Below are 72,089 nucleotides of genomic sequence, written 5' to 3' on the forward strand. Positions count from 1 at the left end.
GCCCATTTCACCACTTACCAGCTGAAACAACGATGTATGGTGTGAGAAGCTTGTACTTCATATGACAGCTCTTGCTGTGAAACATTATAAACGTTTAGGCCTGCCAGAAAGGATTATACTTACGATTATAGGCTCACTCCAGCATTATAAGTGTAAGCTGTAGGAGAGGGCCTATAACAATGGAACGGGCCTTTAATGACCAGTATTGCCTGCTACTGCAGGCTCTAAGGAGATTAGAACATTTTGCCCCATGAGGGTGGAAATTCCTAATAAAACAAGCATTCGCAAAGTCAATATTTCTTGTCTTTGGGACCTATTGACTTTCCAAATGCCTTTTAGCAGTTCTCTACAGCCCCACCAAAATAAATAAGTAAATAAATAAATGGTGGTTGCATCGTTCCACTGGTGTGCATATTAGTGATATTAAATGTGTGTGCAGGGGTCACAACGCATGTGACAGTCAGTGGAATGACGCAGGTGCCATTTACGTTGGTAAAGTAGAAAATTAAGTTTTTTTAGTGCAATTAAAAAAATAATAATAAAGCACTGCAGGTGTCTTGGCTTCCTTACTCTTGTTTACTTCACCTCGTTCCCCGTATTGCTCTCTCACTCATGCAACTCTTTTCACTTCCTCTACCCCACCTGTTCCCAATTTGTTCCTCAGTTCCAACCCTGCAGTGCTTTTTTGTTTTTAAAAAACTGAGCTAAAAGCAATTACATTTTTTAACTTCCCAACTCAAACGATACCCACGACATTCCGCTGGCACACACATACTTTGCCACAGGAATACAAGAGAGAAATAGGGAGCATGGTAGGCATCTGGGGGGAATCACACAAGGGAGAGAAGGAGCATGCTGTCAAACACATGCACTCAAATGGAGTACTTACCCACAAAAAAAAGTTCCCTAAAAATGAGCAGCGGAAAGACAGACGCGAACCACTCAGAGAGATGGGAAAGAGACTATGCTTGGGGAAGGGTGGGGGTCTGGGAAACACAAGATGAACTAGCTGGTACAAGGAAAGCCATTGTATAAGTAAATGAGTGACAGTGAAATCAAACAGATAGTAAGCAATGGGCAGCTCTTAACCCCTGTAAATTCTTGGTAAGTCCCCAATATCTTTTTTTTTTTCAACCAAAAAACTCGACCTCCTAGGAGATAGAAGGGTGTACAACTCCTCGCATTATTAAAGCTTAAATTCCTTTCACATCTCTTGCTAGCGCAAGCATACAGAATAAGCTGTGAAAGTGGCCATTAGTCAGCATGATTCTCCTTGGGTTATGGTAAACTATTCTCTGTAAGGCAGAGCAGAGGGAGGCAGGAGATAAAAATTCCTCCCTCCCACCTTGTGAGGCTGCAGTGACAGAGCCGCAACGGGTTGGGGGAAAGGCCTGCTGTATGCCCCCGTCCACTGCCTCCGACTCTCTCCTTCACATGTTTAATCCACACAGCTTGTAGAGACACAGGAGAGTGACACCGGGTGAAGATTAGGACATTGGAAAGTTGACAGCAGATGGCCTATACCCATGTTTATAGCCTGCTGCTGATCTACTGTCTTCAACGGTGCTGCCAACATTCCAATGTTTTTTTTTTTATTTAAAAACTTTTATTGGCATAACAGTCACTTAATGTTGTGGCTGAGCATGCAACAGTAAATGTTAAATATGGACAAGTCACTTGGAACTGAGGAAGAAACTGCAGACAACAGCAGACTTGCAAACTCACCTGGTGCCACCGTGTGTCACACGATGTTGTCGTGTTGATTGAGCCGAAATCACATGGTGGCAGAAAAGGCACGGGATTTCCAGCTCGCCTTTTCAGGCTGCAAGCTGCCAATGTCCATAATGGGGTGTGAAAATACATCAAGACATCAACAGCAGCCTCAACAACATTTTGTTTATGTTTTTTGGGGTGGAAAAAGGGGGTTGAAAGGGGGCTGGGGTTGAGGCAGAAGGCCCGCTGAGTTAGTTCGAATCAGAAAGCCCAGTACCCTCCAAGGGCATGCCCTCTTCTCACATGGCAAGTTTTACTCTCAAGTTGGCAAGTCTGGAACAGCAGGAGGTTTTAAACCTTTGATCTAATCGGGGAAGCTTTATTTTTATAATGACTGTCCGAAAGGGAGGTAGGGAATGTTCTAATAGCCTAACAGTTTATCACAGTGGATTTTAAAGGCCATTCCAGTTTTGCTCCTTCTGGTGGACTGTTACTCTATTTTTATTTTCCTCTTTCTAGATGCTGTGGATAAAAGGGGTTACTTTTGCGCCACCTACTGGTATTCAATTTATTGACACCTGGAAAGACGAAAGGCCGTTTTGTCCCTGCCTGGATACAAAGGTGCATTTAGCAGGTCAGATCAGATAGCAGTTAGTTCTTACCACAAAATCCCATAAAACTAATTCATGGAATGCACTAGGGTTATTATGTACATGTTTGAAAGTAGACATTGAATCATCCCATGTGTTTAATTACTTTCTGCTGAGATGCAAGACAGAAGTGTAGCGGCTGCCTTGATACTAAAGGGCAACATACAAACAAGAAGCAAAAGCTACCAAGTGTCTTTTTTTAATTGTCATATGATAGCAATTGCAGGCATATGATGGGGCGTGGAGGGATACACAGTTTAAGAATGTATTACTGCTAATTGGGTACATATTTACATTCTACCTTTCACACAAACCTCATCTAGCCCATCAGAAAAGCAAAGATTGCAGTATATTGTCTTGCCACATGTTTCTTTTTCAACACAAACTCTGAGGTTAAAATAAAGGTAACATTTGCAATAATATATTTGAAGTTCAGACATCAATAGCCTGGAGCCTATCCGTCCAAACCAGTCCCCACTGGTATGTCGATGATCACATTTTCTCAGGAGGATTTACAGCTTCCCAAAACATTTTACTTAACAACTCTAAATCTCCTCATTTCTTATTTATGTTAGAAACACAATACACTGTGGATTTTAATTTATTTTGTAGACTCTTTTATTAAATTCAGATCCACAAACGCTCAGCCAAAATGTGTTTCGAGGAGAAAACACAATTTTTCAGGGCTTTTCATGAAGGTGATGACAATTCTTAACTTCTGAGATGAGACAAGATGGGGGTGCCTTCTGGGTGGTATGGCTAGAGGAGAAATGGAGTGATTACGTAAAATATTATGGGAAAATCTACCACATTCTGAGAAAATATGGAAAGCACTAGTTTAGTTATTCATCCTAACACACATAGGATATATATAAGGAGAGAAAACCTTCCTAAATATTTTTAATGGGACAATAAAATAAGAAGTGACATTCTGTTTAACATACAAACATTAGTTACGCATTCAATATATAAGTTCAGAGAATATTTTGCATGCATAACATTGTTTTTCCAGCATAGCAGTTGATAAGGGTCTTCTTGTAATATTAACGTTGGTGTCAGAACAAACATAAATATATGGAAGCATCTTCCAAACAGACATGGGTTAAAATTACCAGGCGAAAGATAAAATTATAAAATGTATTTTAACAAAGGCAGTTTAAAATGGACTGGAAATGTGCAAATGCTTTTCTGTTATACATAGTACAACAAAAGGGCCTTTTGTCACCATCCAGTAGTTATCTCAATTATTGAGGATCCCGATATTTAGGCTCAGTTCTCTTTTCAATTAATACATACAAACGCTAACAGTGGCGGACCATAGGTGTTGCACCTCAATCCAATATATTGAAATTTAGGGTCCTGTGCATACACACCCAGCACTTGCTACCGTTCAGTGCCACTGGAGAACAGAAAACAAGAAATTCTTCAAAGGGAAGGTGCACCAGGAAAGAAGTTCAATTTCCCAAGATTAAGTACATCATCTTCATTTATTAATCCTTAGTATTGTAGAAATTTTAAAATTCAGCCAATGAGTTTCGTTCCTTGATACCTTGGAACTTCATCAGGGCTGAAACAATCACATGAAGGAAAGTATAAATCACCACATATAAAATGACATTACGTACTTACATATAAATGAACACAAAACACATTCAAATCTCTCTGTGTCTCATAGAGATCACAACATAATATAAAGGTTTTTGGCACATAATAAACCACAGAAAAGACAAATTCAATGTAATATATCACAAAACAATCCACGTACACATACATTTAAAGCCATCATGAATCACATATAAATCCCAACAATATACAAGCTTATACCTAGTACACAGGCCTATGCATAAATATTATTTACAAATGAAAAATATATACATCATTCTGTCCCCACCTCACGTGAATGTATATTTAGAGCTTGAATTTATATGAGTGAGGAGCATATTCATTAAAAAAACACAAAAGAAAACTGATTAGAGTGTATGCATGTATTAGAGAGCCAATTAGACTATGCCCATATGAGTACAATTCCAAACCACGGGCACAATATTCCAAGCACTTCGTATCTCTAATATATTGATGTCTGATCTCACCTGGTTTACGTTATGACCAGAATATCTCATAACGTCCATCTTATAATAAGCAATGTGGCTGCCGAGAAATCTCCAACCGCCATATTGAAGTATGTCCCCTTAGGACCCTTGTTCCTACCCAGGTTATTCAGCCCATGAGAAGGACCAACACTGTAATGGATCTCTCCCATGTAATACCCATACGAATACATAAGTTAATGTATTCCACTATATATGTATTATAAATACTAATTTGTAAAGGGGACCGAACCTCTGAGGATTTTATGGATACCAGGTTGATTATTTGGTATTATGCCGATTGCTCAATACCATATTGATAACGCCCGTTTGGCGGGTTGGTCTTTTTGGGTGACTATTGATTAGGTCATCCATGGTAGCAGTGACATACTAGGGGAAGGGGTACTGTTTATATAACGCTGGTCCCATTGCAACTTTATCCATTATGAATAACACGCAAGTTTTTGTATGATTGAGCTAAAGGTGTTTCTTCTATATAGGAAAACACACATCTTGTGTGTTTTGCAGTTCGCCCTATGTGGGAGGGGTATGCCAAGACGTGGGTCCCGTGCTCACTAAGCCACTGGAGTCAAGCTATCCTGGCTGAAGACGGCTGATAGCCAGAAACCGGTCCTAGGATGCTTCATTCAGGTCCAGGGAAGACATGGATTGGCAGTTCGGGCTGGACTGTTCCCATGAGGCACAGGGTCAAGACTGATTTGCATATGGTCATGTCTGAACTGGGGTGTCTTGATGAGCAAAATAACGATGGATTAAGCCCAGATCTGTGACGGGGGGTGAATGAGATTGTGCAACATTCCGTCCATCATCTTGTCCGTGTTTCTTCTATATAGGGCTTGAGCTGAGGAAAGATTGATCCCTATATACCATCTGTGGATGGGATGAATTTAACCCCTTGATATGATGATTGTCCTAGGATGGTAAATCAACCAATATTCTTAAGTATTGTGAATAAGACATACCATACTTTGAGGTGAGATCTGTCATCAACATATTTGAGAGATAGAGTGCTTGAAATATTGTGTCACTGATTTGGAATATTACTCATATGGGCAATGGGCATAGTCTAATTGGCTCTCTAATACATGCACACAGTCTAATCAGTTTTCTTTTTTTAATGAATATGCTGCTCACTCATAAACTCAAGCTCTTAATATACATTCACGTGAGTGTTGATTTATACTTTCCTTTATGTGATTATTTCAGCCCTGATGAAGTTCCTATGTATCAAGGATCGAAACGCGTTGGCTGAATTTTAAAATTTGTACTATACTAAGGATTAAGAAATGAAGATGATTAACTTAATCTTGTGAAATTGAACTTCTTTCTTTGTGCACCTTCCCTTTGAAGAATTTACTCTTTTTAATTAATTTCTAATGGAGTATCTACTCTATTCACTAAAATAAAACACAGTTACAAGTTACCTATGGTTCAGCAAATACAAACCTGTAAAAAACCTGAAATTTGCCAGTTATGGTATGCAAAGCATTCCATAAATCAATCCACCCTCCATGCTCAGCGTACTACTTTGCTTATAGGATATGGAAAAAAATCTGTGCACCAAGAGTAAAACACTGTATGCTTTGCGAGTTACTTATAGTGTGCGCAGTGTGCATTGCATATCATAAAAAAATCATTTCAGGGTTTCACAGCTTTTTATTGCTGAGCCATAACTAGTTTTAACTTATTTCTAAACTCATTATCTTAAATGTACAAATATTAAAAAGTGTTAACCCTTTCAAGCCCACTGGTCACCTGTTTTAAATACTGTCTCAAAAACTACTGAACCGATTTACACAAACCAAAAAAAGCACGCTCTAAGTAAAGTATTACTTTCATGACAGGCTTGGTGGAAAACCTTTCAGTGGTTTTGCTGTATGTTTTAGAAAAATTGTGGGAGCTAAATTTGGAAAACACACATTTGTTCCTCTGCACGTAACTGCATTAAATTTGCCAAGAAGGACTTTAGCTGACTAGATAGAGCAAGTGCAAAAGTTGATGCAGATACACCCATAGAAGCTAAAGTTATGCACTAATCAAAAAATGCATTTTCGATGGCAAGTACATCTGAACCATAACTGCAGTGCCGATTGCCAATGTGTAATATTGCAAAGTACAACTCAACATACTTTAAAGCTAAAACATCACAAATATATGAAAAAAGGACTTCACACCTTCATGACTCATAACCAGCTGCACCCATAAATTAATCTCTCTACAAATGAACAACTCAAATAAATAACGGGAAACACAATAATCAGAATATTAAAGAAAAACTAGGAGAAAAGACAAAAATGGTTATATGTGTTCCTAAGGATCAAAGTTGTAGTAAACACAACTTGTAGTAGGTGTTTACTTTATCGAGGAAACGTCACTGGGTTATGTTGAAGGTATAGGATTGGGAGTTCATTACGACTCCTGCTTTAAGACCACAAGTCACCAGTTTTACAAATACGATGTCCATAACGTGTGCATGTTATATAATGTTGCTTCTTTAAGTTAACATCACTCCCAGCGGTGTCACTGGTCAGGCAATCTGTATCAGCCCGCAAAAGCGCTGCCAATGATAGCGCGGACTGATGCATATTGGGTTGCCACCTAACACTCTTGCCCCCTGCTTTGATGTCCTTGACCTCTGAACTAACATCAGTGATTTCACATTTCGCCTGTCACTCTCACACTGACTTACATCGCATCTAAGCATCTCTGATCGACATCAACAGTGATACCTGCCCTAGGCATCAATCTTCTTTGCAGCCAGATTCCAGTCAGAGAAGGAGGCCAGCAGGAAGAAAAGTTTCAAGTTTGTCCGTTTACAGCCGCCTCTGGCTCTGAGTGCTATTCAGGACAGTCCACTGCACTGCTTCTCGTCCACAGCAGCCAGCCTCTGACCACCACCAGTGACAGATTGTCAGCCACCTACCAACACACCAGAGAGTTAGCAGCACTAACATGCAACGGTGCCGGTGCCAACTGCCCTCCCTGTGAGGTGAGCAGCAGGCAATGTCAGGCAGCAAAATCACTTGCTTTGTGGCGTCACTAGTGTGTGCAGTTAGCACTGGCTGCAGTCACAACACATTATTAATACATCTCTCTCAAAAGCCACCAGCTTGGGGAGCATGCACACACCACATACACTGGGGGCCAGCCCTTGAATGGATTATTCAGAGCCCAGGTCAGGTGAGAAATTAATTGCATTTCCAATGGACAGTCCTGCCAAGTGCCACGCATCACGGATTAATTTAACGTAGTTCAGTGTCCGCATCACTGCTCTGAAAAGTAAAGTCACGCAAATCAAGCTCCTCTTGTCTGTCCCTTATTTCTCGAGGCACTCTGCTTGCTGGTATTGGAGCCTGTCGGCTTGCAACAAAGATCTTCAGCCAGTGGTCGATTGAAGGCGAGATTGCTATGAGTACGGCACAGCCAGGGCTTGAAAGGTGGATGCAATCGCTACCTTATTTTATTAATACTTTACCACATGCTTGTGCCGTGCTGAGCGGCTAGGCTAAAGTGATCTATTTACACAAAGAATATCCTCGGCTGGGATGAGGCAGCACAGCAAATGTCTTAGAGCACTGTGATAAACCCAGTCACATCCAGAGAGACCCATGTTCTGCAGCGGTCACTACTCTCCTACCTACATTGGCTGCCTTGTGTGCCTGAGAGAGAGCCATGTAAATGTCACGCCTAAGTACACTAAAACCATGTAAATGTCACACATGTGCATGCCGAAAACTCGGCAGCTATGAATGGAGGACATGAAGTTAGTTGTTTCCAGGGGCGCACTGACACTCAATGACAATAGGCACTTAAGTTAGGCTGCATGTAATACCAGGCATGTATGAAGTACTTTAGGAACTTTATGAAAGCTAGGAGCCCTTCTGCATGAGAATGATGGACAGTGTATGTGAGTAAAGTCTGAGGATGGTGCTGCCTGTCCGTGAAAGGTCCATGGGGGTGAACGGCAACTTCCTTGGACACGGTTGGTGTTGCCCTTACCATGACCTGTCTCATTAAATATTAGTAACTCTTTGCTCCAATCACAATACATGGGTGTATTGCAAAGGTGTAGAGAGGAGGAAGGTGGTTCAGTGAAGATAGTTGTGGAGGATGTCTGTAAAGTGAAGGACATATATGCTAGGAAAACAGTGATGGTACTTGCATGACATTGTTATAAGTAGGAATTGTTCCACCTCTAGATTTTCATTTTTAATATTTAAAATGCATTTACTAATTAAAGTACTGGGAGTTCTACATATTTGACTAGAAGCGTAAATAGATTTAAGCAAAAAAAAATATATATATACACATATTGCCCTGAAAACTACAATTGTAATACTGAAAGTTATAACTTTAGGCTGGTTTTAGGACGGTACTAGTTCGCTGAGGGCTCTACTATAAAAGCTCTGATTGTTGGGTTGGTACCGGCTGTGGGGGCCTCTGCACTCGATCAGGAGTATTATGGAAGTTGCTGAGGGAGGTTGAGAAATATGAAAATCATGTATTAATTGTTCTGAGATACACGTGAGATATATGCAAAAACAATTGGGGGCATTTAACTACCAGCGGTAAAGTGCCACTCGGGATATCAGTCATGAAAAGGTCACACATTAGCACATCTCAAATGTACAAATGTCACACACACATAAGCAAACTTAAAACCGGGTATCCATTAAAGCTAGGTAACGGAGCATAATCACAACGTCACAACACAATTTGCATAATACCTATAAACTAACAGGTTTCACCTTCCGGAGCTGTATTTATGGTAAACTTTCACATTAAAACATAGTTTAATAAGACGCCTTTGTTTCGTTTGAGACAGAATTAAGACTTGTAATCCATCCCCCATGGAGACAGTGCTGGTAAAGAAAACACTAATGGCGCTGTAAGCAGAAGATCATGGCTAAAACAACGGCCATTTCCGGGTTGAGAAGCTGACTCCTGGAGTATGGCTTTACTATGGAAGCCAAATTGCATTATGGGATACAACGGGGCACGTCGCCATTTTCTTATGACCCGCTGCATTGTGGGATAGAGCGGGACCAGACCGCGGAACTCAAATCCCCTCCCCCAATCTTAGATATAACTATCTCCGTCTGGCGCGCGGGAGAACAAATTTCCTGTCAGCGACGAGAGAAGAAAGAAGCAGAGAAGAAACACGCACGAGGTAAACGGGTCAGATTATATGGGCAAGAGGGTATATTTCATTAGTTCGCCAAGACAGCAACCGGAAAATATTGCTCAGTAGTAAGGAAAAATGAGGCAACATCACCAAACGTTTAAAAAAAACGGTGGCAGATAAAGACACCGGCAACGTTAACGTTCGGTACGGCGTTGCTTTCAGAAAGGTGGTATTCCACCCCGGGCTTCTATTTCCGGTGGTTTTGATGTTCAGAACGGCTTTTGTCGGTGGTTTACCGTAGAATCGTTAGCTATTCTCTTGTCGCTGTTAGGGGAGGGGCTCGCGGTATCTGCCTCGCGCCGACAGCAACGGCCATGGCAGCCTGCGTCGGATGCACGCCCTCCTCACCATAGCAGGTCCTAATAGGCGCAGAGTGGAAAATAGCCTTCCTACCATTGGCCGTTTAGTGTGCCACTCATTCCTGTTTCTCCAATACACTATCGTTTCTTGCAGCTTATTGGCCCGACACTAGCACACTGACTCAGCTGGATGCTCGCGCTGTAGATTACGTCATTGGTAGTCATTTGGGGTCCTAAACATAGAAACAAATGATGGGCTATGATCTAAATCTCCGTCACGGATGTGGCATAAATACTTCCCGTACATTTGAAACATTAACGCGATCCCGGAAGAGCATGCAACCCAGAGCGATATTATTTTGTAGCGCATGCGTGATCGTAAAATACTGCTGAGTCGGCCCAAGTATCGCTCTATTCACTGCCCGCGGTAGATTAATTAAAGTTGTGCAATAAGGGTGATTGTTATGTGGGCACCCGTTTTATTTTCGCAGTATGCATGGAGAGCAGAACATGTAGAGTGCGGTTTCATTCTACACGTAGGATGACTTCGATTATCTAATCGAAGCAAGCTATATACAACGTAGGACTAAATGTTGGTACATGGAGCGTATGAATGTTAAGTTATTTGTGTATTGTAGACGGTTGTTTGCTAACCTCGACAATTGTTACCAGACCTGCATCTAGTCTGTTAAATATCCACTCGACCTACCTATTGCTCTTAACCCATAAACTGGTTTGAAATTGTTGTTATGGGAAAAATATTTTAAATTACTTAGTCATTTACACATGAGATCACCATCCAATGTGAGTTCAGCATATCTGCTGTAAAACACCTCTTTTTTTTATTTAACAGACTAAACTATTGCTCCTTATATAATACAAATCTAGCCACATTTATAGACATGACCCCTGACTTCCCCTTATTAAGTAGTGGGTAGCACCTAGCTATGTGTTTTTTTAAAAGAAAAAATATATATATTTTTTTGTAACAAGTATGAAAAGTATTTGAATGTCTAGACTAGTTCAAGAATTGGGGAAATCACCTAATGCCGGTATTTAAACAGCAAACCTAAGAATAAAGCTTTTTAAACTGTGTTCTGGAGCTGCTTTACTTGTCCCTGATTAATAGTTACATTGAACAAAAACAGAAGCAATGTTACAACACAATAGGGACATTTTTTTATAAAGTAATTTGATTTTCTAGATGTTTGCTGAATCCTAAAATATGATCAGGTAGCAGGTGTTTTGCTTTAGGAAAGGTGGCACCCTCAGCGGCTTGGGCACATGTTTAAAGGTACTAGGGGCTTAACTTCGAAGGGGTAGTTCCCTGCGGCAGTGTGACCATTGTGTATCTCCTTGATGTTAAAGTATAAAAAGAGGACTGCATAAGAATACGTGTCCAAGAATGGCCGAGGGACGGCACGGTGGTGAAGTGATGCACATGATTTATTTTTCACCAACATGTTTTATTCATTACCCTGCATCATGTGCATTCCATGACACCTTTAACGTTTCATGCACTTCGACTTACCTGTTTTTAGTTTGTTTTTATAAAAACGGTCTCTCTCCTGAAGTCTTAGTATGTTGCCATCTTACACTTCTATTTAACATGCATTGACAAACCCATTTGGTCGAACTTATATTTTCAGTTGCAATTCAGAATTTTTTGCTTTGGCAAACAGCTTGTTGTGTTGAATTTGTATGCCAGTCATGGTGAATCCTATCGGTGTCCTCTAGGGCTGAATGCATTTGCTATGGACACCAGCCAGTAGATTGTTATAATTTAGTGATATAGCCTGGGGGCTGCATGCAACCCTCCTGACCTCAACATACGCCCCCCTGGTCAACAGCCACACTGGTCTGCTGTTTCTTGACAACACAATTGTTGACAAATATGTTAAATAAAGAGGCACGAATTTAATTATAATTATTATTTTTTTTTAAATATCTTTATTCGATTTTTCCCCCCCGCATTTTTTCTGTTACAACCAGAGCATTTTAACTGTTACAAAGAATTTTTTCACCCATGTACAGATTTGTTTTTTAGAAAATTATACAAATACAAAAAATAAAATGAATAGGATGTATCATATATTACATGCTTGTCACCTGTGCAAATTTCACAAATAAAAACAAAAGAAGCAAAGAAACATACTTTTAACTCTTTCCACTCCTCCATTGATCAATGGGAAGCCATATCCTACCCCCCAAGGCTCTTGCCTTTCTGCCTTTCCTGTCATATATAGCCCTCTCTAAATTATCTGTAGAAAGTAATCTTGCCATCCAGATCTGGAACGACGGTGCTGATTTCTCTTTCCAAGCTTTTGCAACAATTATCCTAAATACGGCTGTAACCATAAATAGAAATTCTGGATACATGATATTTTCTCCTATACTTATACCCAACATTATCAATTCATCAGTTAGTTTAGTTTTAATTCCCAATGATTTTTCCATAAACTCCTCTATTGCCAGTTTTAAGGTGTATAGTTGCTGGCATTGTGCAAACATGTGTGTGATGTTGGCACCTGTTGCATTGCAGCGTGGACATGTTATTCCAGTGGTTCCCCCCCATTGGGCAATTCTAGCAGGTGTGTGATATAGTAAATAGATTGTTTTATAATGTTGGGTTTGTAGTGTAGCTGAGCATAAAATGGATCGGCCAAGGTCTAATGAGGTTTGCAGATCTTCCGGGCGGGCACTCACTTGTTCGCCCCATTTGTTACTGTATTTCTCTCTGTCGTCTGTTTTATAGACCTGTAACTCAGCATACAACTGCCTAATTGAACACAATAAGCTACTTCCCAAATAGTCCATTATCCTGCAGCTTGTCATCCCTCCTGTTCCCCCCAGTTTTGTGTGAAAGAAACTCCGCAGTTGTAAATATTTAAAGAAGCTATTCCCTGCTATTTTATACTTATACTGTATATCTTGGAACATTAAAAACCCTCCTCCTGTATCCATTAAGTCTCCCAGTTTCTTAATCCCTTTTTCATTCCACTCTTTCATAACTGTGTCCTTGAAAATTTCTAATGGAAGATCCTTATTCATGTAAAGCCTCAGATATCTGTTATATCTTCCCAGCCCCAATTTTTTCTTTACTGCCCTCCAAACTTTGTATATTGCGCTCAGGGTCTTGAATCTTGTGTGTTTGAAGTAGGCATAGTCTACAGTTGTTACTAAGGCATTCTCTGCCGCCTTTCCCAAGAGTGCTTCATAAACATTAGCTGAGCATGCTCTCTCATCCTGTTGGGCACTTCCACCTAGTAAACCTTTAGAATATTGTAGTGCTGACGCCCAATAGTAATATTTAAAATCAGGTGCCTCCCCTCTGTCGTGGTAATGTCAGAAAGCGGTATGCCCTACGTGTCTTCCCCTGTGCCCAAATTAATTTATTTATTGTTGATTCTATTCTATTAAACCATATTCCTTCAAAATATAGTGGAATTGCTCTAAACAGATATAAAAATTTTGGAAAGGTAACCATTTTAATATAATTAATTCGGCCCATAAGAGTCAAGTGTAGGTTATTAACCCTCTCCATGTTACTTTTAACCTTTCCAAGCAGGGGTTCCATATTTATCTCCACTAATTTCTCTAGCTCTGCAGTCACCCTAACTCTCAAATACCTTGCATCCGGAACTACTCTTGTGTCTGCAAATATGGTGTATCTGTTCTGTACCACTTGTGTCTTTCCCCTGTTTATTAGGTACCCGGACACCTCGCCAAACTTCTTTGCCTCCTGTTCTATTTCTTTCAGTGATTCCTCTGGTGTCGGTGTTATGACAGCCACGTCATCTGCATATGCAAATAATTTGTATTCTTTCTCATGCAGTGTAACTGGAGTAATCCCCATATTTTGTGTAAGTCTTCTTAAAAAGGGGTCCAAGTATATCGCAAACAGTAGGGGTGAGGCTGGGCATCCCTGCCTAGTCCCCCGTCTAATCTGTACCGCATTGGAATAGGATCTATTAATACGTATCCGAGCACTGGGATGTTTGTAAAGTGCCTGGATTGCTGTTATGTATCCTCTGCCTATACCAGCCCACTCCAAAGCCTTCCATAGGTATGCCCAGGAGACCCTGTCAAAAGCTTTTTCGGCATCCAGGAAGATAGCCGCGACAGGATCTCCTGAGGCCTCTGCAGCGTCTAGAATAGTGATTAGCTGTCTAGTGTGTTGGGTAGTTCCTTTCCCCGGTATGAAGCCATGTTGTGTAGGAGAAACCACTCTTTCTATTACCTTACTCAATCTATTAGCCAGTGCTTTGGAGAATATTTTTGCATCAGCATTAAGCAGTGTGATCGGCCTATAAGAGCCTGGTTCGGTGGGGGGCTTGTCTTTCTTCAGGATCACTATTATATCCGCACCCGCCCACGACTGAGGGACTATTCTGCCCCCCTGTGCCAAACAACAAATTGTCCAAATATCCTTAGCTAACACATCCCAAAATGTTTTATAAAATTCTACAGGGATCTGGTCTTGACCGGTTGCTTTCCCGGATGGTAAGCTAAATATCGCATCTTTTATCTCCTGGACTGTTAGTTGTGCATCTAGCTTGACCCTTTCTTCTATACTCAACCCTTCCTGTGGACCTTGCCTGAGATATTCCAAGCTTTCTGCCTCTATGTTGTCGTTATTAATGTCTTGCTCGTATAACACCTCATAAAACCTTCTGAATACCTCCTGAATCTCCCCCACTTTATTGACAATTGCCCCTGTACAGTCCTTAATTTCTTTTATCTCACCTGCTGCTAGCGTTTGCCTAGTTCTAACTGCAAGCAAGTGTCCGACCCTCTCATTGAATTCGTAACATTTCTCTTTTTTTGCTAAATAGTTCCTTGCTGTTTTCTGTGCCAGGGTAGCCCCTGTTTCTGCCTTCTGTACTTCCATAGCCACCAGGATCTGATCAATGGGGTCTTGCCTACCTATTGCTTCCACTAGCATTCTTTCCAAACCCATCAGAGTTCTGATCTCCTCTTCCACCTTCTCCTTTTCCTGTTTGCGTCTTACCAGAGTATAACTTAATGTCTCTCCCCTCACCCCTGCTTTAAAGCTGCCCCACACCATGTCTGCTGAAGCGGAATATCTATTCATGTCCCAAAATTGCGTTATCCATTCTTGCATTCTTATAATATACTCCTCCTCCTTCAACAGCCCTCTCTCAAACGTCCATGTTGATTTTATCCTTTCTGTCTTTTGAAGCACTGCTAAGCTTAGGACCAGCGGATTGTGGTCTGACATTATTCTGGGGAGACATTCTATTTTACCTATTCCAACAAGTGAACTAGAGATAAAAAAATAATCCAATCTGGCTATTGTTTGATGTGGAGCTGAATAGAAAGTGCTACCTGTACCTAAAGGGTTAAATTCCGCCCATGCATCCACCAATGCATTATGGTAAGCAAGGTTTTGTACTGCTTTGAGCACCTTCTTTTTCCTCCCTTGATATCTGCCCCCTTCACATTTATTAGGCCGTTCAAGCCATTAATATTAAAATCCCCGCAACAAATCACAGGCTCTGGCCACACTGCTAATTCGTTGTCAATGAATTCGAATAATTCAGGCTCGTCCTCATTTGATCCATACAAAGAGGACAGTGTACATCTTCCTGCGGCGGTTTCTATATCTAACAATAACCATCTCCCATCATGATCCCCCTTTTTCTTTATGATTTTTGCAATACCTTTTCTAGCCAGGACTGCTACCCCCTTGTTTCTCCCCTCTTGTCCCGTATAAGCAAGAACCTCAAATCCCATTTGATCCAAAATAAATTTGTCTTTAACTGCTACATGTGTTTCCTGTAAACAGATTATATCAATTCTCCAATAACGCAGCAATGCAGAAAGCTTCTGTCTTTTCTCCTTATTATTTAAACCACAGATATTGATAGTCATTATCCTAACTGCCATACATTAAGTTTTGCTTTTACCAACACCTCCGCTACTATCATAATTTTAACAAAACATTTTCTTTCTATTTCCTTATATACTTTACAAATCTGCACCGTGTTACACCACCAACCTTCACCAGTGTCTTCCTCCCTTCCACCACCCCCCCCTTTATCCCCCCCCACCCCAACTGCTGCCCCACCCCCCCTGTGACAGGCAAATAGGTCACTCCTGACCTATGCGTGTCCACTGAACGTTGTAGCGTCGCACCCCCTCTCCTCCCCTCTTGCCTAATGCTGTTCTTAACTGTCAGGCTTATAAAATTAACCAGCACTTATACTTCCGTTATATGTGTTTTATGTGCCTACTACTCCCTTTTCCCTGTCTATTTCCTTCTGGCTCCCCCTTGCTCTTTTAGCTCTGCCAGAAATTCCCCTGCTTTTATCTCCGAGAAAAACATTCTTGTGCGACCCGCAGAGATAACCTTTAACTTCGCTGGGAACATTAGATAAGCCTCTGCCCCTTGGGTCTGAAATGCGGTAATCAATTGCCTGAGCCTCCAACGCCTTTCCACTGTCACATGGCAAAAGTCAGGTCTAGCAAAGAATGTTATTCCTTCGACCGTTTTTTTAGAGTCAGGCCTGGCTTTTTCCATTAGTTCTTGCCTTGCCAGGAAGTTGCCAAAAAATACTAGCATGGCCCTTGGGAGAGCCCCTGAACCCTCTTTGTGAGTTTTCCTTGCAAAAAGCGGGAATCTATGGGCTCTCTGCACTTCTTGTTCCCAGTTCCATGGCACCTCTGGGAAGGCCCCCTTTAGTAACTTGATGACAAAGCCTCTGGGGTCTTGCCCCTCCATCCCTTCCTCTATTCCAAGAAGCCTGGCATTGTTGCGCCTCTGGCGATTCTCCAAGTCCTCCACCTTCCATTGTAAGTCCTCCACAATCTTAGTCTGTTCCTCTCTGGATGACTGCCAATCAGTTACCTCATCCTCTAATCTTCCAGTTCTTTCTTCGACTCCGATAACCCTCTCCTCCACTTCCTCAAACTTTTTATTTATTTTCCTGATTGACGCTTGGATTTTTTTAGTATCATGCCTGGCCCTCCGACTTTCAGCCCTAGCCTCCATTTGCATCTGTTTTAATGTGGCGAACATTATATCCAGTTTCCCACCATCATTTTGAGGTTCTTGCTCATCTTCTTTATAAATGTTGGAGGTGGCGGAGTAATCCCATACAAGCTTCCTATGTGTGCCTTTATGTGAGCTCAGGGGGGAGCCTGTCCTTCTGGATGTCATTTTGCGCCTTTTTTGCGTGTCTCTCCCCCTGGAGCTATCACTATCCCCAGAGCTCGAGCATGAGTCTATAGAGTCCCTCTCTTCTTCACTGCTTGCCAGCGTTGATTCAGAGTCTTCAGGGACCGAGAAGAACGCAGTGTCCTCCCCCAGCACAGCGTTATCTTTTTTTTGGGCTTGAGCCTGCTCCTCTCGTATTTCTGCCTCCACCTCTATAAGGGCCTCTAGCATTTGTCCTGTGTTTGACATCCCTACCCCGCCATCAGTCTCTCTCACCTCTTTTAACATGTCCCGGTCATCTTGCCTCCCCTGCACCAGATTGTGCACAACGCCGTCTGCCTGAGCCGCTGCAGGGCGTTCCGCGGGAATCTTGATCTCTGTGATGCCAGGTTGCTTGGCAACACCACCGCTTGCGTCCTCGAGGACGCTTAGACCAGCTCCGACAGGCGGCGTGATTGCCGTGTTTAGCGAGAATGCCATGGCAGCTCCCGACGCCTCTGTGTGAGCTTTAGCACTGAAGACCTCTGACACTGACGGCTGCCGATACACGGTATCATTTTTCCTCTTTTCCGCTGTATCCTGCGTCGCCGGAGTGTTGTTGGCGCCTCGTGGGTCTTTACTTTGACCGAGCCCCTTCTCTTTTTCGCTGGCTTTCTCCAGCTTGCGCATTTGTGCTTTCGTTAACGTGGAGACTGTGGGGGTTGTTCTTCTGCTAGTAAATGGCACTTTTGTTTTCGGGATAGTACCCGTTCTTCCCGCATCTTTCTGGAGTGTCTCTTTGTTTGCTCCACCAGGTATGGGTAGTTGTTGCTGCTGTTTATTCTTGCCGCGGGTCGCCATCTCTGCCATCTCTGCCATAGACATTTTGAGGAACTTGATATATAATAGTTTCGTCTTCCCCAAAATACGTGTGAGGCCAACAACTCCGCCGTGAAGTAATCTCACATAGATATTTCCTGCTTGTTGAATCCAGAATACGGGTTGCATACTGCTTTCATAACTCCATTGGAGCCTGAGTTTGTGCGTAGGTCGGAGAGGGGTCTGAGTGCGACTTACTCCTACAGCGCTTCAGCGGCCATCTTGCCCCTCCAGCGCCCGAATTTAATTATAATTTTAACTAAAATTAAAGGAAGTAATTAAGCTGTAGTTAATCATTGAAATTTATGAACATCTTCATTTTTAAAGACGTTGCAACTGTAAAAATACGACAGTCTCTTCAAATTTCATAAAGTTGAATTTAACATTCAGAAGCCTTTCGTCTTCGTACATTAAATTATATCAGGGCATTGATAATTTTTTTCTTTAAAGTGATAGTTTGCAAAGATTAATTTAGAAACATTCATGCTTCCCCCTCCACCCTGGCAACACTGCAAATAGTGAACTAAGAGGCAAGTCAGTTATGTTTAGCACCTGAGTGGTCAGGGTTCCTACTATACACGGATGACCTTATAGTTGTTTAATGAATAAAACGCAAGAGAAAGTTTCATACAGTGCGCATCCTGATGTCATGTATTTCGAGGTCCTCATATATGTGATATTAAAAAAGAAGGTAAAGTGAAATAAAACAATTGTCTAGGATCACACAATTTGTTCAAGTGGGGCAGCTAGTATTAGTCCCAGGTGTTCTTGCTTCATAAAGTGCAATTCAGCCTTTATATGTACATGCTTTCCTTCCCCTTTATTACAAACCTCACGTCCACCTGCCCTCTATCACATTACAGGCAAACGTTTGGCCCCCTGGAAAATGTTTGTGAGTACCTATGTTTTAATGGATTCCTTTTGAGAACCCTTCATTTGTTGTCCATGGCATTTGACTTGTTTGTTCTGTAAATTGAACCAAAGTGCCTTGCGGAAAACATTTTATTTTGTTGTTATACCCTTAACTGGCCTGGCTCCAGACACACTACGAGGTGATGGGAGACAACTTTGTCTGAGGACAGGCACATTTCTATTCAGGTGACAATGACTAGCTCCCTTAGTGTGCCTATCTAGAGTGAATGCACAAGATACTAGCTGTCAGCCAGCCCAGGCGTGTATTCTACAGAATTGAGGCACAGAATGGTTGTGCAAAAAATGCCCAAGTGGATTCTTCAAACTCTCAATTTAAAAACAAACTTCACCAAAAGATGTATTAAATTGTGATTTTAGAGACCCCAACCCCCAAATCTCTTATCTGCTCCCAATGCCAAAATGACACTTACAATTTATTTTGAGGCAATCCCCATATTGCGCAATGGGAGAGAAGAGCCTTGCAATAGTGAAAAACTAAATTAGCAGTATTTAATTATTAGGACATGTAAAAACACCAGTACACTTAGTACATTTCAAATACACTGCACCCTGCCCATGGGGCTGTTTTGGGCCTATCTTAGGGGTGACTTGCATGTAATAAAAGGAAAGGTTTGGGCCTGGCAAGTAGGTGCACTTGTCAGGTCAAAAGGTCAGTTTAAAACTGCACACACACTGCAGTGGCAGGTCTAAGACTAGTTTACAGAACTACTCATGTGGGTGGCACAATCAGTGCTGCAGGCCCACTAGTAAAATTTGATTTACAGGCCCTGGGCACCACTGCTGTAACTTTACCATGGACTTACTAGTAAAACACATATGTCTATCATGGATAGACTAATCCCAATACAATTTACACTGGGAGCACTTGCACGTTAGCACTGGTCAGAAGTGGTAAAGTGCCCAGAGTCCTAAACCCAGCAAAACAGTCTGAAAAATCCAGCGAAGGTAAAACTTTTTGAGAACTCTGCAAAAAGGGCCTGGTCTAACGGTAATCAGAGGCTGGACTGCTTGGGGAAGCACATTTTTATTCCATTCGCCAGGCTAGCATTGTGGTCTGAAAACCACATGCCTTTTGGGCTATGCACAAGAACAGAATGGTAGTAGTGTTCCCTAATAGGGAGAAACCGCACATCAAAACAAGATTAAATCTGTAATCACAACAGTTGGTAGCATATTAGGTAAATGGTTGCTGTAAGTACAGTGGGGTGCTACACAAACCAAAGACACTCACTATTAAAGTTGAAAACAACCTGCTGTTATGAACATCCAAAAAAGGTTAATAAAGCACACCCTAACTACAATTATACACGGTCTTGACAATCATATATACACGGTCTTGACAATCATATATACACACATACACACACATACACACATACACAGTTAATAATGACCTAAACTGATCCAGAATTCCACCAGGACAAGATGACCAGATCACAATGCTTAAGTGTATAATTTTCTTTTGTTTCCTGTTCTTTTGCAAGGTTATATCCAGACGTGAAATGCAGCCAACACATGTTTCGTCTATACACAGTTAGTACTTAGACTTTCTCAAGGCTGTAGACACAGAATATATATATCTCTATCATCACAAATTGACCAATAAATATTATAAAAAACAACACGTCTGACAGTCAATTAAAATCAAGACGTGAGGAGAACAGTATATACAGTAGTATACTCTCACTACTAACTGAGTATACAAGGAAAATAGGTGGGTTTTGCAAATCGTTTGAAGGGACTGCTCCCTCCTCTGTTATACCATGCCACCATCTAACAAGCGACTGACTGGGGATCATCTGTTCCTTCTCCATGAGGAAGTCATGGCTCTTAGCCAAGGGAACAAACAAGAGGGTTTCAGTGCCAGAAGTGTGGAATGCTTGGCCTGCTACTTTCTGGTTCCCAAAAAGGACAACGGCCTTCGTCCTATTCTAGATCTGTTGACCCTCAACTTCTTTCTCTAGAAGGGGAAATTCAAAATGTGCACGCTGGCCCACTTCTTGTTTGCCCTGGATCCAGGAGATTAGTTGTTAGTGGTGGACTTTCAGGATGCCTACTTTCACATTCCCGTTCTTTCTGCCCACTGGCGATATTTATAGTTTGTGGTATTTTCAGTTCACTATGCTCCTTTTTGCCTTTCCAGTGCCCGTTTGGTGTTCACCAAGGTGATGGCAGTGGTTGTAGCTCATCTGTGGAGATTGTGGTGCCTGTCTTATCCCACCTCAATGACTGGCTATTGAAGTTAGACTTGCCCCAGGCTGTCGTCTCTCACTTCTGGACTATGGCAAACCTCCTGTCAACAGGCCAAAGTCACACCAATTTCCCTGTCATACTCTCCCTTTCATTAGAGCTGTTCTGGACACAGTGCAGCTTTGTGGTTATCCGCCCGAGTGGTGACTCTAGGATATTCAGGCTGATACCAATGCTTCAGCCTCTATACTGTGTTTCGCTGAGGCTGGTGAGCCGTATGACCTCTGGCATCCTGCTTGTGACACATGCCTATTGGCATATGCAGGCTCTGCAGTGGGTGCAACATCAAGGAAATCACTCCTACATGTCCCAGATCTTGGAGGGAACTGTGAAAGACCTGCAGTGGTGGCTAATGAACTGCAATTGTCAGAGGCAGGCCCCTTTCCCTTCCCCAACCAGAACTCGCAATATTGATGGATATCACTCCTGGGATGGGGTGGCCATCTGGGAGATATGAAGGTCTGAGGATTCTGGTCTCCGGCAGAATCCGCACTCCACATCAACCTTCTAGAGGTATGTCAGTTCTGACTGGCTTTGAAGGCCTTTCTACCCCCATCTAGGGAAGACTGGTACAAGTTTTAATGGACAGCACCACCATCATGTGGTACTGCAACAAACAGGGCGGGTCCTGGACCTTTAGTCAAGGGCCCTGCGCCTCCGGACATTGCTGATCAGCAGAGCATATCCCTGATAATTCAACACCTGGCGGGCTCTGAACACCAGAGCAGACTAACTCCGCAGTCGATGCCTAGCGGATGACGAATGGAGTCTTCATCTGGAGGTGGCACATGGTCTTTTTCAGCAGTGGGGAGAGCCTAGCTTAGATCTGTTCGCCTGTCAGACGAGCAGTGTCAGCAGTTTTGTGCGCTGGAGTTTCCCAGGTGGCTCTCGCTCTGAGACTCTCAAATGAAGCTCAGATCTACTGTACACCTTCCCACTCATACCACTTCTGCCCAGAGTTCTCAAGAACATCAGGAACGACTGGGCCCATGTCATTCTTGTGACTTCGGACTGGGCACTGATAGTGTATTCCCAAGCTGTTAAACATGGCCATCGATCCTCCAATCAGGCTACCCCTTCTGGAGGATCTGCTGTTGCTGCAGTAGGGGCGGGTTCTCCACCTGAACCTGTCCACTCTCCGCTGCCCTGCGTGGAGATTGAGCGGTGACAGTTGACAGCCGTTGACCTTGCTCCCGAAGTCTCTAATGTCATTTTGGCTGCAAGGCGTCCTTCCATCAACACTGTATATGCTGGCCGTTGGGGAAAAAATGTCATGGTTTGCAGGAAAAGACGTTGATTCCCCTTTCTTGTCCCCCCTTTGTGAAGCATTACTCTTCATTTTTTTTCCCCTTGCCCAGCTGGGTTCTTGGCACTCTTAAGGGCTATCTATCTGCTCTTTCTGCCTGTTTGCAGCTGCCTGACCAATGCTCCTTGTTCAAGTCCCCTATTCTACATAGGTTATTGAAAGGTCTTGTCCATCTCTTCCCTCCACCATTTCATGCCTCAGTGGGCCCGTAATCTCGTTTTGACTTTTTTTTAATGTGTGCTCCTTTAGAGTCTCTCCATTCTTGTCCTCTCTGGCTAATGACAATCAAAACAGCCTTTTTTGTAGCGATCATATCTGCATGTAGAGAGTTGCAAGCGTGCTTACCTCGGTCTATCTCGCTAAACTGGTGCTTCGCACGAGGGCCTCCTCTCTACCAAAAACGGTCACCCTATTGCCTGTAGGCAAATCACCCTGTCTACCTTTTTAAGCTCCTCCACAACCCTCTAAAGACAAGGAGCGACTTCACTGTTTGGACACAAAAATATTGTTGTCATTCTACTTTAAAAACACACAACAGTTCCGGGTGGATGGTCAACTCTTAGTGGGGTATGTTCATGTGAAGAAGCTTCTGGTTGTGCAGGAATGGACCATTTCTAGATGGGTTGTACTCTGATTCAAAATCTGCTACATGTGGCCAAGAAGCAATCTTCTGAAGGTTTGCAAGCTCATTCCACCAGAGTTAAAACTGCAAGCACTGCATGAGCACACGGAGTTCGATCCTGGATATCTGCCAGGTAGCAACGTGGGCTTCCCTTCACATGTTCACCAAACATTACTGTCTGTTCTGTCAAGATGGGCACTTAGCCCAGTCGGCCCTGCAGGACTTCCTTGTGTGAAATTGATTCGCTGACCCAGCTCCGGGTAGATAATCCAGAAATCCTTATTAGATTTGAAGAACATTCTTTTCCTCACTGAACACTCCATCAGCACCCTCAAGCCCTCCCTTAACTCAGTCCTTTCCTCTACTCTTCATACCCTCCCTCCAACCCGTGCCACTGGCCAGCAGACACCTTCACCCTCGCAAACATCCCAACTACCTCTCGGAGGAGGAAACTCCTCCCATCCAGCATGACTTCCCCCGGTGCCCCCGTCGTCCTGACAGTCGATTTCCTGATTCCCACTGTCTCAGTCAGCACCAATAGACCCATCATCTCTCCTTAATAGAGGAGTAAACAGCAACAACTTAACGCAAGTACCACGATCCTCCCTTTCTTACAAAAAAATTTCTGATGCTCCACTCTGGCATCCTTAACTGCCATTCAGCTGCGAGACATGCCTTTGACATCGCCGCCCTTCTCCTAAGCCATAAAACTGATGTAGCTATCCTAACCGAGTCTTGGCTCAATGAATCTTTGTCTCCTTACCTTGATTTACTGGTCCCGCCAAATAACATGGTTACACTAGATAGACAAATAAACGAAAAGCGGGGAGGCATTGCATGCATCTACCGCTCAGAACTCCATGCAGGCCCCACAAACTCCTCCAGATATCTTGCTCTCTCAATTTGTAACAACACTGCTCAATTATGCAAATTGCACATCTTCTATCACCCAGGCAAGAACGACACCTTTATGGATCTCCTCATGGAAATCGTCACCGCTAAGGTCTCACCCCACTCCAGTGACCTTTTCCTCTGTGATTTTAATCTTCACTGGAAGGACCCCAATAACTCCCAGGTCAACGCTGTCAGTGTTCCTCGCTGACCAATCACTCACCCAGGCCTGCACCCTTCCAACCCACACAAAAGGCTCCACATTGGGTTGGATCATCGCTAAGGCATTGGTGTTCAGGCTGAATTCAATAGATCCATGCGACTGGTCAGGCCACCATGTCGTCACCTTCCTAATACCAGACTACTGCATGAAAAGACCTGGGCAACCGGTGAAGCCGAAATGCTGGCTCAGACACTGAGAACCTTTGCCTTGAGAAGCCGACTGCTTGCTGCGAGAGACCTACAAATCCCCCCCCCCCCATTCTATCTAAGGTCAACGACCTCACAGAGCACTACAACTCGCCAATGTACAACATAATGGATGATCTAGCCTTGATAAAGCTCAAAAGGTCCCAAATCAGACAAAAATCCCTGGTACAGCGGACCCCATAACATCGAAAGTGCTCAATCATTAGTCAAATAAACTAGCTACGTCATCCAAAGACACTTCTAAATCCCTAATAACCTGTGATGAGTTCTCCCTTACAACCACAATTAAATCTCTAGGTAACAAACTTAATGCCACCTCAAACTTCCCTCTTCTTACTAGGACCCCCCCCCCCCCCCCCCCCCCCAAAATCAAGGTCACTGGTCCAACTTCGACTATATGATTACCATTCCATCTCAAATTCTATCCTCCTTAAAACTGAATACCCACTTCAACGACCCTCTCCCTGCCAACTGCCTGGCAGCGACCTCCCTATTCATCATTTCCATTTGGACTGCAATTATCAACTCCTATCAAGGGTCCATACATTACTCCCTGAAAACCTGGCAAGACATCCCCATCCTAAAAAAAAAAACTCTGAATCCGACAATTCCACACCAATTTCCAATATTCCTCTTCTTGTGAAAGTGCTGGAGTAATTTGTTCAGCTACAACTAAGCCAACATATCGCCTAATTCAACTTACTTGATTAATTCCAATCTGGGTTCAGGCCTGGGCAGAGCACTGAAACTACTATTCTTCATTGTTGAGGATGCTCTCCAAGCCCTTGACCAAGGGAAAACCTGTCTCTTTATCCTACTGGATCTTTCCTTGGCATTCAACACAGTCAACTATGTGCAACTTCTTGACCGCCTCTAACACAGGATGGCTCTAGGAGGTACCATCATCAAATGGTTTGGTTCTTTTCTCCAGAACCGCACCCAGATTCCTAGTCATCAGCAAACTGTCTGAGCCTTCACCGATAACAATCTGTCCCTCAAGGCTCTAATGTGTCCCCTACCCGCTTCAATTTCTACCATGAACCTTTAGCTGAAATACTTTGCGCGACCAACATCTCCTTCCACATGTACGCCGATGATACTCAGATCTACATCAAAATCTCTTCTCCAGAGGAGATTACCTATCTGAATGACGCCCTAAAACTTACTGTTCAATGGCTCGCCAACAACCAGCTCAAACCCAATGCCCAAAAACTGAGTTCCTTCTCACCCCCCCTCCTCCCCTGCCCCCATTAAAACTCCAATGACATCCTGTATTGGACTAACTCGATCACAGCACTTAACTGCACACCGACCATAGTGGATTCTGCTAAATCTCTCGGTGTAACTTTGGACCGCAACCTGAATATGCGTGAACACATCAAATCGATGGCCAAAACTGCCAGGTTCCCCCTGAGCTATTTGAGAAAACTAAAGCCCTTCCTTGAAACTGCGGACCTAAAAACCGCAGTTCAGGCGTTCGTTATCTCCCAAATTGAATACGGCTGCTCTATTTTATCTGGCCTACCAAAGACATCCACGGCCCCTCTAAAAGCCTGCCTCAAGGCAGCAGCTAGACTCCTATCGGACTCAAAAAAAATTGACCACATCTGAAGGCCTTGAACTGGCTTCCTCTTGAAGCCAAAATCTAGCTCATGCTGGCCTATATTGCACACAGAGCCTTATACAGAAACTCCCTGGCAATATCTCGCCCAGAAAATCGTGGTATCTGGGGGATTCAGGAACTTCTGGTCCACCAGACTGTGTGCTCCAGCCACCCCGCTTCTGCAAGGAAAAAACATATAACCGAGTGTTCTCTGGGGCCGCACGAAGAATCTGGCGCTTGCTACCGTCCTCCATCAGAAGAATACCTTCTGTCGATCTTCAAAAAGGAAGCTAAAACCTTACTAATGAGCAAATTCCTCCAATAACTCTTTTGTTGCGCTTACCGCCTTTTGTCATGGCTTTGTTTCTGTGCATTATTTTCTGTACTGCTTGGTCCTTTCAGTGTACCAGCTTCTCACTCCTTCAAATGTTCTGCTGGTTCTCTGCATTTTGCGATCATATCTCCCCTCTTATACAACTGCTGGTTTTCTCTTTATCACTGACACGTCGCTCTGCTGATTATGGAACTGTATTGATTATTGTATATAACTCTCGCTTTTGTCCATTTCCTAATCCCCATCCTTATGTTTTGTCTGTGCTTAACCTGTATGTAACATGTTATCCCTGTAAAGCGCTCTGATACCCTAATAATGGGTCACGTTTGCGCTCTATAAAACCTCAAGTAAATAAAAATAAATTGCTTGGGTATCTATTCAAAGGGAAGGAATCTATTGCTAGAAGTCTGTCAGATGAACAAGTTACTTACCTTTGGTAATGCCTTGTCGCGTATAAAAGTGCAGTGGACATTACTTCCGGCGTGAATGAAGCAGGTGTGCAACCTTTACAACGCAACTATTACCACGCAGTGCCTTTACGACGCAACTTTTACAACGCAAACCATTACAACGCATTGCGCTGGGGGGCGCTCCAGGATAGGGAATGTATTTAATACTATCCAACACCTTCCCTACTATCCACGGGGACTGGAGTTGGAATAGTAAATTAAATAAATCACTACCCAGCGCCTAAAAGCACTATGCGTTGTAATGGTATTCGTTGTAAATACCGCTTTGTAAAGGCATGCGATGTAAAAGTATGCGTTGTAACGTCATACATCCATGAAGCACGTTGACCCAAATGAGACCACCTACTGCCGAGCATGGGTACTGCTCAAGAATAATCTTCTATATCCAAACTGATGCCTGGGAAATTCAAAGGTAAGGAATCTGCGGCTAGATATAGTCTCTAAAAGATGAGGCATTGCTGAAATAAGTAACTTATTCATTAGCTGGCACAAGCAGTTGGAAACATCCAAAAATACAGGCTAAATGTGCTTATTCATGAAATAGGGGCACACATTGACAATAGCAAGCATCGGGAAATGGGGAGTTTGGGAAATAAAATAATACTGTCTTCTGGAGTAGAGTGGGTAGATTATCCCATAATGACATATTCATTTTTTAATGCTGATTCAGACAGACAACAATGAAGCATAGTCTGACTTGCAGTCAGTTTTAATGACTCGTTTATGTATTTTTGTACCACAGCACTTACTACACCAACACTCTACAGAACTGACTCCATGGCGCTGTATCATAGCATAGTAAAACATCTGAAGTGCTTCGCTACATTAGTGTGGAAGTTGTAGCCCACACTGTGACTTGCAATTGCAGTGTGAGGGGAAACCCTGTAATGAAGCATGCCACCTCTGATGGGTTAAGATTTTTGTTATATTTAAGGAATTCTTTTTGACATCTTGGGTTTCAAGTAATCCTTTATTTTTTCTTAACCCCAGGCATTTTGTTCTTCTTATAGTGTGAACTTGACCCGAATCTGGTATCGGGAGTGCTTTACATAGCATCAGTTGCATTACATGAGGACACATTCATTTTTTTTGTTAGGCACAGGGAGTTTAAGTGATTTGCCCAGAATCGCAGGATGTTCAGCTTCATTGCCGAGACTCTGACCCAGTTCCCCAGATTCGTAGACGACCGCCCTAGCCGTTGGGCCAACTCCTCTCCCCTTAGACTCAATTGTATCCCATCTTCAGTTCTCAGCTCTTCTCTCTTTGGCGGCTGGCCTCAATACCAGCAGCTATTTCTGGAGAGCTGTTTGGGCCAGTGAGTGCTTCTGAACCTCCTGTGAAGCCATAATCTCCCCTCTCATTGTCTTGCTTAGTGCCAGAATCTTCGTCCACATGGGCACAGATTGGAAAAATGAAATGTTCTGCAGGATTACCTCCTCTGGTGGTGGTAACCATAGCCCCCTGTAGCTTGTTACACCCCCACAGCTCTGGTTGAAATAACAGCAGGAACTGGCTACCCCTGTGCCTGTCCTTGACTCGCATGGTGCCCCCCCGACCCTGAAGGTCAATGATTTGGCACGTCATGCGGTTCGTTTCATGCCGACATTCGAATGCCTGCTGGTTGTCACTACCTTACGGGATCCAACATGGATGGTGGGCGATGATATCCTTGGCCCCCCTGCCCCAGCAGACATGACCATGTGAGGTCACACACAGTGGTAGCGTGTTGGGTTTGCTGGTAGTCAACCAGGAACATATAAATGGCCCCTTGAAGCAGGTGTTGATCATGCTGAGAAATGCAAATGATTTTTTGATGGTCTATATAAATTGCTCGATCTCCCATAGGCATGCAGCCACATAGGTTTCAATTTTGTGAGCCTGCAGGTGCAGTATGCGAAGTACCCTGCCATTCATCTATCAAAATCAGTCTCATTAGCCCACAGGTGGGTATCACTTTAGCTTGGGCAACACCATTTGAGCGGAAGTGCTTCCCAATATTCCGATCTCGGGGTATGTCGAATAGTAGTCTATGATGATTACCATGTTCTACCCATCTAAAAGACTGCCAACTTTCATGCTGGCACATACCCACGATTGTGTGGGTCCTTCTTCTGTGATTACAGCATCAGGTGGCTCCCCTTCCCCGACAGCGTAGCACATCAGTTTCCTATGATGTTTTGTTGGAGCTCATTCATAGAAGAAAACAACACCTTACTTCAAAAGCGATTCTTGGTCTTTACAATCCCCTGGTGTCCCGCGTGGGCCAGCTGCAGGGTCTGAGATATTAGGCAGCTGGGTATCACCAGTCAGTGGTTCCTCAAGAGACGACCTTTGGGGCTTTTTCATCAGCTCATGACACGTTGGGTAAGCCCTCTTAGATTTTCTGGGACACTTTCGTCCGCTGCCCACGTGTGCCTTTAACACCTCACTCTCCATTCGCCACTTCTTTTAGGGCCACCTGAATGCAGTGATCTTGGTTGCTTGCTGCAATTATGTCTTCTTGATGAGTATCTCCTACATTCTTCAGTCTCTTATGCTTGTGTGGGTCCTTCTTCCATGACTACCATAGCAGATGGGTTCGCCCGTGCAATAGCTGGTTGATTTGTGGCATGCTGCACAGGTCCCTTCCCGGGCTGGGCATTCTATGGAGCGGTACAGCCAGAAAATCTACAGGGGCCTTTCACTAGTTTGTGGTTTGGGTGTGCACTTCGATCCTACCACATTGACAGGTTCCACTTTGATGGGTTTGTGTAGAAAGTCCTCTATTTGGAAGGACCTGCCTCTGGATAGTTCTTTTGCCCTGCCCAGTGTCAGTCATTGAGTGGCATGCACAGTACTTAGAGGATGTTTTTTCAATTTGGACAAAGCACAGCCATGTATTATTTGCACCCTTATTTCCTCAGCTTTATTGGTAAGTGCACACGTGCTCGCTAGCTCATTGACCTGTGTGGGGAAAGCGTTGAGATTCCTGCCTAAAAACATTCCTTTTATAGTTTGGGTTTGCCATCGGTTCAAAGTAGGCTATGATTGCTGCAACAATGGTGGTGTCTGTAGGGTGGTTCTGTTGTGGAGAGTGCAGTAGAGTTTGTAGATGCCTGCTCCTGCCAAGCGGAGGAACAGGTCTCTTTTGCGCTCCTGCTCTATGCCTGTGGCTTTGAAATAGAGGTTCAGTCTTTCCACCCAGGTCTTCCTTTTGGGTGTGTGGAGCTGCGGGTCCAAAGATGAAGGTTTCAAGTGCTGATATGCCATTTATACCCTATGCTTTGTAGTGTAGCTCCTATTTTCCCAATAGGCTCTGCGCATTGGAATAATACCTACAGCAGTAAAGGCCTAGGCCAGACGTTAACTAGGTCTACTACTGTCGATACTAGACTTAAGTTTTGGGTTTGCCAGCGTAGCTCAGAGTTCGCTAGAAACTTTCTCGAATGTTCAAGGAAGGAATTAACTCCCCTGATTAGACAAGAAGGGATTTAGTTTCTGACAACCATAGAACATGACAACTTTGCTCTCCCCTAATCAAGAGTCAATCTCGAGAGTCGTGTGAGCACAAGGCAATTATTTTACTCAGTCAGTACGTGCATTCTTAGTCTCATCAGATTGTAGAGAAAAGGAAGAGACGGGCGTGTTCAATAAAAAGGTGTTATTTATTGATCAGTCTCTTTTCTCGTACAAGAGAAATGGATCGATATTATTGCAATACTTATAGTTAAGTAAAGTGCATACATTAAAAGCAATAGTATAAAATAATACTGTAAAAACATTGATATGGTTTCTGAGCCATATGATGTTTAAAATGATTAAAATATATTTACATACACATATACATTTGACTAAACGTACTCAACTGGTGTTTCTAAATACGCCTACCCCGTGTACCTGACCTAAGTCTAATGCGTGGGCGGGAATAGAAAGTTACAGTTTAAGTTAAGTTTGTTTTCGCCAAGTGAATAACTAAAGAATTCTCTGTGAGGGGTTATTCAGTTCTGTACCTGGAAGTTAGGATGAATGAGGAATGGTATCTCTTTCTCTGCTCTCGATATTCCAGGCTGCCTGCGAGGGCGGCCCAGAAGCGCCGGTGCTGGGTCTCTCGGCTTGAGATAGCAGCGCGTCTCTCAGCGCGTCAGGACGGCGGGGCTGCTGCCAGCGGGGTCTGCTTCTGCTCTCGGCTTCGGCAAGTATGGCTGCTCCGTCTTGTCACCACGCGTGTGTTTTGCATAGGGCAAGATCGGCAATATTTATACCTTAAAGGTGCCGAGATTGACGTAAGGATGGACATAGATACGTCAATAAAGATGTCATACGACTTGCTCGTTAGCACATTCTTTACTAAAGTTCTCTGTGAAATCAAAACAATGGCCGCACGGATTTTCCAGGTTGTCATAGGTTTGATTTGTTATGAGAACGTCGTATGCCTTATCAGGGGCTGGAGGAATGTCGCTTGTCTAATTAGATCTCAAGCGTTATGACCTAATCAGATAACACGTTCCTGTGCCGTAGTGTGACTGCGTCAGATAACGGTATCTGCATCATGGGGGCTTTTCTTGCCTCATGGGCTGATTGTTAGTTAACTTGATAGTTAGTTTAACCAGAATAGGGTCAGGAATAGGGGGACTGATTCAGAACCTATAGGAATACATGACAGCTTGGTCTTATTCTGTTTGAAGCGTGACTTTGCATCTGGTTATTTACGGACTGTATGTCGCCTTTGGCGTGTATTTCTGGTGCTGGTCGTGCAGGCTGTAGTTGTCATGTGTGCCGAGTGTCTTTCCACGTCCTGCAGCTCCTCTGGTGGGTGAGCTGTGCTTGACTGTTATCCTCCTGTGCTTTTGTCTCGGGCTGGGGCTCCTCTCAGGGCCCTGCTGGATGCTTCTAGGATGTGACCTCAATTGCCCCTCCTGGCTGCTTGCCCGTTCAAAGCTGGGCCCCCTCTGTAGGGCTTAGTTGGGCTCTTTCTCCACATTTTCCTTTTTTGTTTTCTGATCTTGACACTGTAATGCAGGATGCAGCGCACTCTTGCACTCTTCTGCTGGGTAGATTGCCCTGACTGGCTGAGTGAGTGAAGCAGGGTGTGTTTTCTGGTGGTTGGCAAGGGCTGGCGTGCTTACCTCATGGTGCAAGGGAGGCCTTGCACCAGCGTGGCCTTCTGTTTCTGCTACAACACTAGATTTTCTTTCTGTGCACAGAGTGCGGGCAATAAGGCCTGCTGACATCCCTCACTGTGGCATCACAGCATTGATATAGGTTGTGTAGCGCAGGTCTGCCAACACAGCTGTCTGGCTCCTCATCGCCTGTGTAGGGTGAGGAAACCTACACAAACCGTTCACGGTGGGGGGGGTCCATTACTGCTCTTGTACCCGGTGGCCTTTTATTCATCCCCTGCATGTCACATCTGGGTGCAAACAAGATTGCCTCTCTAGATAGGGGAATAATACCAATATCCCCTTCCCAGTGGACAACTCTGTGCTCCAGGAATGACTTGCACTACACTACATCGGCAACCAAAAGGCAAAATGTAGGTGGCGTCTTATACCTGCAGTCGTATCCTGTGCTGATTCAATATTTTTGTTGGTGTTGACTTTCGTAACGCCTGAATAAGCATGGGGTTATGCTGTTGGGAAGTGTTATGGTTTGAGTTGAGTGTGAGATGAGGATTAGAGACTACGGGCATTTTAGCTTTGTGTATTAAGTTAGATTTAGTTGTTGAATGAGTAGATGTCCTCACACACTTTCTCAAGTCCAGTATGTACAGCATTGTTGCAAGACAATTCATAAAAACTAGCCGGAAGTTACTTACTCTCTTGTGACCTAAGCGATACAAAAGGGGATGATGGACGGAGCGTTTGAGCAAATCACTCACCCCCAGTCAACTGATCTGGGTTCAATCCATCACCATTCTTTAGCTCACTCCGCCAAGCCAGTTCAGACATGGCCATATGAATATCAGTCTGACCCTGTGCCTCATGGGAACAGTCCAGCCCGAACTGCCAAAGCCATGTCATCCCTGGACCCGGAAACCAGTATCCTGGGACCGGTTTCTGGGATTTCAGCCGTCATCAGCCAGGCTAGCTTGAATCCAGTGGCAAAGTGAGCAAGGGACTCTGGTCTGAGCATACCCTGCCAACAGGGTGAACAAAGCGATACAAAAGGGGATGATTGACGGAACGTTTGAGCAAATCAAACACTCACCCCCAGTCAACTGATCTGGGTTCAATCCATCACCATTCTTTAGCTCACTCCGCCACCACAGTTCAGACATGGCCATATGCAAATCAGTCTGACCCTGTGCCTCATTTGTTTTATTGGTTCAGATGCTCCGTGCATTACCACCCCTTTTGCTTACTGCTCTTGTGACCTAGACTGACCTTCCTCTTGGTGAGGTATACTGCATTGTGTGCAATATCCATCCGCTTATTGTGACCATATACAGAAGTGCAGATTACACAACTGAAATACTGTTGAGGAAAATTGTGTTCTTTAAGGCAAATTGTGGTTGATATAATTAATTTCCTTTTTTTTTTCTCCCCAGCCGCAACTGTTGCACTGAAATCTTCTCACAATGGCTCGTACCAAGCAGACTGCTCGAAAATCCACTGGTGGCAAAGCACCAAGGAAACAGCTTGCCACAAAAGCAGCAAGGAAGAGTGCTCCCTCTACTGGTGGGGTGAAGAAACCCCATCGTTACAGGTCGAGAGTTCAAAGAAAATTATTTTTCTTAGTCTGAGCATGCTAAAGGCATTACCTATCTCAATGTAGCTAGAGTTAGATTTCAAACAGTGTTGAGCGTGGGGTTGAACATATTGTACAAAGGTTGTTTGTAACACAAGGATGAATCCCAAACATGTCATACCTTTTAATTTGTCCGACATACTCTCCCTTCCTATGAGACACTTATTAGTTTTTAGTGGGTATTACTTCTGTTGAGCCTCTTGGTTTTCCCTCACCTCATCATTCGCATCCGTTATTAGACCCGGAAATAAATTACTGTTTGTTTATTTGCTCCACAAGAAGTAGTAGGGTGAGGTCTGGGGACTGACAAGTAGTGAAGAACTTAAAAACAATTTTTTAAAACCTTCCATTTGTGAAGACCTATTGCTATTTGGAAAGAATACGAGTCTGCTTGTAACTTGAGTGTTTTCTAGCCACACATCGTGCTTTTGCAGTGTATGCCTTTTAGCAAGTAGCAAACTGACCTTTCTCTTTCATCCCAGGCCTGGAACTGTGGCTCTGCGAGAAATTCGAAGGTACCAGAAGTCGACTGAGCTGCTGATACGCAAGCTTCCTTTCCAGCGTCTTGTCCGTGAAATTGCTCAGGATTTCAAGACCGATTTGCGGTTCCAGAGTGCTGCCATCGGGGCCTTGCAGGTGCTCCTCTCTTTCCTAACCCTTGGCTTGCATATGTTTCTCTTATTTCCATCATGTCCAGTCATGATAATCTAAATGACAAAAAAATGAGTATGTGTGGTGATTTGGAATCTTTCCCAAATATTTTAGGGCGGATTCAGGAATAGCTAACTGTTTCAGTCAGCAGTTTGGAGCAAACTAGCACTGTAAGCCTCGTTTTCCATATACAAGGTATTTAAAGGGCAGTTGCCATGAGCACCTCCTAACAGAGGTGCTGTATGCATGAGTGACCCCATTTAATTTAAATGTTTTTTTTTGTGTTGAACCGAAGTTTACGTGGGATACCTGTGCCAATAAATGCTGGGTCATTTGGGACTCTGCCATGGCCTGCTGTACCTTCAATAAATTGTCTAGTTGATGCTAGAAAATGCAAATGTTAACTGACCTCTTCCTAACTCGCTGAATGATGCAGAGCCTGACTCTTCTTGAGACCAGTCTAGTACTTTTAAACACAAAAGTTATACTGGAAACAAAAAAATAAACATCTTTGGCTCGAAGCAGTAGATAAGACGTTTACCTGAACAAAATTGCGATGATGGAGATGTTAATGGGTTTTTATATATTTTTTTTATATGTTGGTAGTACACCATCTAATATCATAATATAGTTCTAGTGAAAAGCTGTACTAAAACCACGTGCAGTTGCATCTTAATGCAGAAATCATGTGCTGTATTGGAAACATTGGAAGGCAAATGCTAATTTGCTGTTGAGCGAAATGCTGTTTCAGGTAATCTGTTTTAACATGAATGTTGTCTGTTAACTTGAAATTTATAGGCAAATATTGCTCACTTGCAAGGAACGCGTTTTAGTTTGAGTTTCAGCTAACGTGTTGTCTGTGTTGGACCTATTCAGTGCTATTCTGTATTGTGCGGTTTAGTGGGTGGCAATCTCCCAAAAAGTGAAATTTTTTCCAACCATCTTTTGGTTCCCTTATCAGTATCCAAAAGTAAGATTTGCTGATAATCCACATGATTGCTCACAGTGTGACTTTTAGGAGTCCATTTCAACATCCAAGATCCTGCATGTTAAGAAGTTGGGAGCAAAAAAACATGCAAATTATAATGCCTCAGTGAATTATTGAATTACCAGACAAAGCAACAAGAAAATGCCCTCTAATCGTTTTTTAATTTTTTTATACAGGAGGCCAGCGAAGCATATTTGGTGGGCCTATTTGAGGACACCAACCTGTGTGCTATTCATGCCAAGCGTGTCACCATCATGCCCAAGGATATCCAGCTGGCACGTCGGATCCGTGGAGAGCGCGCCTAGGCTGCAGTGCAGTATGTCTGCCTTAACCTAATGTAGACGTCTGCTTTTTAATACTTTCTTGCTGTAGTAATTTAGGAGAAGCGTGTAGTACAATGTAGTGGTGCTGAGGGAGAACGGACATATCCCTAATCACAAACATACATTTTAAAATCCTATCCTTTTGAGGCTTACAAGCTTTTTTTTTTTCCATGTATAATCACAATGCAAAAAGAGAAATTAAATCCTTTTTATTTTTTTTGTATAGCTTACGACCATGGTGACGGACTGCTAATTTCTTTTCCCCTTGGTGTGTAAATGCTTTGTAGTGGATGCCATTGGGTTATTTGTGTTCCTCCGTTTTCAGTTTCTTGTACATCCGACATGTTATGTTCTTGTTTTATAATATTTCAGTTGTGTTCTCTATTTGAATCAGAGGATTGCAATTTTAAAAGTTTTCTCGTATCAAAGTGTTAATAAATACTTGTTCAAAAAAGCAAACTGTCTAGCTTATCTTATTTGTGAGTCTTTAGCAAATCTTTTGTCATTGGCATGCTTTGAGCTTTTCTGAAGATGCTTCTGGAAAGATCTACTCCTCGATCTGTATTCCAGAATTTATTTGGTCTGTGCCGCATAGTTGAATATCTGCTTGGGAGGGAGTGGGAGTAAGACATTGTTAGGTGGAGAAGGGAACGTGGACTGGTACTAAAGGGTTGTGGGTGAGGTGGTTGGCAAGGCATTGAGAGATACATAGAGACAACTCCAGGAAGAGTAGCCCAATCTGAACTGCTAAATGATAAGTTACTGTGGTCCCGCTCTGCTGCTTTTGACGCATAGTCAAATAGTTTTATATATAGTTAGTCCTCTTTAGAAACGCATGGTTGAACGCAAACCAACTCCTCAAAAGCATGTACTACAACTTGGAGCAAAAGGTATTTTAGCACTCATTGCAATTTGACTTTATGGGTAATCTTTGCATTTATTGTGGAAGAATTATTTAGGTTGTATATCTTAAGTAGAAAAACTGTGACCATATTAGCAAGTCTTTGCAATTTTCCCAGTTGATCTTAGTTAAAATTCTAATTTAAAAAACTTTATTCGGTATGTGTAAAACGACCATAAAAGTGTACATAAATGAAAATCTGATTGCATTACACATGAATGTTATCAAATTGTAAAAGATAATACAAGGTGACACTTGATGTACCACGTGGATCCAAAGTCAATCTTGTTTAAAATACACTTAAAAATATTTTTAAAGGGGTGCAGTCTCCATTTAAAATCCTTGTAGGGTCATCACTGAGTCGGTACAACAATACTTTTGTGTATATTGCATTTGTAATAAAAAAGTGCTACATTAAGACAAACCCTAGCATCATTTAGTTCGGACAAGTATTTAAGGCAGCAATATGTGATTCATTGCCATACACAAGCAAAAGTGGTTTTAAGTAGTGACTTTTAAAACCAGAATAAAAACCACAGAACAGCATAAAGTGCACAGTGCTTTGCTTACTCTGACCATCACATGGGCAAAAGGTTGGATCCAGAGGACACCTTTTCATGTAGGGGAAGGCAACTAGATGGTGGGCAATTCCTAGTTACATTGGCATCTTTTTACATTTACAAAACTTTTCTCTGCTGGTATAGAAGCCCGTCAGGTGCGCATTATTTACATGAAGTATCCTGGGCTGTTGCTGTATTTGGGATATAGAAGCAAGAGGTCACACATGATCCCTGGGAGTGGCTTCAGTCATAGCGCCACGACCTGTGGCTTCTCAGTGTTAACGCTAGATGACGCTGTACTAGCCCTTGGTAAGTTGGTAGTTGTAGTTGATACTAGTACCCTGTCGGACACCACCTTGAAATGCCACATAGGGGGTGTGGGGTGGTGTCCTAATCTGTTTAACTTCTGATAACAAGGATTCTAGCTTCTCTTGGATTGGTGCTAACAGGGCTTCCATTCTAGAGGTCCCAGCCAATAATGAGACCCATTTTAAATCCCCCCCCCAAAACGAGTTTTCCTGTCTCAGCCTCTGAAAAAGATGGAATTGAAGTCTTGGGGGTATGTGATCCTTCAGGCATAACAGTGGTCGTCTTAAATTTCCTTTTTCTTTTGCGAGTGGGAGGATTAGCAGAAGTTGTGCTATGGGATAGTGTTGCCCCGTAAGTTTGGATGGCCAAATTATCGGCCATAGTGTTTCCTGGTCAGGTTCTCTGTTACTGGAAGTATGGCTATTCCATCTACAGGGAACCCAGTAATACTGTACCCAATCCCTCCCCTAGTAGAGACGTTGTTCTACTTACTATATCTCTTGGGTGATCACGTTAATTGCCCACACTAAATACGAGTCACTAGTTCCCTGGACGTTATCAGATGATGGTGGGATCTTAGTTGCCTTACGTTTACCCATAGCACCTATACGACCGTACGCCTGCTTGGAAAGGGTAGAAAAAAGAGGAAGTAACGCAAATAAATAGAACACTTTCCCAAGTCTATCACCAGTTCATAGGGTAGAGTATATACAGGCAACAGCTGGTTGTTAGTGTGGGTAGGCAATATAGTCCATGAGGTTGTTACTCAATGTTAGGTGTATCACACATGTTCGATTGTGGTAGAATGAGCTCAGGCAGAACCCTATTAAGCGCCTATGGCAGTCCTGCATACCAACTATTGAAACAATCAAAAGACCGTACCTTCCAGTAGGTTTGGATCAAGAATGTCAGGGGGGCCCAGCCTGGCCTTCTCTGGTCAGTGACTGGCCCGGGCGCGTCCTACGCATTGGAGCCTTAAGGCTAGCTTTGAGCGCCTCAGGGTGCTGGGAGTGATGTCAGGAAGCGGTGGAGCCTGGGTTCTGTGGTTCCATTGATCTTAGTCAGGTCATGCCCATGTCTTATGGATGAAGACACATTACTGGCACCGGAGTCATACGATCGATATTGCAGTGGTATCCCATCATGTTGTGTTAATGCTAGTGGAAGCCTACTGTGGGATCAGTCTTGACATTAAATATTTCTATTGCTGCTGGTGTATATAACTTGCTTTGCGACTTTTATATTAGATAGTATATTTTTGGTCTCTAAATGGGGATTTTGTGACTTCTGTGGTGCTATACTGGGTCATTTAAATTTTAAAGCCATAACTACTGGGTCTTATTAAGGAGGTGCCGGGACCTTTCCAGTTTGGGGGGGGGGGGGTGTGTGAGGCACAGCAATGCTAGGATTCTTAGCACAGGAGAATAGCATGTCAAAGTCCATTCTAACAACGAGAAGCATCTTCAGAAGTGTAGCTTGTCATACTTTCATTTTCGAAAAAATGTACATGTTGAGCAAGATATTTAACTTGTCCGTAAACAAGGGTATGCCCTCTCTTAAAAAAATGTGTATTGTTTGTAAGCACCTTGAATGTCTGAACGTGAGCATGAAGGCATAGCATGTTAGTGATTGCATAGATTAATGTATGGTACAAAAGGAAAAGCGATCATCCGGTAATGATACAAAAGATTGCCACATTGTCTCAGGTGTTGTAGCAATAAGTACCAGCTCCTTGATTAGGAAGTGGTAACAAGATTTCCTGTTATGTGTATCAACCGTCATAGAAGTGATAGTCCACATTACTGCACATGCCACTAAACCTGTTGGATTCATTTTCTTGAACCACAGCATTTGTTAAAATGGTGCCAGTAGATTACCTAATCAGGCCTTCGCTGAGCCTGAACCTTAAATCGGCACATTATCAGTCGTGTCTGTCTGTCTTATCACCTGCATGGACTGCACCTCGAGTTCACATTTATAAAGCTGATTTAGTCAATGCCATTATTTATATATTTTTTAAACTTTTCAGTCTTTTACGGCTGCTTGTTCCTGAAGGCCAGGAAGACTGATCTTTGTACTGAACCTTTTGTTGATGACATTTTTGGGGGTAAAATGTTTTTGCACAACACCCCCCCCCCCCCCCCCACACACACACAAAAAGATATTTTGGCTATCTTGGTTCACTCCAGAGGAATCCACAAACCCTGGGTACCTTTTGAATACCGAACATGTGAGGATAAAATGACTCATTTGGGTTGAATATCTTTGTGGAAAAAGTTATAAAGGCTGAAGTATGAATTATCATAAACCCAAACAAGCATTGGAAATGCAATAGGTCTCACATTAGAAAAGTTGGAACTATTGGTCTTGTAAACGACAAATATTTTATTTGTTGGTTTTTAAAATAGCTAAATTGATAGCTTTGTCATTTACATTGCCAATAGTTATAACTTTCGCGAATGTGACACCTATAGCATTTGGAATGCAACACTGATTAAGAATTCTATTTTCAGACTGCCATGTGATGCTAAAAAAGAAAATGAACGTTGTTATCAGGTAATTCGAAATAAAGGGAGACACGGCCTGGCGGCCGTGAGAGAGAGGGGAGGTGCGAAAACAAACAGAAACAAGTCGGGCGGCACAACAGGGGCTGAAAAAAAAAAGGGGAGGCTGAAAAAAATAACGGCCTGGCGGCCGTGAGAGAGAGAGGGGGGGGGGGAGGTGCTGGCGGCTGGGGAGGGGGAGGAGAAATGCGAGCAAAATAACACGGCCTAGCAGCCGTGAGAGATAGGGGAGATGCTGGCGGCTGGGGAGGGGGAGGAGAAATGCGAGCAAGGCTGTGTGAAATGCGAGCAAAATAACACGGCCTGGTGGCCATGAGAGAGAGGGGAGGTGCTGGCGGCTGGGGAGGGGGAGGAGAAATGCGAGCAAGGCTGTGTGCGCGGAGAGAGAGAGGAGGTGCTGGCGGCACCAAGCTGGGGAACAGATGGCGAAGACTGGCGATTTGATGCTGTGCACGCGCATTTTAACTCATTGCGCTTGCGCATTGAGCTAAAAGCGCACATGCACTGCATCAAATCGCCAGTCTAGTTAAAGTCTGTTTAAGCCCCTATAGTCTCGCTCCGCGCGCATGCGCATTGACAGGCGAGACCTAAAAACGAAATATAGGCCTGGCACTGGTTCTGTAGGACTCGGGAGCCGATGTCAAGTCGTTACAACGTGAAGGACAAGTGTGTACATAGTTTGCATTCCTGGATGGCAGTCCATTCGTTCATGTATATTACACTGAACGGTACAATGTGTATCCTTCTGGGCGTGTGTGTAGTTTGAACAGTTGAGAATGAGATGTGTGTAGTTCGTATTATGTCCGGGTGATTTGGGGCTAAGCATATATCTTGTGACTCTCAGGCTCAGGGCTGTGTTTCAGAAACCGATCTAAGCAAATGAAGGGGTTAAGCTTCCTAATATTTTACCATTCTCCCCCCCCCCCCCCCCCCCCCCCACACACACACACACACACAGCAGACAGTGCTGTGAGATGCTTTTCAGTGGAAAGTGCCAGATTATATTAAATATTTTGGACATCTTCAGAGCTGCTTATAAGGGCCGTCACCACCCGGGGGGGGGGGGGGGGGGGGAATACAGTTCATCCAATTAAAGGGCTGCAGCTCCATATAACAATCACCGCAGACTCTCTACCCTCCCCTTTCTTTGCTGCTCCAGCAGCAGACTGATAAGTGCTGTCATATTCTTACTTATCTTCTTGAGGGAATGTTTTAACATGTACAAAGTGATCTTACACGCCCGCCGAACGCCTGTTTTTTCTGTGTGGACTATTTAACTGTTTTTTCTACCACTTTCAGCGTGACAGCGGGAACGTCCTCGTTTCCTGTGTGTTCACTTTAGGCTGCCAGGCACTGGTGAATGGTGCGTTCAGTAAACCGCTAGGGGGCCTGCACAAGACTTCCTTTCGCGCTCAGCGCATCTCTACTTACCAGGGCACGTCAGCGTCACTTAGCGAGTGCAGTGAAGCGTGTCCGGGCAAATTTTCTTGTATGGGGAAGTCTATAGGCCGTCATAGCCTCCATTTTTGGGCAACTTTGTTCTTGTTAACTTGCATTACTGAGAGCCACCGACTGTAGAGAGACCTGCGCAGCGGGTAAGAACCGTCTCAGTGAGGCATATTTTTGGGACATTCCCAGGTGGCACGTAACTCTTAAACTGGGTTTAAGTCCCACACTTCCCTGATCTCATTAAATACACTTCCCAGTAGGGCAACAGTACACTTAGCAGGACTTACTCGGCCTGTAATTGCTCTCTAGAATAAGAAATCCTCATACACGGAGGAGTTTGATGGCACAGAGGAATATATGGAGGAGGAGGAAGTCTCGTACCTCCCCATAATTTCTGTCAGGTGATGGTCTCGGTTTATAGGGCTGTCTCACAAGTAGGCCCCCTGGTGAAGAAAATTATACTACTGCAGATGCAATGCCTGTGACCCCCCTCGAACAGAGGGAAGATACTTCTGGGCCGGAGTACCATATTTCCAGGGCAAACTGTTACACTAGATTCTAACGCAAGTATGCAGACAACCCAGGAGTCGATCTTGACACCTTTGCGCCTTAAAAAGGCGTTTATAGATTCTCAACCCCTGCAGAGTGCACTTCAAGTTCCTAGGACCAGTGCCTTTCCTTCCCCCGCCCCCTTACTGAACCAGGGGATAGTGATGATTCTCCCAATACCTAGGATGGGGACCCTAGTCTGCCATGGTGCTCGTCCACCAATCCCTTCTCAGCCAATGACCCCATATTTGATATAACAAAGCCTCCTGTTGCAGACTTGCTGGACCCAGATTATCTTTTGCATCTGCGGTCAGCGGAATGGTACCCAGCGCCTAAAGTGGCTGCCTATATGGCAGGGAGGTTAAGGAAACCCCTTGACAAGGAGGCAAGGAGCTGCCTATGGGCAGAGTGCCCTAGACCATCTGTGGAGTTTAGAGTGGCCAGCACACCTCAAATAGACACTAAAATGTGCACTTGTCTTCTGAATTTGTCAGAGTGCCCAAGACGGGCATAGGGTGATGGCACTCCTGCCAGGATAAACTCCTGAATGTGGCAGGGCCCATGCCAAAATAATGGGCACGGCAGAGGATACTAGAGCATCTGGCTCTCTGGTATCTCCCGACGCCCTAGCCAGTTGGGCCCACCAGGCCTTCTTCTTTGGAAACATCAATTGGGGCGATTTTCACTGAGTGACATGCATCGCTTTTGATTCAAATGAATCCCAAGTTGGGGTAACTTTCCACCTCGGAAGCTGGCACAGTGACACAGCGTATTCTGTTTGGGGATCCATTAATTTGAGAACTGGGCAAGTTTGTCAATACTTTTAACTCACCAGACAAGACCCAAACAATAATAAAACGTATATTCAACCTCGGGTTTGTCCGAGCACCTCATGTTAGGGGGCGCTTGACTGGCTGTGCTTTCCAGCAGCCCTCCGGCCAAGGCAACAGCTCTCGTCGAGGCTAGTGGCACGGATCATTGAAGTTTGGAAACTTCTACCTGACAAGACACTACCCCTGTTATTGAGGTGTCAGCAGCAGTTCCAGGGGCACCGGCACCTACAACAACTCACAAGGTGACTTTACAGAACCCCGAAGGGTTGCAAGTAGGTGGACGGTTGGTGCAGCCTTTGAGCAATAGGGAGGCATTTTCCACAGATGAGTTGGTTCTCCAAACCGTCTTTCAAATAGAATTTTGACGTTCCAGTTCAACCTCACAAACCCAGACCTTTAATTTTCTCCCAGGACTAGTCCAGGCTAGTGGAGCTAGAAATAGCACCACTTCTATAGGAAAAAAGCTATACTCCAAACAACTTTACACCCCAACAGTTTTATCGGCAACCTTTTCCTGGTGGAAAAAAGGGGAAGGCGGATATAGTTCTGTCCTCAACTTAAGGGAATTCAACAAGTTGCTTGTTTAGCGTTACCTGATGGTGGACATCCATCTCCTCCGGGACCTCCTGCAAGTGCCTGACTGGATGTCTGCTCTGACCTGAAAGACGCCCATTTGACAATAGCCATCTTTTCACCTTACAGGTGTTTCTTACAGTTCAGTTGGGACTCTGATATTGAAATTCACCTTCCTCCCTTTTGCTCCATCCTCCGCCCCATGGTGCTTCACCAAACCAATGAGGCCGGTGGTCAAACATTTATCAGCTCGTGAGAGTGCGAATGCTCGCCTACCGCTACGATATCCTGATCTTGAACCAATGCTTGGTGTGTCTTTCAGTGCACCTACAGATCACCATCTATCTCCTGGAATTGCGGGGTTTCGTGGTCAACATGGCGAAGAAGGCATTTGTCCTGTCTGTCTCTACAATTTCTGGTATTCCTCAGAGTCGGTCTAATAAACCCTCCGTCTCCCTGCTGGCAAAGATCAAACGCAAACTATGTCAACTAGCGCGTATAGTGAGTGTGACTTCTCTCGTCCTCCATATAGGTTTTCTTCCCATATCCTTGACATGATCTGGCATTCGGCGCTTGAATATATCAGATGAGATGCAATGGTGGATTTCCCATAAAGAGGCTTGGAATGGTCGAGTGACCTACGGCTCCCAACTTGATATGGTGATAGTCAGAGGCCAGTGGCTCAGGCTGCGGAGCTTGTTGCAGAGAATTTGCCACTGGAGGAAAATGGTCCTCCACAGAAGAAACCCTGCACATAAACTGCCTGAAGTTGATGGCAGTCTCATTTGCTCTCAAGTGTTGGAACAAAGACAAGATTCAATGTTTGGTTCTTTTGAAAATGGACAATGTGACATTGGTCCGTTATGTCAACCATTTGGAGGGGGGGGTTTAAGGTAAAGACCCTGTCAGTCCTGGCCGTGCATTATGGGATTACGGTCTAGCCAATCACATTACTGTGTCAGAAGAACATCTCCCGGGCCATTCCAATCAAGTGGCAGACTGGCACTCGACCCTGGAGAGGTGTCACCCTATGGCAATTGCAAGCCTGAGTGTTCCGGCAGATTCCATGGACTTCTTTGCACCTCGTCTGGACTTTCAACTGGACAGATATCTAAGTTGGCAGCCGGATCCCAATGCAGTGGCCACAGACTAATTTCTCCAAGATGGAAGCAAGGAGACTGCATATTAGTTTCCTTCATTTGTGAGGTTAATGAGGTTGGTCATGCAGGTACGCAGACAGTGGGCGGATCTGGTGGTGATCACCCCAACCTGGAGTTCCCAAGTCTGGTTTCCAGCAATGATGAAACTATCTTGGGATTTTCCAATCCCTCTACTCCCATTTCCGGATCTTCTCTGGGATTCCCATGGCAACCTCACTCGCTGGTTCTAGCAGGCTTTCTTCGTTTTATGGCTTAGAGGATTACTGCAACGATGGAAAGTCCCGGTCATTTCACGGGAAGCTGCCTCTTTACTCACCAGAGCTTGTGCAGACAGCACTAACTAAGAATCCCGTTCTGCCTGGTCCTGATGGCTGTGCTGGTGTCTCTAGTACCAGGTGGATCACGTGGGGGGCAGTTCATATCTTTAATTTTCTGGCGAGTCTGGCTTCAACAAGTTTGGTTTGCAGGTCAATAAACACATTCTGATCCGCAATCTCAGCAAGTCACTTGCTGGTGGATGGTCAGCCAGTTGGGGGGGAACACCCTTTGGTATGCATACTTTTACGGGTATTAGATTGTTGCTACCCTTAAAACATAGGTATTCTAGTTTGTGCAATTTGAATAAGGTCCTTAACCTCGAATCTTGGCCTTCACAAGAACCTGTCTAGGAAACTATTGGCGATATTAACAATGTTGTGCTTAATTTCATGCCGCAGAGTATCATGTTTTTACTTTAAACATAACAGGTAGAGTATTTCACTTTGCTTGTTTCATGAAGTGTAATTCAAAGATAGTCTGATATCCATCATTTTGAAATGTACCTAAATTGTGTGTGTGGTTAGAGCACTCAAAATGTATGAAGCTGTGACTGTGGCCTCATGGTGCAAGACAACTGATTGTGCTCCCTAAACCTCAAGGCGGTTTCTTCCCCTACGATTGCCTGATGAGTGATGCAAGAGGCATTCCAGCTTTGAAGCTCACTCGGTGAGAGGTGCCATGGCATCTAAATCTTTTTCGTTGGGAGCTAGACTGAAGGATATCCTCAATGTAACGGATTGGTCTTCATATCCAACATTTTAAAAGGTTTTATTTTAAACAAGTTTCCAATCAGGCAACCCTAATGGTGGAAACTCTTTAAACTAGCCTAATCCTCTCCTCCGGATCCTGACAGAATAAAACATTCCCTAGCTTTCGTAATGGAAAGTTTAAATTCTATTACACAGAAACTAGGATTAGCCCACCCACTATCTACAGGGTACTTATTGGACCCACCTGGTGAATTTTGGAGCGTTCAAGATCATGCTGTGAAATAATTTGTAAATGTATATCTGATGACCTCTATTGTTTGGTGATATGTTTGTGTTCAAGGTTAGTCTTCTCTGCTAGTGACAAGAAGAGTTTGAACTGGATGGGCGGATACCTTTTATTATGATTCCTTTCCAGAGCAGACACCAATAAACAGGAATGAAGTTTGGAAGAACAGGCTGTGTTCACAGGAAGGAACATGAGGGTAGAGTCTCTGCAGCGATAGTTATATGGGGCTGCAGCCCTCTGATTGGATGAACTGTTTTTCCCAGGGATGCTGCAGGTAGCTTGTAAAAAGCTAGAGGGTGGCTGCTAGAGCCATATCTACAGAATGTGTTTCTGAGGCGTCTTGGGCCTCCATGAGATTCTCCTCAAAGTTTGGGGGCAGAGCTAGCCACGACTGAAGATGGCCGCTCTGAGTGAGCTCCTTCAGTCACTCCAAAGTCCTGCATTTATCCTGTGCTACTGTCTTTCTGATGAACTAAACTGTGGCGACGGACCTGATCATTTCTCTGACCCCGTATGCGGACTCCTGTGCCCTGAGGTGCACTGTAGGCGAATCAATCACTCCAGTAAGCTCGCGGCTGTGGTGCAGCCTACTCAGTGACTGTGCACATGATCTGGCTGCCAACATCGGGCCGTGGTGGGCGTGCACTACCTGAGCCACGCTAGGGGAGGCGACTGGAGCTCTGGGAGACAGGCTGCTGGCTACCTGCGGAGCGCTGTGGCTGACTGCCTCCGGGTGCTGGGACGAGTAGCGGCGATCGCGGGACCCGAACATAAGGTAACGGGTGTTCTGGGTTTGGAGACCAAGCGTGTAACTTGGATGCTGCACGCTGCCTTGACCCGGCAGTTAAGGCGCATCGAACACTCGGCGGATGACGTGGTCCTGCTTAGCTGTATTGAGACCGACAATAGGAGGCACAGGCATACACACCCCTGCCTGCTCCGTGCTAGCCACAGGACCTCCGGAGGTGTGGTGGTGAAATGGGCTGGAGTGTAGAGACTGTCATCCTGCGCTGCCTGTCCCTGTCCCGTGGATCGGCGGCGCACCTTCTGCACACAGTGTGAAGCTCTATCTGTGCCACCCATATGCCTGGAAACCCACAAGCCGCGCTGTCCTGAAAGACCTGAGCCATGCCACCTGCCCAAAACTGCTAGGCGTAACATGAGATACATGTGATGTGAAGGGGGACGTGAGGTGAGTGCACCACGTGCTTGCGCAGTGTGAGAGTACAGCACTGGCCATTTGCGTTCTCAGCTGGGGGCACCTTCTCGAGAAGATCCTACTGGGAGGCACGCAGTGAGGTCCTCGCCATTAACCCCAGAGATGTACGCTATACTGGTGCCATGTTTGCAGCATTCTCGCTGAGGGTGTGTTGCCTCTGCGTGCCTCTAAGTGTCCGGTGCAGCATATTCCACTGTTGTTGTGCCTTACTCTATTACACCTGGGCTCGTCTCCAGATTTGGTAGCTAGTGACCCACGACTCTACAACATCCACAGCACCTAGATTGATATACTATACTCCACAATGGGTTAACCTGAAAGAAACCAGCCAAAAATAAACTTTGAGCAAACCAAGAAAGGTACGGAACATGAACAGGATGGGCAAAATGAAACTCGTCAGATGGCGTTCAGTACAGGTGGTCCCGCTACTGTGGATATTCAGGCCATGTTTTCAATGATACAAGCCTCCCTCACTAACATAGACCGCAAAATAGACTCCCTCTCATATCGGGTAGATTGCATGTCTGAGAGGTTGGACAGCCATACTGAAAGAATTGACATTGCCGAACGGCGCATCTCAGACTCAGAAGATGCCCAACGACAACTAGAGACCAAGCAGGGGAAAATGGACACCCACCTGAAGACACTCATGGCAAAGGCTGAAGACCTAGAAGCGAGATCGCGTCACAGTAACCTACACCTTAATGGAATCGCAGAAACTACCAATACAGGTCCCATGGAGCAATATATTGAACAATTGCTTATCACCCTAATGGGCGGAGACAATTTTTCTGATGTCTTCATTGTGGAGTGGGCCCATAGATCGCTAGCCCTGTCCCTGCTGCCTGGATCCAGACCGCTCCCAATTATTGCTAAAGTACTGAACTACAGAGACTGTGACGTCGCCCTCCGCAAAGCCCGTGAGTTGGTTAAACTAAACCTATCCAGGTATGGGCATCTCCATATATCCTGACTTTACCCCGCAAGTACACGAGGCGCGAAAGAGATTTGTTACAGTCAAAAAGATGCACAGAGATCACAATGTACCATATGCAATGCTCTACCCAGCTAAGCTGAAAATAACGGAGAGTGGAAAGGCAGCGATTTGCACTGACCCAAAAGACGTGCTCCAGTACCTACTACAACAAAGGATTTCAACCACCATGCCGAAGATTGCCTAGGAGCATCCCTGAAGAAAACACGAATACTTCACATGTTGAATGATGGCCCACTCCCTTCTTTGCTGATCAACTTACATCGTCGCCTGCCATGAACTGTACGCATACATCTACGTACCATTAGAGATAGATGTATACTATGACTCTCTAGGTGGGAGCAGGCTGAGATAGACTCTACATACTGGTAGGATGCTTATGTCCTTCCTTAAACTGTGTTCAAGGTACTGTGTTAACTTTGATACCTGTCAGATTGCATTATACTACTTTGGTTCTGATGTTTGGAATGTTGCCATATGTACTAGAGTGACCCCCTGGTTGGACATCTGTCAACAGGGTAGCCGGCTGGCGGCTCTTGCCCCAGTGTGTATACCACACCACTTCTCCTCTCTGTCTCATTACGTTGGGGGAGAGGGGGAAATCTTTTGTTAATAACGGGGATTGTCTTCGTCACAGTTGGGTTGATGGAGTGGGAGGGATGGGTGGGGGTGTGGGGTGGGGACTACTGTTGTGTTGCATGTTCTTTCTTGTCAAGTCATGATACAGTCACTAGTGTCCAGGGGCGCTGTGCACATACAAGCTATGTACATTACTATGCTCTGGATAACCTTTCTCATTTACATTGCGTACCAGAGGCAATCTGTTAGATGTTATGTCTGGTAACACATTGACACACACTAACGGTAACCCTATCCCGCTGAAATTGGCCACCTGGAATGTACGGGGTCTCAACAACCCTAGGAAAATCCGACCAGTATTAGCGTACCTAGACAGACCTGCTATAGATATAGCCATGCTCCAAGAGACACATTTGTCCTTTGCTAAAGCCGATAAATTAGGAAAGCGCTGGGCAGAGCTAGTATTTTTCTCATCATACTCCAACTATGCATGTGGGGTCATCACCCTGATAAGGAGAGGTACACAGTTTACACTGGAGCGGACCATCACAGACACTCAAGGGAGGTATGCTATCCTGATTGGAATATTACGAGGCACCAGAGTAGGCCTCGTTAACACATACAGCCCTAACATAGATGACCCTGACTTCTACATGCAAGTATTCACAGAGCTACCAACAATGGAATTAGTCTGGGGCGGATATCTCAATTTAGCACTGGACAGTACTTAGGACAGATCACAAAATACGACCGAGACACCAGCGTGCGACAGCGGTGATTTGAAAAAGTATGACTGAATTAAAAATGCACGACATGGCGTATGCATCATCCGCATACCTATGAAAGCACCAATTCCTCGATGGTCCCTAATGGCTGTTCCAGACTTGATTATTGGATACTCACTGATCAGATGGGCACATGGACCACTGATTTCCGACATCTCCTGAAAACATTATCAGACTATGAACCCGTTTTTGCTCTCCCTGCAAATACCAATGTATACTCGGCCACCATGGGAGGCTTTCAAGGTGACCTTACAGGGCATTTGCACAGGCACCATGGCGGGTGTACTTAAAGATCTCCGCATGCAACTGCAGCAATGTGAAGCACGCATTAAACAACTGGAAACCGAGTATGAGGCTACTCACAATGTAACTCTATTAGGTGCAATACGAGAAGAAATCAGTAATTATAATGCCCTAGCAGAGGATGAAATAAAGTACATCACAAAACGCCACACAGCACGAAAGATGGGTGAGGGGGGCAGACCAGGCAGTATGCTCGCAAGCAACATTCGCATAGAGTATAAACAGCACACTATTCTCCAAATGGTGGATGATGACGACGTGTAATACACTATGACACAGCTGGTATCTGAGAAATAAGAGTAGGCCCTTACACACCCAGTGGGACTAGGGTACTTAAACAGTGAGATAAGAGAAATCCCATGGGGTAGATTTCTGTACAACTAGTAGGAACCATACACCAGTTTACAACCTATACCACTCCACTCTTAACCGCTTTCACTCAACATACGCCAATGAATTGTGCCATATATAACTGGAAGACTACTATGGAAAGTAAGAATTACACAGTTTTATTTGTTACATACACATAAAATTCATAACGTTAAAAAAGCCAAACAATCAGCTAAAAGTTTCAGAGTTAAAAAGCAAAACTATACAAAATAATTTAGTGCAACATGATTAAAAAAACATCCTAGAGAGTTACACAATCGGACCAGTAGATTTAGTCTTGACAAGCTACACATCCGTTATCACAGAGTGTAACTGGCATTGAGAGATAAAGTTCACACTTCTTGTTATTCAAACAATGCTAGGTAAATGGATTGTGTATTTTGGTTAGGCGTCGACGCGTTTCGATGGTTCCATAAATTATTCCATCCTTTTCAAGACCATTTAATAGCTCTCTTTTCTTGTTATATAATTGTTTCAAGTATTCACCTCTGATGGAAAGGTTGGTTGCCTGATTTTCATTTAGTTCGTCTATCCTTACTGGGTATAGACCATGCGCTACACGGAAAGTGATATTCCAATACAATGAAACTTAAGGTTATATTTAGTGCTTTTACTTTTGTACTCGATCTGTGATTCCAAATAATAGTATTTTCATCAAATTCACCCCTTAATCAGAGAGGTAGGTATGATCACTAGAGGGAAAATTGTCTTGTTCGTCTCCCTTCTTTTGTGATGCTTGATTTCTTGGGTAATGCGATAATTCTATTTGCAAGTAGGACCCGTTTTCCGTAAATACGGTCTGGTGGGGAGCGGCATGCGTCCGCTGCAGTCCTTAACACTTCGTGTAACTAATTGTGTAACTCTCTAGGATGTTGTTTTTTTAATCATGTTACACAAAATTATTTGTATCGTTTTTCTTTTTAACTCTGAAACTTCTAGCTGATTGTTTGGCTTTTTTAACTTTATGAATTTTATGTGTATGTAACAAATAAAACTTTGTGTAATTCTTACTTTCCATAGTAGTCCTCCAGTTATATGTGGCACAATTCATTGGCGTATGTTGAGTGAAAGCGGTTAGAGTGGAGTGGTATAGGTTGTAAACTGGTGTATGGTTCCTACTAGTTGTACAGAAATCTACCCCATGGGATTTCTCTTATCTCACAGCTGGTATCTTACAGACTTCATAGACTCATGTAGCTCATTATATAAAACACAAGTCACTGCACCTGAAATTTTAGCCTACCTAGATGACCTTGTACTAGCTTGGCTCTCCAATGCGCAACGTGAATTCCTTGCGCAACCAATCACAATAGAAGAAGTTCGGGAAGTGATAAAAGGACTGCTGAGTAACAAATCGCCAGGTCCAGATGGATACACAGGTGAGTTTTACAAGGCGTATTAAGAGTTGTTGTGCCCATATTTATTGGAAATGTATGATGAAGCATATCACAATCAAACTCTTCCCCCTACACTATGGGAAGCTTTGCTAGTAGCACTGTTAAAACCGGATAAAAACCCGAAGAAAGCAGACTCCTACAGACAGTTATCGTTCATAAATACAGACCCTAGGATACTGGCTAAAATAATTGCAACTCTCCTACAACTGCTTATGATGACTATTGTGTTACCTGACCAATCTGGCTTTATACCACCTAGATCTACGGCACATAATCTCTGCACCATATTTGCCCTCCTACACCAATTGAACCCCGACCTAAAAGCTGTGGCGGTACTTCTCGACGCGGCCAAAGCATTTGATTGGATTGAATGTGTCTACATATTCACTATTTTACAACGAATTGGTCTTCCCCTCATCGATACTAAATTGGATTAAATTATTAGACACAAAGCCATCTGCGTGCGTGTGTAAATAGACAAAAATCCGGCCTTCAGATAAATTGGACCAAGTCTGCAGTAATACCACTGATGGAGAAAACGACATCTCCGCAGATGGACTTTCCCCCTATATGGCAGGAGGACCTATTAAATATTTAGGTATCTGGATATATCGAGATTCAGAACAGGTATTGCAAAGAAACTATGGCACTGCGCTTGTCAAAAAAGAAACACGGGTTGATACGTGGATAACACGGCCCCTATCTCTAGCAGACAGGATCTCCCTGGTTAAAATGGTAATTCTACCTAAGATGCTTTCTCTTCACTAACATTCCATTACCCCCTCCAACACCTATATTTAATCGCCTGTGTGCCACTGTAACTAAACTCATATGGGCCGGAAAACAAGCCAGAATAAGTCTTCACACACTGACGCTACCTTACGCAGCCGGAGGATTCACGGTCCCTGAATTTTACCTTTACTATCTATGTGCTCAAGCGCAATATCCGCACTACTGGTTTCACCCGGTGCGTTACATGCCACATCTCGCGGTGGAAGACGGAGACGCCCATCCCATTAAATTAACAAGTATCCTGCCACATAAAAGACCTCACCTGTCCAAATGTGAGAAAAATACTTTGCTGGCCACATCCCTGGCATGGCAGCGTATTGCCGGCCTTGCGGACAAAGATCCAATATATGCATCAAATATCCCACTGGCCCAACACCCAGCCCTATCGGTAACACAAGAGAAAGGAAATATGGAAATACGGACCCAGGTTGGCATCTCGGTATTGGGTGCCATGTACTCTAACGGGACATTCATAATGCCGAACGATTTGGCATTTGTGAGTAATCAAACACTTCTGTTCAAGTTTGCTTATTATAGATTATGTGCAGCGGTACACGAACACTACACGTCCTTCCCTGACGGACTCCCTACACTAGAAACACTACAACTATTGATAACTACCCCAAACCATACACATATTGTGACGAAACTATACAGGGTCCTGCAGAGGGAAATTGGCGCTGACACACGAAAGGCGCAGGACAGATGGAACAGCATACTTGACAAGCCCCTAGAGGTAGACGAGTGGCAATCATGCTGTGCGCTCACCAAACTACTTAGTCCAAACGGTAATTTGTGCAAAATCCACTATAAATATCTCCACCAGACATACCACACACCGGTTAAATTACACAAACACAGCTTGAGAACGGATGCAAAATGTAAAAGAAGTAAACTAGATCCAGCAGATTTTGGTCATTTGGCATGGTATTGCCATAAAGTGCACTCATACTGGGTACAGGTGATCCAAAGATTGAATGACAAACTGCAATGTAAGCTAGAGTGTATGCCGCGGGTATGCCTATTGGGTTATATGACATGCTTGAAATCTACGAGAAAGAAGCTAGCAGCCATACTGTTGCTACTAGCGAAGAGGAGAGAAGCCATGCATTGGGACAGCTTGACCGCACCAACTGTAGACCGCTGGATATCGGACTCATTATTGTAAGGACAATTTTTTGATCTACGCAGAAGAATTACCAACAGCTGCTAAGCCTTCTAATTTCTGGGAGTCTCTTTCACCCTGATCTGTTAAACCTAATGCATGATTTCTGTCGGTGTTCTCTTTTTGGAGGAAGAATAAGGTGGACAATGGATGGCTTCTTTGTTATGTAATGCTGTATCATGTACAACTGCAGACCATATAATGTACAAGGTGCGATTGACTTGATGATGTATGTAAACATGCTGACTATATATTTTAGAAAAATGTATACATTTAAAAAAAAAGTTTGGTTACCCTCCATGACTGGGGGGGTGTAGCCATCAGCAAAATACTGGAGCACTGCCATGGTGAAGGAGGCAAGTGAGGCTGGTAATGCTACTCACAATGTGAGTGATAGTGCTGGCACAATCAGCTGGGGGTGGTGTGACTGCCTGCTATATGTGAATCTGAATGAGGCCACAAGGAGGCAAATCTGAGTGACACTTACCCCCTCAGGCGAAGCCTGTTATCCACACCTACACTTGCCTGCATGGGCATAGGCAAAGCGTTAAAGCCCTCCGGCGATTGGCAGCTCACGTAGAGGCAAGTGCTCAACTTGCAAGGCCGTGTGGCACGCTCTATCCAGTATGCCAGGGCTTCCCGCAGTGTGAGTAATGTGTGAGCTAAAAATGGGACAGTCGTTTGAGCGATCAATGATCCACTTCCTGCCTCCGGAGCACCCATCTCTGGTGTGAGGTAAGCTGCAAAAGACTGCAGGGCGTGCAAGTCAAACTCTACAGCAACAATGCTTAAATACGACAATGAAATACCTTTAAAGTACAAAGAAAAAGAAATTGATGTCTCGTTTTGTCATTTTATCGGCAGAAGCATGGCCTGATTGGTGTATCGCAGCAGGTGACGTCACAAGTCAAATCTTGGGAAAGCTCGTTTTTGAATTGTTTGAATTTTAATTGGCTGATGTGAAAATGTTAATAAACAGCAAAGAAAGAAAGCATATTCCGAAACGTCCGGTCCTGCCACAGAATTGTCCTGCTTATTCAGAATTATTTAGTGGAGAATGAGAAATGTTGGAGTCATAATCCTGAGGGCCTGCCCTGATCCAGGTATTATCAGTGGATCATGAATGTGCAACTAAGGGCACTGTAGTGTTTGCGGTCTAGCTGCCCCCCATTGCGTGAAGACGTAACGCGGTGGCCACCATCTTGTGCAGCAGCGCGCAGGCGTGAGAGAGGCGCGAACGCCGAGCAAGCAGGATATCGGCTCGGAGCTCTCCGAGAGTCTAACTTGAATAAATACCCTTGAACCCCCAATAAGTGTAGCGTCATTATTGAGGGGGGAACCATAGACATTACAATAGCGACGGAGGTCGGGATCACGAGGAAATAATCAGAAAAACGAAACGGAAACCAAGAAAACCACTGATTATCGAACCCAACCGGAGCAGACCACGGCCACAGAGGGAGAACCAGTACCACAGTGGAAGTGGGTAGGAATAGGCCATAAAGAGCGCGGCAGAGTCCCCCAGCACACCCATTTGGGACCAGCAAAGGCACAGTGGGGACCAGGAAGTGCACGCAAAAGGGCACAGAATCTTACAGCCCCCACTGTCATCGCGAAGACCAGGAGACAGAGCGCTGGCGACCTCAGGGAAAACCGACGGGGTAGAGACAAAGAGCCCCCAGCTTCGCCACAAAGAGCAAAAGGAAGACAGGGCGCCAGGGAGCCCCAAAGGGCCAGGTGAAACCGCGCCAACAACCAAGCGCGAAAACATGTGCGCACAGGCATCTTCAGCGACGGCGCCTGTCCCGTTCCTGCCCAAGCCGGGAGAGCCCCTGATGAGATGGGAGGACTGGAGAGACTACATAGACAACTTCATAGAAGTGTTGGAAGATGAAAATGAAGAAAAATTCACAAGTAAGAGGAAGAGAAGAATACTGCTCCACAACTTAGGCCCGGAGGGACTCAGAGTATTTAAAAACCTGGTTCCTAAGCAGAGAGCGACCACCGACGACGATGTATATGCCCCCGCGATCGAGGAATTGAACGAACACTACCGACCATCGGTATGTCTCAATTGATCGATTCAATTTTCAACAAAGGAAGCAAGAAGCAGGGGAGTCGGTGGAAGAAGGAAGAAGGAAACTAGCGTCCACGTGCAAATACGACGCATTCCAAGATGAGTTTATCAAGGATCAGATTGTGATGCACACCACAAGCAAGGCTGTACAAGAAAAATTATGGTCCAGTGGCGACGTCACACTCAAGGAGATCATGGCGACAGTGAAGAAAGCGGAGCTGGCACGACGATGTGCGGAGGCAGCAAAGAAAGAGACGGTGGCCAGGCCCATGGTGAACAGGATAGAGGAAGACGAACCCCGGAGGGATAACAGACAAAAAGGTACCCCGCAGAAAGGACCACAAAGGTGGCAAGGAAACCCAGGCCCGCCAAGCCGACAGACGGGAAGTGGTAAGAAGAACTGTTACCGCTGCGGGAGCATGACGCCCACGATAGGAAGGGCCCAGCGTTTCGCGCCAAATGTTTGTTCTGTGGGATTCTAGGGCATTATGAGAAGGTGTGCCGCAAGAAGTCAGCCAGGAGCAGGGTACGATATGTGGACCAAGGGCAGGAAGACCCAGAGGATAACGACCGTGAGGAGGAGGACACCGTACTTTGCATTTATGACCAAATATTATGCGTGGACACCAACAGATCGAGCAAGCCGGTACTGGACATGACAATTGGTGGAGTGCCGATAAACATTGTAGCAGACACGGGCTCACCATACACGATAGTCCAGAGGGCGGTATGGAACGAGACGTTCAAGCCTCACGTGGGCCCAGAGCTGGAGAAACTGGACATAAGGCCCGTCACGTATAATGGAGACCGCATACCCATGGTGGGGTTCAGACCGTTAAAATTCGAATTCAGAGGACGGAGTGCCATCTGCAAACTGTATGTCTCCGAAAGAGGGCCATCGGTGTTAGGATGGATGGACCAGGGCGACCTGGGAATAAAGCTGGACCCGGGAGGAAAAGTCCAGATCCTACTCACTGAACCGGATGGATGGCCCGACATGGACAGGTGGAAGAAGGAATACCCAAAGGTGTTTGGAGGTAAAGTGGGTAAGCTAGAGAAGTTTGCACACAAAATCATACTCAAGGCAGGAGCAGTGCCGGTGTCCCATAAGGTGAGGAACGTGCCCCTGGCGGTGAGAGAGGCGGTGCAAGTGGAACTCCAAGAGCTGGAAGAAAAGGGCATCATAGAGCCGATCACGTGCGCTGAATGGCTAGCGCCACTGGTGGTGGTGATGAAACCCAGCGGGAAAGTCAGGCTATGTGTGGACCTGCGGGAATTGAACAAAAACATTGTAGTAGAGAAATTCCCCTTACCAATAATTGAAGAAATGCTCGCCAAGACAAGAGGAATAAAGTGGTATTCCACCATCGACTTAACCTCAGCATACCACCAAATATCCCTACACCAAGAGAGCAGGAGGTTGACGTCCTTCATCACCCCCTTCGGGTGCTACCAATTTTGCCGTATGCCCTTCGGGCTGGCATCAGCAGCGGCGGTGTTTCAAAAATTGATGCACCAGTTATTAAAGGACATGGACGCCGTCCAGTATTTTCAGGATGATATCCTGATAATGGGGCGAGACAGAATAGACCATGATGCTAAACTCACTAAGGTGCTGGATGTGTTGGAGACAAAAGGCCTGACCGCAGAATGGGACAAATGCCGTCTAGGAATGGAGTCCGTAACATACTTGGGGCATGAAATCGGAGTACAAGGAATCACACCCAAGGCTGAGAAAGTGAAGGCGATCTGTGATGCACCACCCCCCACCAGCAAGGAAGAAGTCAGGTCCTTTTTGGGCATGGCAGAATACTATAGTAAGTTTGTTCAGCATTTTGCAACGAAAACCCACCACATGAGGCAGCTAACTAGGGAGAAAGCAACGTTCAGCTGGTCAGCAGAAGCGTAGGAGGAGTTCGAGAGCGTTAAGATGGACATTGTGGGTGCTGTACCCCTGCAAGGCTATGACCCCCAAGGCAGAACTGTGCTCACAACGGACGCCAGCGACAAAGGCCTAGGTGCCGTCTTAATGCAAGACAGAGTTCAAGGAGTGGTAGAGACATTGAGCTTTGCTTCCCGCACATTGAGCAACACTGAAAAGAAGTTCAGTGTCATTGAGAAGGAGATGCTGGCAGTGGTGTGGGCGATGACAAGATTCCGACAGTTCCTGTGGGGGACACGATTTCAGCTAAAGACGGATCACAAGCCGTTGGTGAATGTGCTCACCTCCAGTGGGCATGCCAGTGCCACACCCAGAATCTCAAAAATTACTTTGAAACTATTGGAATTCAGATATGCAACAAAGTGGCGGACTACTTGAGCAGAGCGGCGGCCATGGAACCAGAAGAAGAAGACAGAGAAGGGGGAGAAGAAATGGTAGCCCTAATGGAGGACCAGGAAAGAGTCCTTAGCAGACAAGAATGGGAAACAGCCTATGAGGAAGATCAAGTCGTACGGAAGGTGAAGGAGTGCATTGTGAAGGGCTGGCCAGAGAAGAGCCACCTCAATGAGGATCTACGGAGGTACTATGAAGTCAGGGAGGAGCTCTCAGTAGATGACGAGGGATTGTTCGTATACAGGGGGGACAAGGTCATCCCTCCTTCAGGAATAATTCCCAGGTTGCTGGCGATACTCCACGAAGGACACCTAGGAATAGGCAAGACAAAGTTAAGAACAAAACAGGGATACTGGTGGCCAGGCATGGACATGCGAGCAGAACGATACATCAGAGAGTGCACTCAGTGCCAAGGGGCGGATAAGACACTCAAGCCTTTGAGGCCGGCGCTAGGAAAGTTTGACTCCCCGAGGAATCCGTGGGAGGAATTGTCCATTGACATTTTGGGCCCGATCTTGGATAGTTAAGGAATGCTGAAGTACGCGTGTGTCCTCATAGACAGATACTCCAAGTGGCCGGAAGTGAAAGTAGAAGAGGTAATGGACACTGAAACAATTCTAAGGTTCCTAGATGACACATTTGTAAGAGAAGGTATCCCCAAGTCAATATTGAGTGACAACGTCCTCAATTTACCTCAGAAAAATGGACCAAGTTCATGGAAAGGAATGGCATCCTCTCCAAGTACACTGCTATATAACACCTGGCGGCTAACGGACTGGTGGAACGTTTTAACCGGGTGGTGATGGGATCAGTGCAAGCGGTGATTACGTGTGGCAAGGACTGGGAAAAGGAGATAGGACAACTGATATGGGCGCACAGAATCACCCCCACTGGCACAGGGTACAGTCCTTTCCAAATCCTGAGAGGCAGAGATCCCTTCACAAGAGGCAACAGAATGTGGAAGGAGAAAACAGTTACCAGTAAATGGTCCCCGGCAGTGGTGCAAGCGAACCTGGAAAGAGCACAAGCGGTATACACCAAGTACTACAATGCACGGAGGAACGTGAAAGAGACTGGGTTGGAAGAAGGCGAATGGGTAAGAGTCAAGTTGGCGGTGATGCAAAGGAAAGGAGACAGCAAGTTCAGTAAACCGCTCCAGGTCAAGGAGGTGTATGATCGAGCGGCCTTGTTGAGTGACGGCAATGTGTGGTCTCAAGACCGCATGGCAAGGTGCAACAAGGTACTACGGTGGAGTCACGTCGAGCCGGAGCAGGGAGCAATGGCAGGGCCCGACAACAGAGCTGAACTCTCTAACTTGGGTGCGGATCTGGAAGATGGAGAAGTGAGTGAAGCACAGGACAACCGAATCGCCCCGGGGGCGGATGAAGAGGAGAGAGAAAGGAGATCGGGGGGAACCCCGTGGAGCCCAACCGTGGGGAAGGCAGCGACGAGACTTTGGAGAGAGATACCCCTGCCGCCCTGGTGAGGTATACCCGCAGAGGGAGAGCAGTGGTGAGACCTTCCCGATTCCGAGACTTTGAGATGGGTGAAGGACTGTAAGTTTTGAAGTTCATTCAACTGTATAAAAGGGGGAGATATGTAGTGTTTACGGTCTAGCTGCCCCGCATTGTGTGATGACGTAACGCGGCGGCCGCCATCTTGTGCAGCAGCGTGCATGCGCGAGAGAGGCGCGAACGCCGAGCAAGCAGGATATCGGCTCGGCGCTCTCCGAGAGTCTAACTTGAATAAATACCCTTGAACCCCCAATAAGTGTAGCGTCATTATTGAGGGGGGAACCATAGACATTACAGGCACACTACTTGAGGCCTGTCTTGGGACTATGTGTGAGCTACATGTGGTTAGCTTTAATCCCACTGAGCAGGACCAGCAGACCAGCTCGCGTTTGGACCGCAAGTGTCAGCAGGAGCGAAGTTTTGTTTTGGGATTTTGCACATGTTAAGGAAGTTTCTTCAACTACTTCCTCACGAGGCTCATATCGGTGGTTAGAGCTTTGATTTTATCCAGATTGGATTACACGAACGTCTTGTACCTGTGACTTACGGAATATTTGATCCAGAGGCTGCAGGTCATGCAGAGGATGGCAGTCAGCTTAATACATAAAATACAGAAATTAACCTCAGTGTCAAGTTTCTGCAATAAGCTTCACTGGCTGCCAGTCCATCAGCGGATTAAGCATAAAGCTCTGTCCCTAACACACCAAGTCCTTTACAATCAGAGAGCCAAGTATCTTAATGACTGTACCATAGCATACTGCCCTGGGAGACTGCTGCGCTCCAGCCCAGCAGGGCTCATTGCAACCCCCTCTTTTAAAAAGATGTGGAGGGGTGACCCTTTCTTCTCCGTCAAGGTGGCGAACTTGTGGAATAACCTACCGGACTATCGCCAACAGATCCCTGATAAAGGAAATTCAAAAAGGAGCTGAAAACATTCCTATTTAATGCCTAACAGAGAATAGGAGCACAGACACTGTGGCCATTATCCTGCAGCATAACTTAAAGCGCTGGGACACTCCATGAGTAGCCATGCGCTATAGACCTGCTCCATTCATAGAAAACATTTTAAAAATGCTTTCTCGCTAGCCAGGGTCTCAATGCTCCTCACAAACAAACTAGATTCTCAATTAGCACCTTTAGTTCACAACTACATTGAAACTTGCAGGTGTTTTAGACTATCTGAGAAGACATGAGCCATTCCACAGTCTGCCATTTCCTAACAGTACAACAAAACCTTTACTGTTCACCCTTTGCAAAGGTTCAATGAACTTATTACTCCCATACTTTGTTGTTGGATACTTACAAAATCTCATATTGACTTTCCTATTTATCACAGCTTCCATTTCTTGTAATGAAATGTAATACTCTTCTGCTGTAGCCCGACTTCGTTTTGCACTATTTCATTTGACTTATGCGCATGACAACCTCTATCCTTCCTTTCTCCTAAACCAGTAGAGTTGTTGTTGGGTGACAGCTTTTCAGCCCTTTAGGAATTCAAAGGATGTCGAACCTGTCACACTATAGGGTGTGGGTTGCCCACAGTTGAGACCTCAGTACAGCAGTTACCAACTAGTCCCCTGTGAGTGCTAACTGTATAGTCTCCCTTATCAAATGGTTTGCACGCTCAATTTGCCCATTACTTTGTGGATAGTACAAGGATGTCTTTTCGTGAGTGGTTCCATTGGTTGCTCGAAATATGGCCCCAGGACAGGGGACAAGTGAGAAACAGAGCAGGGGAGAGAGCGACACAAAACATTGTTGGCAAAAGGACAACAATGGGATGGGAAAACCAATATTAGGAGAGGAAAAAAAGACAGAGAAACACTAGACAGAAGAAAGAAGTTAGACAAAAACAAGTAAATAGGCATGTACTTGTGAAACCAGTATGATTTGGCACAGTAAAATGGTCATGGAAGTTTCCATTTGCTAAAGTAATGAATGTATTCAGCGGTATAAAATATATTACAATATACAAAATGTGATGGATGGAATGCCTGAATTATTCTCAGCCACTGGTAATTACTTAGGGCTGCATCCCAGTCCATCATTATTTTGTGCACCATGCCACCTCCTTTCGGACCCAGCCATATGCATATCAGTCTTCATCATGCTCCAAAGGGAACAGTCCAGCCTATACTGCCAGGCCCTACCAGAATCCATTTCACCCTTGTTAGGGCTCATCAGCCAGGTATATCTTGATTCCAGTGGCACAGTGATCATCAGACCCACTTCTAGGCATACCTGTCACTCGTAGGGCATCAAAAACAAAGTGATGGATGCAATGCTTGAATTAATATCAGCTGCTAGCAATTGCTTAGGCCACATCCCAATCCATCAGTTTTCACCCACCATGGCACCTCAGTTTGGACCCAGCCATATGCAAATCAGTCCAGCCCAAACTCCCAGGACAGCTCCTCCCTGAATTGCAACACAAGTAACCCATGACCGATTTTGCCCCAATAAGAGATCATCAGCCAGGTTTAGCTTGGTTCCAATTGCACAGGGAGCACGGGACCCATGTCTGGGCAAACCTGTCAAACTTAGGGCTTCAAAAATAAAGTGCTGGATGAATCTTAGGAACTGGCAATTACTCGAGTTGCATCTCAGTCACTTTTTTGGACTGTTCCTACTAGAGCAGGATCAAGATTGATTTGCATGTGGCTTGGTGCAAACGGCGGTGGCAGAGTGTTCAAACTAACAATGGACTGAGATGTTGCCCCGAGTAACTACCAGTGGCAGAGATTCATTCAGGCATTCTATTCACTTTTTTGTAAACTTTATTGTGTTGCCCTAAGTGGGACGGGTATTCTCAGACATGGGTTCTGTGCACACTGTCACTGGAACCAAGCTATACCTGGGTAATAAGACATAAATAGGTAGAAAATGCACCTCGGTTGCTTGTATTCCGGTTCAGGGAGGATCTGGCTAGCAGTTCGGACTGGACTGTTTGATTTGGAGCCGGGTCAAGGCTGATTTGCAATGGTGTGATCCAAACTTGTGTGCAAAATAATGATGGACTGGGATACGGCCTGAGTAATTACCCAGTGCTCGAAAAATCTGTCTCAATAGACTTCATACTTTGATCTAGGTGCTGTTAAAGCAGTCCTACACCAGTAACAGTTTAACCTGAGAGGATAGCTCTGCTGTCTAAGGCATCTGACTGTCAAATCTGTGTAGCTTAACAGATCGCTTTGGTGTGAGGTCTGAGCCTGGAAGGTAAGTCTCGCCTGATGGATAGCTCTATAGCCAAAATGCAGAGCCTGTGCAACGTGTGATAGCTCAGCTCTGTAAGACCTCATAAAGTTGGAAGGTGCGGTACAATGGATGACGTAGGATGGTGGTGGTTGAGGAGTCACTATTCCTTGCAAGGACCCCCCCCCTCCTCTAATGTTTTGTTATGCCACTAAATGGTGAGGAAAAGTCATTTTTCATCTTTCATCTTGGCTTCGGCATGATCAAGGTTGGTGAATGGCCCTTTCGACCCTTTCTTTTCAGTACCTAAGAATGTTGAAAAGACCGGCTGCTAAAGAAACCTTCTCTGTTTCAGTACTCAAAATCAGTTTTTTACTTTCCTGTGTTTTTAGCAGCAAATTCATGGAAGTGGAGTCAACGACAGAAAAAGTGAACCTGGGCCATGTGCATTACCAGTGCTATTTCTCAAACCACCGCAGTTCGATGTCCTACATTTACTTTCTACTCGTGTACATGCTGTATAGCATTTTATTTTCTAGTATATGTAGAATTCCCCATTTATAATGTATTGTTTGTTGCTCAGTAAGACTGTTAGTGATATTGCTCATCTCATTCATTCTGTAACCCATTGAATGTTTCTGTTTAAAGCGCTCTAACTGGTCCATGTAATGTTTGCACTGTATAAAACAGCACAAACAAATATACAAGAAGTTCTCGGAGTCCCCTTCATTGTTTTGCCTGTCCATTTCTTCATTGTTTTGCCTCTCTACCTCCTCAGCTGTAGGTCACAGTCAAAATCTTTAGTTGTCAATGTGAGAATTTTATTGGGAACAAGGGTTTCAAAAGGGGAATTCAGGGGTGTGTGGCTAAGACCGTGAAGATGGCGGTCGCTCTCCACTTGGCCTTTCATTCCAGCAGTCTACCCCATAGTTCGGGGATCCCTCATCATCACCAGTGGTCCCTGCACCCCAAGCACACACCATACTTTGTGCCGCTTCAAAAATCCTGTGTCACGACCATAGCAGACCTATCCTTTGCGTGCCAGCGCCTGGCTCCATCACTCCTGGCAGCCCTTTGTGCAGCGGTTTGGAGGCAAGCAGGAGGGTTGCTTTTACCCGATACTGCTACACAGCAGTAAGTCCAGGCCCGGTCACCCACCTGTGTACCCCAGACCAGAAGAGTGGTTTGACCCACCACCGTTCTGGAGTGGGTCACTGCCACATGGAAAACATGTCGCGCCCAGCCTCCGGATCTTCTTGCTGCTGCATGGAGATAACAGCTTTGATTCACCTGCCTTTTTGCCCACCAAGTCCGGTGAGTTGCCTTTACTTTGTGTACCCAGGGTCTCATAGTGGGGCGGACCTGAAGCCTGATTGGCCTCCAGGGAGCATCAACTGACCTCCAGCATGGGTGGGTCCCAGAGAATGGACCCTCCAAGACCTGACATCGGTTGAGCGATCCCCTGGATCATATGGGCAGCAGTGTGTGCTGACATAGACTGTCTGAGATTACTGCTCCTCTGCTCCCCCAGCCCTTGAATGGAATGTGTCTTGGCCTAGACCCGGACCGCCTGGGGGACATTAGCCCCTTGGCTGAAGGGAAGCTCGCTACACCAGCGGAGCTCTAGAAACCATGTCCTTTTATCCCTCATCACCCCTGGAGCATTGTGCCCGATTGAACACACCACCACATGCAGAGTGCGGTCAGCATCTACATCCCCCTGCTCCACATCCTTCGCAGGTGCCACTCTCATGGAGCCCAATCCCAAGACCACCCCTCTCTTGACTTGAACTTGTGGGGCCTCTGGCCAGGTGGACCAGGCAATGGGTTGCACCCTTGACCCTGGGATCTCCTGCATCCAGACCCACCACTCCAGCCTGCGCCAGCTCTTCCAACTTCTTCAGCGAGCATCTCTCAAGTGGCTTGACCCCAGACTCTGCCATCATAGTGGGGAGGGGGGTGCACCACCAAAAATATAGTCTCCTCCATCAAGCCTTTCTTCCAGTCCTTGTCCCAGGGTGACACAAGTGGTGCCGCACTGCTGCCCCCCAATGATGGAGGGGGCGGCAACCTCCGTTGATGACCATTACATCGTTAAAAACCTCCTTCTATAACTTGTTCAAGAAATCAAGGATAACATAACCTCCATGCCCTCTAGAAGGGACCTCGATCACCTTGGGGCCATGTAGTACAGACTGAACAAACACTGGACAAGCAAACAGAGGAATGTGAAGCTCTACAACAACAGATTCTTCAACTGGAGGACCAACAAAAAACAGGAAAAGTGTAAGTAGAATGAAATGGATGTATGACGTTACAACGCAGGCTATTACAACGCCTGCCTTTACAACGCGGTTTTTACATCGCAAACCTTTACAACGCATAGCGCTTAAAGGTGCTGGATAGTGAAAAGTTTAATTTTCTATTCCAACTCCAGTCCCCGTGGACACTAGGGAAGGTGTTGGATAGAAAATTAAACGTATTCCCTATCCTAGAGCGCCCCCCAGCGCAATGCGTTGTAATGGTTTGCGTTGTAATGACCGCGTTGTAATGGTAGTGCGTTGTAAAAGTTTTGTTGTAAAGGTTGTTCACCGAATGGAACACCAAGCCACTGATCCTTATGGACAAAGCACACACGGTGGGGCCCCTTCATCTGGCTGGAAAGCGCCTACCTGACTCTTGTAAAACGGCAAGCCTTCAACCCTATCATAGACTTTCTATTCTCTACGGACTCAAATTATCGCTGGGCTCATCTGTTCCATTTTGGATTCTCTTGAGAAGGCCACACACACCTTACACCCTCCCTCAAAGAAACCTTACCAGTGAAGGATCGTGACAATGCTTCCCCTAGCTCTCAGTCTTCCCCCTGTATCACCAGGTGGCAGGTGGTACCGGGGCACAGGAGATGCCATGGGCCCAGTGTGAGCATAGTAAGGCCTGACTCAGAGCACCTATGGAAACCCAACATGGAGGATACTCTCACACCAACTGAACCACAGGCTTAGGCCACTGACTCTCCATGAACTATTCTGACTTCTCTGGCAGCATTCAGCATTCCCTCGTAGCCCTTTGCAGCACATGGACAGGTGGAACCAAGCCCCACACGCAACGTCTCCATGACTTGAGCTCCCCTCTATTTCAAGAGGATACTTTGCTTAAGGGACCCCCTGAGAGGACCTGCACTCGACCCAAGGGAAGTCCCCTGGTCTTAGACCCAGGCCTTTGGTCTTTTTGATTCCATGGTTCAATGTTTTTGGTTGTTGTGGTTCTTTGTTGGGAGAGGGGCGGGCCCACACCTCACTACACCATGCACCATCATATTCACTAACACTGCCACCCTAGGAGGGCCTTACACCTGCATAGTTCCTACCGTACCAACCATGTCATGCAGAACTCTCCTCAATCGCTAACAGCCACCACCTATAATGTCAGGAGACTAAATAACCCCGACAAATGCATTGATATCCTTAACAAACTCTTTTCTCTGAAAGTTCAAGCATGCTGCCTTCAGGAAACCCACCTTTTGCACTCTGATGAAAGCAGGCTTCGGTCTCAGAGATTCCCTGTACAATACCATGTCACCTCATGCAATAAGACTACAGGCACTGCAGTTCTAGTTGCCCATGCGGCACCCTTTGACGAATGCAACCACCGATATGAGTGAGGGGCAGATGGGTGCTGGTCAGTGTCCTTTGGTCCTGTGCTCATTTTTCCTCTGGATACAAGCTAGCCTGGCTGATGGGGGCTGTAAGCTCGAAACTGGTCCCAGGATGCTTGTTTCCGGTCCAGGGAAGACATGGCTTGGCAATTCTGGCTGGACTGTTCCCATGAGGCTCAGGGTCAAGACTGATTTGCATATAGCTGTTTCTGAACTGGGGTGGCGAAGTGAGCTAAAGAATGATGATGGCTTCAACCCAGAGCTGTGACTGGGGGTGAGGGTCTGAAAAGTTTCAGCAATCCGTCCATCATCTCCTTGTGTTCGCTTTGGGATGGTGACCCCATAAGCTAGTATCCCTCTATACCCTCAACATGGGCCTAGAAAGATTCCTTTGGGATATGCTATGAACAGTGGTGGCGGTTGCAAATGACCCCCTCATAGTAGGGGGAGATTTTAACACAGTTCCCTGTGCCGCCCAAGATAAACAACATCAGCAACAGGGAAGACACCAGAGATGACGGTGGAGGCGCGAGCTTTGCTCACTGATCTGGGGATTCTAAATGCCTGGCGCACTCAACATCCTCTAACTACTGACTACTCTCATTTCTCAGCGGCGCACCACCATATGCCTGCATGGATCTTATTCTTCTAGACAAACGCTTAGAGCATGTCCTGCTTGAAGCAGATCAACACCCCCAATCCCTTTTTGACCTTAGTCCCATCACCCTGACCCTCCATTGGGCTAGAGGTGGAACACAGCAGCGTGGCAGCTGGTACCTCAGCAATTCACTCCTCCGCGACCTGGTCAGGATAGTGGCAGTGCCAAAAAACACTCTTACTGAACATTTGACACAAAATTGCCTTGCTAGATCCCAATTGACCACAGAGCTAACGACTCCTGAACAACAACACAAACACTCCCTATCTAACAAAATTTGACGCCAAGTTTTAGTTGTGCGAGGCCAACTCCGCACCTTAGAGCTGGACAAATCTCGCTATATTCTCACCCGTACGGGAGCTCACTATAATGAAATGGCTAATCAGCTGCAAACCCTGCAGACATTGGCAAAATGATTGGGGGTGACATCGCCCACACCATGTTGGAGGGCAAGCTTCAGGGCTTTCGGCCTTTTTCTCAATCCGTGTACTCAGCAGACCAGCCTAATGCCACTTGTAGGGAGATGTTCTTCAACTCGGTCACCTTCCCTAAGCTCTTGACATATGTGGTTGGGGAGCTATAACTGCGACTGAAAGTCTCACAGTTATAAGCCCTCTAAAGATCTCTAAAGCCCCTGGACCGAATGGTTTCACCCCATTATTCTCCAAATGTTTAGCCCCCTAACTCCTTTACCACTAACAGAAGGCCGTTAACCAGCATAACATAGGCAGCCATTGCACTCACAACCAAACTGGGCAAAATTCCCACTCTCTGCCTCTCCTACTGCCCTATCTCTATCCTGAATGTGGATCTCAAACTCTTTGCGAAGCTCCTAGCTAATCGCCTCGAGACACTGTTACTGGACTTGTTCCATGCCGAACAAAAGGGATTCATTGTAGGCCTCTGACTAGTGACAAGCCAAGCTCACCCTCCACCTTGTCGACATAGCTAGGAGGAAGCGGGTAGCGATAATTCTCCTGTCTTTAGACACAGAGAAAGCGTGTGACAGGGTGAACTGGAGCGTGCTATTCACAATGCTTGAACGCATTGGCTTCTGTAACCCGGTTAGGGGCTGGATCACAGCCCTCTATGGTGCGCCTCAGGCAAAAGTGATTGTTAATAGCCACTCAACTGCAATCCACAGTTGGTGGGGCACCCGCCAGGGCTGTCCACTTTCTCCCCTCCTATTTGATCTTTCCCTTAAACCCCACCTCCGAGGCATCTGAGCCAATCCCTGAATACACAAAATCTCCTGTAGAGATACCTTTAAAGTTTCTGCATTCACAACCATCATTTTATTAACTCTCACAAAACCCCCAACATTCCCTTCATGTGTTAATCCCCCTCCTGGAGAAATATCAGGAAATAGATGGCTTTTTGATCAATATAACCGAGTGGGGGGTCTTGGTCTTAGTTGGGGGTGCACCCTGGTGGCGACTCTCATCATGAAGATGCCATTCGGGTGGACGACCACCCACATCAGACACTTCGAGATTCACCTGATGCCGGCTCTCTCCACCTGCACCTCCCTCAACTTTGAATGCCTCCTGCATAACACCAAGGAGGGACACCATACTCGCTTGGAGTAATTCTCTCTCCAGGGTAGGATGCAGTGCAGCCCTCAAGATGACACTTCTCCCCCGCATACTAATACAATTCCAGGGCATGCACTTGACAATTCCTAAACCCAGGATTGCCACCCCCTCCAAACAACCTGCAAGTCGTACATGCAAGAGGAATGCACTCTAGATTAACCCTCCAGATCTGCACTTGGTATCCCAGAGAAGAGTGTCTAGGGATAGCCCACTTGCTTCGCTACTATCAGGCATCCCAACTATGTTACATGATGGAATGGCTTAAAGGGGAACTGGTTAACATTGGTATTTTAAAGACCAGAACCTTGCATCTAGACCATAGTGCGAGGTACCGTGGGTTTCCAAGGCCTCAAGGGGCTGGCTCCTGTACCTTTTCCCCTGTCACTAGAGCTACACTGGCCGCCTGGGAAGCGGTTGCCACTAAGCACCTCCTTAATTTCTCTACTCACTCCCGTCCTGGGCAACTCAAAGTTCTCCCCAGGACAGCAGGCTTGAGCCTTCTTGAATGGCGGTAATAGGCAGCTTCTGTCTCCAAGATTTCTGTACAGAGGACCAGGTGAGGCCCTTCGAGGATCTTAAGCTTGACGATGGGATGCAGGAAACTGAACGCTTCCATTTTGTTCAGCTTTGCATTTGCATTTCCCACCCTAGTGTTAAAACCGGGGCCATCAGACCATTCAACCCCTTCGAAAATTTCCTTTTCGGCCTTACTTCCCAAAAGCACTTGATCTCCAACATTTACAGCCTCCTTAACCCCTTCCATGCTCATGACGAGCTCAGCTCGTCATGCAGTACACTGCTCCTGTGCTGATGACGAGCTGACCTTGTCATGAACAATGGGATTTCTAAAATATGAGCACAGAGGGGCAATTGCCTTAGCACTAATGTGGTTAATACACGGACAACATCGCCTAAAACACCATAAAACTAAACTGGGAAACAACCTACAGTTTACTCTAGACACTTAACAATGGCAGGAAATACTCCACTGCACTACTGATTTTGTTAGACATGCACAGGGCAGGGAAATCCTATACAACATTCTGTACCGCTGGGTATCTCTCACCTCACTGCCTCCATACCATTAATACGGCATATCCCGCGACATGCTGGTATGACTAGTCAACACAGGTACCCTTCTACACATCCTATGGTCCTGCAGCTTCCTGGGGACCTTTTGGGACGCTGTGTTCCAGGCAGTGTCTCAGATCCAGGGCGTGGCTTGATAAACTTCTTAAACACATATTCCTTTCCCTCTGGGGGAAGCCAATCGCCCTACGTACAAACATTGGCTCCACAAACTGTGGCTCTTGTGGAGCCATGAGAAGATGGCCCATGATTAGGCTTTCCTGTTTTCAGTTTCTATTTTTGGTCAATTCTGGTGGTGTTTTGTCAGTGTTTTCCAGTGATTTCAATACCTCAAAAAAACAGTGCTTTTCAGTGGTTACTCATTTTCGCGCCATAAAAAACAACTGAAACAGTGTTTTACCGCTGTTTATGGAACACTTTGCTTTTATTATTGCTTGCTTTCTTCATTGATGCATGGTATATAGACAGTGTACATACAGTGTATATGAGGTCCAAATACAATCTTACAAGTTGAACTTATTGTAGTACACCATACAATATTTCTTCAGTGAGTCTTTGGTCATTTGTACTATCTCTTTTCTTCCCATGTACACTTTTATTTGTGAAAAGGCCCTCTCGACATTGGCACTTGAGACTGACAACGCCAAAACAGCCAGTACACAATTTGCCAACTCTGGCCACTGACGTAGCTTTCTATGCCAGTACTGGTGCACCTCAAGGTTGACATTCTCTGGGACAAGTTCTGCAACATGTGCGTTGAATAGGGCGCATATGCCCTCAGAGTTATTGAAGCGGTCAAAAATTAAGCAGTACTTTTCAAAGTCCTGAGAAATTTCCCTTTATGGAAGGGATCTAGAACTTGTGCAGAGTACCTCGGGGAGGGTTGGTGAAGGGACATTCCTATGCATCATTGCAAGCCATATCTCATGCATTGTAAAATAACATTTCCTGAATTGCTCCTCAACATTTCTTTGCATGGCAAGCATTCTAACAAGGGACCCACATGGTATCATTCTTTGAGACTGTCCTTGCATACTAACTGTAACTTGTATTGGAGTTTTCCTTGAAGTGCATTTTTATGTAAAGTGTTAGGATAGTAGGTCATAGGCGTCAGTCTTGGGGTGGTTATCAGATAACATATCAGATAACCACTGCTCGTGCCAAGCTACCAAGGGGGTGAGCAGGGGTTATCTTGGCGTGTGACTCCCTCGCCCTGACTACAATGGTGGTTTCTGCCTGGCTTTGGCGTCAGCCTTAGCCTACCAGAAATAGCCAGTTCTAACAGTTTCTCTCCAAGAATCTGGGATCTCTCCTGAGTACAATACACCATTAAATAGGTCCACGAGCAGTGGGGTGATCTCGGATTCAATACATTTATATACCTCCAGGGGGATCCCATCTGGGCCCGCTGCCTTGCCCGAAGCCAACTCCTGTAATGCAGCTGTGATCTCACCACCGGTAATATCCCTATCCAGCTCTTCTCTCGCTAGATCATCTAGTGGGGGACCATTGTCCCAACCCTCCTCCCTTTGTTCTCCATCACGATCTTCCTCCTCATACATCTTTTGATAGAAATTCTTAAAAACCTGTAGTGTCTCCTTAGCCTCAGTATATTCTTTACCATTTTCTTCTATACTGGCAATTATATTCTTAGCTTTTTCCTGTCTTAATCGTAACGCGTGAGCTCTACCTGCCTGTTCGCCCTTTTCGTAGCGCCTGGCCCTGGATGTTTGATATTCGGCAGTCGCCTTCTGAGTTACCACCTTCTGCAGCTCAGCTTTGATAATCAACAGTTCCCTTTGGCTCTCGCTACCATCCGACCCATGGGCAATATCCGTAATATGCTGTTCTTCTGCAACAACTAATTTCTCCATTAGTCTCTCCACCTCATTCCTGTCCTCTCTTCTCAGCCTAGCCGAGCAGCTTGTGGATTCGCCCCTTAAAGCAGCCTTAAATTCCTCCCAAACCCCATTTCGTGAAGTACTCTATCTATTAGCTGCAAAAAATTCACCCGACCATTTGGTGAGGTGCTCTACAAATCTGTTGTCCACCAGTAACCTCCTTTCGAAGGTCCAACTAGTCCTTTTCCTTACCACATTATCCAGTTCATAGGTTAGTACTAGCGGATTGTGATCCGAGATTGTTGTAGGAAGCTTTAATATTCCTACCCTATTTATTTCAGGAGAAGAAATGAAGAAATAGTCCAACTTGGTGTACCTCTTGAAGGGGTTTGAAAAGTATGTAACACCTGAGTTTTGTGGTTCTTTAACCCCCCAAACATCCTTCAGCCCATGAGATCTAATGAGAGCCTTTACTGCCCTAAAAATTCTCGGTTTCCAACCTACATATGATACTTTATTATCCCAATCTGCTGAAATATTTAGATCACCACAGAATATTATGGGGGTTAACCAACCAGCTAGTTCTACTTCTAAAAGATCGTAAATCTCTGGGTCATCTTTATTTGACCCGTAGACTACACACAATGTAAAGCCCATTTCAAACTCAGCAATTACCCATCTTCCATAGCTATCTGCTTTAGCCCGTTTAACCCCTCCCAAGGATGTTTTTGCTAAAATTGCCACCCCCCTGATTGTCGAAGAGTGCGTTGAACAT

At 45.0% G+C, this 72,089-nt stretch overlaps 1 protein-coding gene across 1 annotated transcript; it reads left to right on the plus strand.

Moving 5' to 3' along the window:
• The first annotated feature begins 9,495 nt into the window (after positions 1-9,495).
• On the plus strand, positions 9,496-35,978 carry LOC144781986 (histone H3.3A). The gene is made up of 4 exons (XM_078661086.1): positions 9,496-9,641; positions 33,358-33,515; positions 34,040-34,193; positions 35,373-35,978. The coding sequence occupies exons 2-4, from the start codon at positions 33,388-33,390 to the stop codon at positions 35,499-35,501; spliced, it is 411 nt and encodes a 136-aa protein (XP_078517212.1). The 5' UTR covers positions 9,496-9,641; positions 33,358-33,387; the 3' UTR covers positions 35,502-35,978.
• The last annotated feature ends 36,111 nt before the right edge of the window (positions 35,979-72,089 follow it).

This window comes from Lissotriton helveticus, chromosome 9 (assembly GCF_964261635.1).
Source record: "Lissotriton helveticus chromosome 9, aLisHel1.1, whole genome shotgun sequence".
NCBI classification, from domain to species: Eukaryota; Metazoa; Chordata; class Amphibia; order Caudata; family Salamandridae; genus Lissotriton; species Lissotriton helveticus.

Bases quoted from the DNA above. Each gene is read 5' to 3' on its own strand.
- LOC144781986 (XM_078661086.1), top strand. From the start codon at position 33,388: ATGGCTCGTACCAAGCAGACTGCTCGAAAATCCACTGGTGGCAAAGCA. The intron at 33,516-34,039 runs GTCGAGAGTTCA...CTTTCATCCCAG, and splicing joins AAGAAACCCCATCGTTACAG to GCCTGGAACTGTGGCTCTGC. The intron at 34,194-35,372 runs GTGCTCCTCTCT...TTTTTTATACAG, and splicing joins CTGCCATCGGGGCCTTGCAG to GAGGCCAGCGAAGCATATTT.